Source organism: Sitodiplosis mosellana, unplaced genomic scaffold (genome assembly GCF_009176505.1).
Source record: "Sitodiplosis mosellana isolate CC-2019 unplaced genomic scaffold, AAFC_SMos_1.0 Smas_scaffold_6226, whole genome shotgun sequence".
Taxonomy (NCBI): domain Eukaryota; kingdom Metazoa; phylum Arthropoda; class Insecta; order Diptera; family Cecidomyiidae; genus Sitodiplosis; species Sitodiplosis mosellana.
The window spans coordinates 14,130,286-14,199,106 of NW_022601467.1; the positions used below are offsets into that span (position 1 = coordinate 14,130,286).

The following is a 68,821-nucleotide window of genomic DNA, read 5'->3' on the forward strand; positions in this document are numbered from 1 at the left end:
AAAAAGATGAAATGCTCTTGTGGAAAATTTCCTTTCTAATAAATCTACTTCAGTTCGAATGAATGCGTTATTTTTTGCGTCCGACACCTTTTTGGAACACAATGAAAATGAGCAAAGTGCGTATAATAAATCCCTGATTTATAGACCACATTTACACGCCTTCAGCTTTAACAAAAATGGAGCAATGATACGCATCTTAGATTTATATCTCTGTCAATAAAATGATGGAAAAAGAAAATATTTGTCTTTTCACAAACACTCACCCACTCGCACATACACCAAGATAGTGACGCATGAATAGCGAAATCGTTTCACACCAAACGGTTTTTCTCCGAATCATAAGGAACTTATCAAATTCGCCTCTTCGGTGAACAGAAAAAACGGAAAAAATAAACAAACAGACGATGGAACGTTTCATTTTTTTTATCATTTCTTTCGACTCTTTATGAAATCTCTCCTGTAATTACGACTCGCTTTTTTCTACTACTATTCAACAGTAATTTTATTATCGTAGTGCTGTAATGGCCACTTCAAACGGTACAATTAAAGGTTCTGTCATTCACAGGTTTCACTGTGCGTGTGCGTGCATTCTGTTGTCGATGCTGTTGTTATTGTCGTCTGTTTTGATATCTTATCTGTATCCATTTCGTTCTCTGTGTGTTTTTTTTTCTGGCGTTCAATGAAAATTGATAAGTGTTTGTGAAATACAAGCGTCGCAAATTTTTCTCAAATAAATAAACAGGTGCACAATTTTGACAAGCACATGATGAAAATGCGTCATAAAGAGAGAAAATGAGTGAGAGTAAGAGTAAGCGTGAGCGTGAGCGTGAGCGAGCAAATGAATGAGCGAAGTACATTTTGATAGATACGAACAATAAAAATATCTATCGATTTTTCATGGTAAAATTGCAATAAACGGAGGGAATAAGACAGTGCGGAAATATAATCGCATTATCTCAAAAAACCAATCAAGCAGCCGTTGTATCTCTCCCTCTCCCTCTCCCTCTCCATCTGCTCATTCTACTTTGCATGATGGAAATTATAAATTGGCATATTTTCATCGAAAAATATTGTCCATGAAAAGTACGCATTTAGCGTCGTTAACCTATGCAAATTAGAACTCTCTGAACTGTATAAATAATATGGCAATAATAGTCGAACATTTTATGTAATAATGAGGGATAGATAAATTATTATCTACGTTGAAGTGTACTTTTGTGTACCGTTTATTCTCTTAGCAGCGAAGCAAAAACTAAGCGCAGAGGTTCCGCACTGTGCTGTGTGCGCGTTAAGAAAATTTGATGTAATTTGAATACTTGTTTGTATAATGGTCCACGCTCTCTCCCTCTCTCTCCCCTTATATACCAACAACAACGGGATAGTGACGGAAAAATACACACACACACACCTCCTATAACATAAGAGTCGGAAAATTTTCACGGTAAACTTAGAATCGTTCTCAATTCAAGAATTTTAATTGAAATCATTATGATATCATGACGCCAAACAAAGTTATTACCAAATTAAAATTATAATTTAATTCATAAAAGATGTTTGAATTGACGCATTCAATGCTAGAAACTAAAGTAATTTACAGAGATTCATTGGCACTCGAAAACTTTTAAAATAGGTCAAAAATAAGTCAACACATGAAAATCTTATGCTGAAAAATTTCACTCCCTCTTTCTTTGCATGCTTCGTCATTCTCTCCCCTTCCCTCTACATCCCAGTCGACAGTCATCAATCCAAATGTAATGCGCACAGGATTAAATGTACCATATCGATGGCAAAAAGAAATATTGAATGCATTTACATTCACGGAAAATATCATAACTTGATTTGACTCAATAATAGCAAAGTTTTGCCATTTCACAAAGTGTGCGATATTTTGACAGAAATGTCTGCACTTTCTTTTATTCTTTTCCTTTATTTGATTTCACTTTCTACATTCCCGTTCTTCTATGTCTTGCTGTTTCTCCGTTCGGCAAATGCAACGATGTTTTCTTTCTTTCTGAGCTTTCTGGGTGCGAGAAATGGAGACCAAGGCTTTCTATATGCCCATAAAGTGATGAAGCTTTTATCTTTATTCGCCAATATAAATTTATATGCAATATAGCCCAAATATAGAGCGTATACCCAGGGTTATATGTGAAATATGCACAAAAAACACGGCAATTATACACCCATATACGTGGCCATTTGTATTTATATGAAACAATTGTTTGAAGTTGGAAGCCCCTAGCCCACATAGACGATAAATAGATAGGCAAATTTAAATTCAGCCAATCATCGTTCAGCCTACGCTTCATTGACAGTTTTATCCCGGCTAAATAAATCCTCATTTGATGAGTAAACACTAAACACAGTGTATTTTGCAAAGCATATCGTAAGTAAATCGATCGACATGGGCCACGAAACGAAGAAACCAAATAGAATCACATCAATACCGCCACTCTGTCTTACTGCTGACGATTTTCAAAGCCATTGCGAAAAGAGAAAAAAAAATCAAATCAAACACACACTCACCAACTAGTAGGAAATGGATCCAATAACAATGTGTGTCGGTCAATAAAGATTCCCATTCCCCGGCAACGTTGATCGAAAATTAAATCAACATTTAAATACGGATGTGCTTGTAATGCATTTTCATATCATACTTTGATGTATAACGAAAATCAGTGGGATTTCCAGCGTGTCACGACAATTTTGCACCGTAAGTGCGTTAAAATACCGCTTCAGGCGCCTGAGTTAGCAAATTCAGCTCAGCTCAGGCCTACTCAGCAGTAAATATGCAATCTCTGGTTTATGGAATAAAGCATGCTAGATCTGGCATGGACAATTGAATTCATTTTTTTTTTTGGAAGAGAAAATACCTCTGTATATATGTATGCAATTGTTTTGGTCGTTGAATTCTTGAAAATATTCTGCGATGTTTAAATTGTAATGCGATTTTTGCATGTTGATTCAGATTCAGTGTGTGTACACTGTACATATGAGCAAAAACACGAAAATCGGGAATGGTTAGAAATTTTTTTTTTATTCAAATATCGCGGTACTGTGGTCTTTTTTCTTTAAAAGTGATCCTAAAGTATCGGCCAATACCATTTTCATATGAAGGTAGGCATTTATAGTGTGCCATTTCAACGTAGTTGTGCTTGTGCCTCGTTTTGTGTCAAAATAAGCGAAAATACACAACCGAACAAAAAGTCAATTTAAATATATAATTTTCGTTATCATTGCTATTATTCAATTTTATTTATTAGATTACGATGTAATCGTGCTATTTTGGCAAATTTTGCAATGAATACATCTTATTCATGTGCATTTGAAGGCTCTGAAAGGTGCCGCAAATTGGAATGTAACCTTCCAGTCTAAAATTCCCGAAAGTTTTTTTCATGTATACCTTTATCAAGAATAATGACGCTATATTAGTTTTTTTTAAGAACTTTCTGCCTATTTTCTGGAAAATAAAAAATATTAGTTACTTTATTTGACTAAAACACTTAAACGAGCCTTCAGACATGTGTAACGAGCCAGTCTTTGTTACATGTTACATTGAAAAAATCGAGATCATTTGATGACAGGTTTTTTCTTTGTAAACCAATCCAGAACTGAACACCACAAAGAATGATAACACTTCTATTCTTTTTCTACCCATTTGAATCAATTTTGAGTGTATTATTGCATTTATTTCAACCGTCGATGTACTTTGTAATGATCCAGTCTTTTATGTGTAACCTTCCAGTCCTTTTTTTGATCAGAGAAATCGGAATCGTTTATGACAAATTTCTATTACAAATCGATTCCAAACCAAAAATCATGATAAATTCTCGTATTTCTATTTTTTATCGACTGATTTGAATCTAATTTGAATTTGATATTTGGTTTATTTAGCCCGAGGAATTTTGTGTAACGAGGCAGTCTTTTTTCTGTAACCTTCCAGTCCGTATATTTTGGATCATAGAGCGACCCGAATTGATTTTTATGGGGTAAATATGGTTTCGTTCGTTTCTTTGATCCTTCAGACAGCGAACAGAACCTTGGAGTACAAGGATGCTCTGCTGGAGGAACTGGATTTTAGATATATGTAAGACAAACTCCAAACATATCGCCAAAATTGTAACCTTCCAGTCCAACAAAAAAACGGCTATATCTCTATGGGTGTGAGAGATATGGGAAAGGTTTGTTGGTATGAAATGTTCCTTTTGTGGTCTAGATTTGCCTCAGCATAATACTTCAAGTGGTTTCTGGGATTACAGAAGAGATATGAGCATGAATATTTTGAAAAATCGTGCGAATGTAACCTTCCAGTCTGTGTTTTTGCCCATATATGCACTTTTGCTGAGTTTCTCAATGTCTTCATTTCCGAATCTTGCACATTACACTATATGAGCCGTTTGCATACACTTTCCTCAAACAACGGAAGCGACAAATTCCAACGTTTATTTATGTACGAAAAATAAGACAAGAAGAAATCATAGCGAACCTGAAACTCAATCTCATCGTTATTATTCAACGTTCCAAAGCATACTACCCAAGCAATTGGAATCATTCAAATATTTTCAGAGATTTTTACACTCTTCTCAACGTACACAGAGAAACACAAACAAACCAAACATGATCATGACGTTGAGTGAAATCCAATGACATTTCATATTTGTTGGTGCATCGAAAACGATATGAGTTTTACTTTGCTCTCTCTATGGGTGCTGTGCATTATGGAAACAACTGGTTGGTTGATAATGTCGAGATCACAAATGGTTGACTCATTCGCCAGAAATTTGCCGTCACTCGTAACTATTCATAATGTTGGCATGGCATTCAAACATTTGCAAACATTTGCAAACACTTGCCAAATACACATGATTCGACAGTGGCATTCGACGATAAATCTTTTCCCCGCCGATGAAAAAACTAAATTTCAAATATTCGGAAAATATTGTCTGAAATAAATAGCATTGTGTTTTTGAAAGTCGCACACACACACACACATACACATTAAATGCACAACTTTTGGGTGAAAATTATGAGGTTTCTTAAAAAAGAAAATGAGGGCAAAGGAAAAACAGACACTTAAATCTTTGGAAACAAAAAGAGACACTCGCAATGACACACACAGAGGGAGATAGACATGTCCAACTACAATTATAAATTGCTCTATTTGAAGGAAAAAAAGCATTTTGGCCAGCGTTCAAAGAGCCGCCTTTTCTTTAGTTTCAGTCAAAGAAAGGAAAAAAAAGTGTGTCATGTTCTTGGTCTGTAATTCAATGTTGAGTCGATACATTATTTACTAATTTAGATCATTCTGGTTTGTTTGGTTCTGTTTTGAAAATGTCTGAAACTGAAATTGAATTGTCTGCTTGGACATCAGGGAGTGGAAAAAAACCCCATCCGGTTGAACGTTTCGTCATCGGATCGATTTCATATAGACATATTTAAATCAAATTAAAATTAACTTTGTTTGACAAAATTATTTCTCTCAATTAAGAATATTTTGCGGAGCAACGACAAGAGACGACGAAATTAATTCATTTTCCGTCGAATCAAAGTGAGGCACAGCATCACATACACAGAGGGCGAGATGTTGAAAAATATGATAAATTATATTATAAAATACATGAATTTTTTACGCATGGACAAAAGAGAGAGGGAGTGTGAGAGAGAGAGAGATTCACCAGAAAATGCCATTCTCTTAATATCTTCAGTAATGTTATTACTAGTAATAAAAGCTTCTACGAATTATGTTGAGCATTTCATTGCAATTCGAGCTGTGTGTATTTACTTTAATATCTCTCTCTCTCTCTCTCTCTCTCTCTTTCTCTCTCTCTCTCTCTCTCTCTTTCTCTCTCTCTCTCTCTCCCTCTCTCTCTCTCTCTCTCTCTCTCTCTCTGTGTGTGTGTGTGTGTGTGTGTGTGTGTGTGTGTGAATTTAAAGTGTATAATATTTTTCACGAAACCAGGGCATGCGGCATTTTATCATCTCGTTTCACTTTAATGGTTTAACAAGTTCGGGGAGTGTGAGAAAGAGAAAGAGAGACAGAGAGTGACGGTGCATTCAGAGCATACAATATCCTACAATATGGAATTTACGTTTTGGTATGCAATTTACGGATCTTTTTGAGTTGATTTACGTGCTGTCTTAGTATTAAAATCCATACCACAGTGAAAATAAACTGGTGTGTTTGGTTGGAAAATTGCTTAAATTACCCCATGAATGTCAGTTATTCTTACGCTTGAAAAAGAAATTACACTATTCATAATTTGGATAGGTTGTAGCATATTGAAAGTCTCGGGTAAGAATTCCATCAAACTCTATATTATGATTGTGTCTATATCCATACACATACATAATATTTATCATTCACATACAACAACGGTTCGTTTGACATGTGCTTTTTCCAGTCGTACATAAATTCATTGGAAAAGTTTTACGATCTCTCTCTCTCTCTCTCTCTTCCAACCACCTTCCCTTCGTCTCCCTATCTCTATCTTCATTCTTCTGAATAATTTTTGCTCACTTGAACTGTTGCCACAGCAATGCATTCATTGCTGAAATTCGTGCACCCTGTTATCAAATCACTTAATGCTTTTCGAGAGTTGGTTGGCATTTGGTGGCGGCAATTTTTGGCAGTATTCTTTTATTCGGGTTATTAGCATGTAAATGTCGAACCAAATGGAAGTATTGAGATTGTAAATAAGCCGCGCAACAATAGGTGGTAATTTCATCGTGATACAAAACTTCATCAATCTAATTTACCTACATTTTTCTTTGTATTATACGATCCACACACCTCTCCCTCGAGATAAATGGTAATAAAAGAGTCAAGTGATCGATTTGTTAGATTGAACGTGCTAGCGTGTATAGTGCACGCAATGCATTAAATTGACCGATTTATTAAGGAATACCCGAATGGATGAACGTTAAATAAGCTTTTTATTAACATGAAACAACACTGAATATGTGTCGGCAGCGTTAGTAAGCGGAAACCCCGACGGCAGATGTGTTTTATACTTGTGGCCGGTTTCATTATACATCCTCTTCACATGAAATATAATATAGTTTTTTTGTTAATGTTTCATTCTTTGCAATTGCCTGTCTTTTGTCAACTGTCACCATATTAGGTAAGCTTGGATTTGATATATTTATCGCAATGTAATTAGATAACAAAATTCTTTTCATTGTCGGCATCCCGAATCAGAGTTTCAAAAATGTGTCGTAAAGTATCCGAAATTTCAGTAGACATTCAGTTGTCTTGTCTCTTGTTCGTATTCCTCCTTGACCTTCGTCTTGTCTTGTCTTTTCTTTTATTCTGATTGTTATTTTATGTCATGAATGAATTTTCATTTGGATTTGCCTTTCAATTGCCATTGAAGTGATTTAGACAAAAGCCACTTTTCTAGTCCGTCAGTAACAATGGACAGCCCAATTCTATATGAAATATAGAAGAAAAAAAAGTCACCCCAATCCCGAATCTACAATGAAAGTTTTAATGCCTTTAACTCATAGACGAATCGTTTTCGGCCGGAAAATTTTCGACAACAATCGGGGAGAAAAAAGTGAACCAAATGTCTCTCATGATATTCATCGGGGTAATAAAACAAACAAACAAAAAGTAATTCAACGGCCCAATGTTTCACATAAATGGTTCACATTGTACAAAATGTTTTTAAGAAATGTGTCATTCGTTCATTGAATGATTTTTTCATGAGTTTTTTTATTTTCTTTTTCAATGAAGAGTGAAAAAAAAGTTTATACACATATATATGAAAAAGATTTTAATTTAATATTTCATGCTTACATCTGATTTTTGTGGCCATTGAAATAAGTTTGGAGTATGTGTGTGTACAAGCGGTACACAAACTTTGAATTGGTTACGATAGACTGTCTGAATCAAGGGGCGAATCACTACTGAATTGATTGTAAGTACTGAAAACCACTGAATTTTTTTTTCTTGATACTGAAAAGTACTGAAAACCGGTTTTCAGTACTTCAGTGTCAGTTTATGCATTGAATACGTCTAGACTATGACACTTGACTTATATCATTAACGTCATACAGTTCAAAAATTGATATTTAGGTGAATTTTGGAAAAAAAAAATTGAAAAAGATTTGTCTACAAAAGTGCCAAACTATAAAAATACGGCATTCAGTAGTTTGGAAATAAAAATACGCCGAGAAACATTTGTGTAAAAAATCCATTCTTGTTTTGTTTGGTTTTAGTCTTCGTGGTTTCAGAGATGCACTGACATTTCAAAGAGTTGATGATACACACACATCAATGTCATAGAAATTTTCATTCGACGAAAATTGCCAGACATATATTTTCGACATAAATCACTCTTTTCTGATGTCAGCTTCTTTATTGTGTCTTTAGACTTTTCTAATTAAAATATGAGTGGACTTTATTTTTGATAAAATACGTTCAATTTCCATTTTAAATGCTAGAAAACAAACATTAAACACAAGTGTCAAGAAATTTTGACAATACTGAACTGCAATAAAAGTAATATATTTACTAGGTATTGAAAAAACTGAACCGCTACTGAAAATCGATCGCAGGTGCTGAAAAGTACTGAAAATCGGTTTTCACTAGAAATTCGCCCCTTGGTCTGAATGGCCAAGACTGTGTTTACAGAATTATGCCTCGGCAAACTAAACGAATTATACTCGAAATGCCACTAAAAAATATTGAACATAATAGTAAACTTTGTTCGCTCTCCAAAAGCACCTCAAAGGGAAGTGCTCTTCGCAAAAGTTTACGACACTGCAGTTAGAAAGAGCGATAGAGGGAGAGAAAGAGAAAATGCCCTCTAGAAATAGTAAAAGAGCAAGTCTAGTGATTGATGTGCGTTGCTCTTCAAAAGATTCTATCTTTGTTTTCGTTTGAATGTAATATTTTGATTTTAGTTAACCTAATACGCTTCTGTTGCACACGAATCCAATTGAATACATTTTGGATGCGCACCATTGATGTGTATATGCGTATGTATCACATGGAAACTACAAGAGATACACAGCATAAATGGAAAATAACGTAGTAGAAAAGATCCAAAAACAAGAGAAGAAAAGGCAAGGAAGACGAAAAAGCCACACATACACATACACAGACAATCCTATATATTTACCATATCCACAGTTACTTCCAGGTACTATGAATCAAAGTTGCACATGTGGAAAGTACAAAGTCGCATAAGAGAGACGGCATACGATACAATCACAACCATCTATTAAAAACCACAACAACTATAGTAAGACTTAAATTTCATTCGGAAAATGCCATGCGTGTGTATGTGAGTGTGTTGCCAACCAGTAAACGTTCCATAAAATTGGCTATTTTATAATCGGGTCGCTCCAATCCGATCACAGTAAAATGTTCTTTAGAATCGAAAGATTATTGTACGAATCTCCGGTGGAGAAAATGCAATTGCTATTGGAAATAGTGTGCTTTCAATTGGAATTACGGGGTCTTTTTTTGGGGGAAGGTCCTTGACAATTTTCACTTATCGCTATATCTCTTTATTATATGGGATGACTAGTTTTACTGGTGTCCATGTGTGTGAGAGAGGAAGAGAGAGAAAGCGAAAATAGAGAGAAAAAAGGCAATAGCAACTATAACAACGAGAATACAAATAATCAAGCAAGCGAGAGAAAGTCGCAACGAAACGAGAAATATATGCGATGCATCATGCATACATAACGAACTCAATTAAGAATTGTTAAGAATTGAATTTATGTAATTTGATTTATTCGCATTGATGGAAGGTTATGCAGACATGGAGTGCTCTGCATTATATTGTGATTTGACTTTTTTGCGGTGAAACGAATAAATAACAAAGAAAATGTTTTTGTTCGTTGTGGCATCGGTGTAGAGACCGTAGATGAAAAGCTTGTGTGACACTTTTTAAAAAAAAGTTTTTTGCCATATTTTCCAATTATTGTTTTTTATTCCACTTGCCGGTGCCATTTAATGTTTTCTATGCGTTTTTCGTGCGAATAAAATGCAATGAAAATGAGATACATAAACCAAAAAATTAGTTGAAAATTAATTTTTTTTCTGTTTTTTTGCTGTCTATGTTTACATTTGGCTGTTGGGAAAAATTCGAAGCGTCATTGATATTTTAAGCTGGCAATTCAATGTATGGTATTCAAGTAAATATTGCCCAAATCCCTTGTGCCTAAGAGAGGTACATGAATGGAAAATGTAAAAAATATTTCCCACGCATTAGAAGTCTTCTGGAAATTGCAATCAAAAGAAAGAAGAAAAAATGAGAGAGAGAGAGAGAGAGAGAGAGAGAGGGAGGGGGGAGAGAGAAAAACCAGAAACCTAACGAAACCTTTGATGACTGAATGTGTGTATACAATACACACTGCATAAAATGAACCTAATTTACTCTCATTTGAGTGATGACGAGATTTGTGGGGATTCACGCATGTACGGATCGTCTGTTTACAAAACAAAGCTAATAATCAAATCATACATTTCAGATTTTGGGAAAATTGAACGTCAGCCAATTAATAAACATAGAAACTGAAACTGAAACTGAAACTGAAACTGGTTAAATATTTGTTTTTCACAAATATCAATTTGATGTGTTGATTTTTGTCTTCTCTTTTCGTAGGATCATGGCAACTTGGCTGGGTGTTTTGCAATATTTGGATATCGTTAGATGTGCTATTATGTACGGCGTCAATTTTGAGCTTGTGTGCAATTAGCATAGACAGGTAAAACATTTCGTGTATATGTAGTATTCGGAAGGTGGTTGTTGCGATGCGGTTGGCACACAATTCTGTTTTCACAACACGCAAATTTCGATTGATTGTTCCAGATATTTGGCAGTTACTCAACCGTTAAATTATTCGAGAAGGCGACGCTCCAAACGGCTCGCATTGCTAATGATTCTAATTGTTTGGACGTTAGCGTTGGCAATTACTTGCCCACCGATTCTGGGATTAGGCATGTGAGTATATTTATTGTAAGGCATAGTTCATCATCGGCATGCTCTGTTCTCTCGTTCATATCTTCACCCACTGGCTCACTCATCTCGCTCAAAATGCGTTGCGTTACCAAAAAATTATATTAATCCAAGCATAAAAATGGAAAATTTCGAAATAATTTCAGGTACGATCATCAACGAGCCGAAAAGCATGATGAGTGCGGATATAATCAGAATGAAGGTTATGTTGTCTTTTCGGCAATGGGCTCATTTTTCATTCCGATGGCCGTGATGGTGTACGTGTATGCGCGAATTTCATGTGTCGTCGCCGCACGGCATGATCACATGACGGAAATCGAGGTTCACAAGGTAATTATCAGCCCAGATTAAAAACAATCGATAAAAATTTGTCTTTTGGACGATTTTCCATTTTCCCCGTTCGATTCATTTATTCATTCCGAAACAGAAGCACAACAAACACTTTGATGTGGAAGTTGAACCAGAAGTCGATCTTGAGCCATCATCCGAACAGGATTTGCACAGCCCATACCGAAAAAAGCAGCATTCATTTCATCAAACATCGCGAAGTAATATATCAATGGATTTGAAAGAGTCCCGTATGGAGATTGGCAAAAACATTTTACAATTACAAGAGCGACAATCCCAGCAGCAAGAACAATCGCAACAACAGAATAACGGCCACTACGACCAGGACGACTTTTCAATTCGGTCAATTTCACAAAAACGCACCAAACCCAAATCGCACAATGCATCATCAACAGCAACAACAGCAACAACAGCAACGGTTAATGACCATTGGTCAAAGTTTACACAACCCGTACAGTATAGCGTTAAGCAAAACAATACCGTTTTATATGAATTACAGCGTCAACATCCACACACGGCCACGATGAAACAAAATACGCGCATCCATCACAAATCTCTCTCGAATCGCATTCTATCACTGAAACGTGAAAATAAAACCACTCAAACTTTGTCAATTGTAGTGGGGGGCTTCATTGTGTGCTGGCTTCCCTTTTTCATAGCATATATCGTGGCACCGTTTGTGCCTGTGAGCAAAACATTGAGCGCAATTTTAACTTGGTTGGGGTGGTTCAATAGCGCTATGAATCCGTTTATTTATGCATTTTATAGTGTTGATTTTCGTGCAGCTTTTTGGCGGCTCACTTTTCGACGATTTTTCGAAAGCTCAACTAAAGCGCCGTACTCAAGTAATGCAATGTCAATCAAGCGATAATTCTCCGCTAATCATGCTGTTGTCACTGTCGTCATCATCGTCAACGCTGATTAACATCATTTTTTCTTGATTCGGCTAATACACCGTTTGAATTATTAATATCAATTATTCATGTGCAAAGTTTGTGTGATGCTACTCGAGCATGAGCCACTTTTCAGGGAGATTATTCTGTTATTTGGAAAACAAATGCGTCCACAAAACACGTTTTTATAATATTACACACACACACACATATATATATATATACGCACACACAAAAGAATCGAACGCTTTAGATTCCCACACAGAGCGGAGCTCAGACATGGGCAAACCAACGTTATTATAAAAACATTTGAAAATGACAAAAAAAATGCTTGAAACATCCCTTATCAAACTGAAATTAGACACAGTACTCAGTTTTGTGACAAGCGGTTGCGCGTATCGCGATATGCGCTCTTTTGTATGTCCTAAAAAAAATGTTTGCCACTAGACGAGCACAAAAAGCACTCCATCACTATGAGGAATCATGGACAAGCCAAAATCGATGGATGGATGGATGAATGGATCGAACAAACATTTTGCTAGTTCGTATCGTGTTACAAAATGCTGAAAATGTTTATAAATCGTGCGATTATTATCGTCGATTTTGTCATCGAAAATGGGACGAAAACAATCATCGGGCGAGGTATTAAGATCAACTCTCCAATTCACTTTGAATTTGACAACTGATATTGAGCGCAAACACCACCTAGATAATCTAAGGCCAATGACAATACAATCAAGTAAACTCTCCGTTCTGTCAAACGTCATACTGAAGTATAACATACATACATCACGAACTCACAATCATTTCTTTAGATGGCGCTTCGCTCAACCGAGTTCCAACCAAATACATGTATTAGTATACGAAGCATTCCACTGTTGATTAAGATGCTTTCCACATGATAAATTTATCTAATGCCATTCAAGATGTGATACTATGCATGCTTTAGAACATGCAATAAGAAAAAAAAATTGAACGTTTGATGATAATATTTGCCCATGTCTGATATTGCCCACAACCTTCATTTAAATACCGGTTATTTGTTCGGTAGAAAATAGCAGTCGAGATGGTTCCACATCAAAGGTGGGTGGGTGAAAAAGAGAGGGAGAGGGGAAAGAACCAAAACCGCTTGAAATCTTTCGTGTATTTTCACCACACAAACACACGCACCACTCAAGCAGATAAACGGAGAGCGAAAAAAAAAGTGGACGAAATTTTTACACGTGAAATAAAAATAAGCTGCCAATTCATCCTAAACCATACAAAACAAATAGCTTTTGGAACTTTGAATACACACTTGACTACAATATTGGCACCACTAAAAACAACGAGACGTGGATCAACTCACAAAAGCGTGTTTCATTCGATTAAAATTTCAAGCCATTGTGTCCGCATGTGATCATCGTTACACAAGCGGCTACGAACTGTTGTGAATCAGAAAAATGTGAACGGCTTACACAGAACTGTGTAACCTAGTCAATCACTCATATCTATCTCTCTCTCTCTCTCTCTCTCTCTCTCTTCAAATACACTGTGCATTGTGTGCACAGAATGTGCACACGCTATGCAAACACCAGTAAATTAGATCCATTGAAAATACTACTTGTGCTGGTCAGTGTCAAATCAGTTTAACATCATTTTAATCCGATTCTTTTATTCTCTCCGCTCACTCTTGCTCACGTGTAACATTTGCGTAAAATCCTGGCATTCTTTTTCGGATGGGAGTTTTGTTCGGTTGTGATTCAATTGTCCAAATACAACTAATTGGAATTTATGCTGCAGATGTGAATGATTATTTATTATGAAAGGAGTCATGTTTATGTGCCAATCTCACTTAATTCATTTTCGCTCAAACATTGTAATCCAATACTTTGTTATGTTATTTCGCCAAAATACACATGTTTCATTATATGCACTTGGTCAAATTTCGTGCCAGTTTTTATTTTCTTCTCAATTTACTGCGCTGCTATGTCGAATCATCCAATGTAAATGCCTTTGGCAATTTCAATTATATTATTCTCTTTTGATCCATTTCATCGAAATCGAAAATCGATTTCATTGTTTTCAGCTAAAATGGCATTTGGTAATTGCGTCTGGTTTTTCATTTTATCTTCAAATTACGTATATGTATGTATCAAACCAATTTATAAGTCAATTTATGAAATTGAAAGGGATTCATCGAGAAATTTCCAGCAGTCTTGTGAGTGAGTGTGTGTGTATGTCTGTGTTTTTTTGATGTGGTGAAAAAGTTGGGATCGACCTCATTTCCAAAAAGCCGACACTAATTGAATGAATGCAGTATATTTAAAAGTTTTAAACTTCCAAATTGATTTTGGTGTTTAATCGACAAAATGAATCACCTCATCGCAAACGGAAACAACCATCTTTGTGATGTGTGCGCCGAGAGTGGAAAAAGGAAAACAGTGAGAAAGCCACAAGTACACCAAAACCAAATGCATTTATTGATTTGCAATTTCAATTTGAACATCGCATTTCGCTTTGCTGCTTACGAATTACGAATACACTAGAGAATCAAAGTGAAAATAAACAAAAAAAACAATGCAAATATCCACTATACACAGATCACTCTCCACTTCTGTTTATATGTGTGTGTATTTTGGAAAATGGAATTATTTCGCAACAGATTATGAGCTTAAGATAGTAGTGTCAGGTAAAGGTGTAGCGTATATAAATATATAGTGAAATAATAGACACTTGGCTTATCGCGACAAGTGCAAATTTTGTAGAAAGATTAAAATTTAAACATAACAGTTGAAATAATTGATTTTATGGGCGAAAACACTTTCTCACCCATCGTCTCACATTATATGTATTGTATGTATATGCGGTATACATGAGCGGGTGCAGGTGCATAAACATACACATATAAAAAAACCCGACGACAAGTGCGAAATGAAAGCACGTTCGTTTGTTTTTTGGATATTGATGTTTAGCGCACGCCGAATAGACATAATAAATAATCACCGTGTACAATGGATTCATTGACACCCAAACAAAACCATTTCCAATTTTCATTTGTTTAATTGCAACACACTACGGTGTGTTTATCAGGCCAAATAAGATCGTTGTCGAACTTGTTTGGTTTCATTTGGCTGAATTCAAATTATAACCATTCAAATAACAGAAACGAATGTGTGTGTGTGTGTGTGAGCGCGCATCATTCGACATCCGATTTATACGAATTACAGCGATTCAATTGTGACATAAAATGCAAACGTCTTTCCCTCGAAAAGGTGCTAATTCAGCGCTAGGGATTGCTGCTTTCGTCGACGACGACAACAACGACGATGACGTCGATGACAAGAGAGAAGAGGCGAAAACAATGTGTGTGTGTGTGTATTGTTCATGAATTATATTGGTTTTTGGGATATATAGCAAGTCAAAGCGGAAAATATGCCATGCGTTCCACGAAATGAGCCCTACAGCAATTGAGATTTTGTGTATGAGATTAAGACCTAAACATGTGTAAAATCACATCGCATTTACGCAAAGTAGGAGCGAACGAAAAAGAAAAACAAAATACCAAATTCCGCCATAACGGTGAAAATGGATAAAATTATGAATTAAGGCAACGAAAACATTAGTAGACAATTCACTTCATTTCGCAATAGCGCATATACACGAGATCAAATAAATTGTAGCAATTTGAATTCCATTCCAAAGATGTTTTGTTTTGCGTGTGGTCATGAATTTCGACGAACAACGAATCATGCATAAGTTTTAACCTTCACCGATATTTCCATACAGACAAAGTCGAATGTCTTTTATTTGTGGCTGGTCGCAATCAAATAAATATGTGAAAACCAACGACATTCATCATACACTTTTCTTTACATAAAAAGGTACATTTTTTGTAAACAAAGAAATAACAATTAATCAAACTAGAAAATTATAGAAAATGAAAATAAAAATAGTCATGTCATAGCTAAGAAATTTGTAGCATCCTAGGCTAGGTGATCAACATAAAATAACCGCAAAGGTATTCACCAGGACAAATATGCTGAAGTTAAAGAAAGTTTTCAAGAAAAGCGAAACATTTGATTGATCGTTTTTGTTCTGCATGGTTGTGCCGAAACGATCGAGACTCTTCCCCAATCAGAGTGGCGAATCTTTCGCAAAATAACAACAATTTTGTCAAAATTCATGAGAGAGAGAGAGAGAGATACATAAAATATGTTGAGCACCCATTGTTTACTTTGTTGATAGCAATTAGCTTTTGATTAGGTTTATTTTGTTCAGGGATTTCCACTGAGAGATCGGAGTTCTATAAATATATACAATATAACCAAGTAAATTCAATTGTAATTGGTGATTAATTTAATGATATATGATTACGATAGACAGAAAGAAACAAAACACTTGTTAATTGTAAATACCAGTTCATTTGTGTCTTTTCAAATTAATAAATATATATGTATATTGACATTGCATGTACCGATATATCGAATGATGGTGCGTTGCAAGAAGGGAATAAAATGAGGCGGGCATCAGCTCAGCAGCCATTGATTGCAAATGAGATGGGCAAATCGATTTTCAAAGGCAAATTTCTATATGTAAAAGCATCTAATTGAATGAAGTGAAACATTCACCCCATATACATAGATATACATACATACATACATACATGCATACTATATAATACTAGTTAGATACCTAGACTTTTAGCGGAAAAATTAAACAATTTTGAATGTTTGTGAACAAATTAACTCTAGAAATAAATTGCATCAAATTGAAAAGGTTCGAATTGGTGTGTAATTGTCGTTATAAGAACTCGTGCCTCAGATACTTTTCCCTTGGTTCCTCTCTCTCTCTCTCTCTCTCTCTCTCTCTCCATCTTCCTTTTTTTTACCTACCAATGACTGAGAGGACGGGAGCGAAAACAAACGACCATTTTTTCGCGATTAGCATGATTTTCTTCTTTTTTTTTTTTAATTTCCGTAGGACACATGCAATATTGTTTCGGTTGAAAACAAAAAAAAAATCTCAAATTCATATCGATGGAGGAGTAAAAAAGTGGCCAGTTTTCGGCTATTTTCATAAAATTTTGTATCGTGTTGAGCCATGATGTGGTAATTAAACTCAAAACTATATTAATACTTTGCAACTCAGTCAAAATTTGGCCGCCATCATCATTATCATCATGGTGCTCATTAATTATTCATTTGGTCTGTGTCCCCTTCATTGTTTTGCTTTCATGTCACTGTTGTTGCTGTCGTTTTTTTTTATTCATGTCCATTCTGTCCATCTGTACACGAAATTTGAGAACGATTTTTTTTTGTGTGATCCCTTTTTTGTCACTATATAGATCAGAGAAATTGTTTTATGCTGTTGCGTTATTTTCTCTGTGCTTTCTTCATTAATATCATTTTAATTTATTCGGTTGCGTTTTTCCCCCTTTCGCAATAACAGGAAACTATAACCACTTTTTCTTGACCAACAACAAGATATTTGACAAAGAGGGCGCTTTCTCATGGAAATTTCTATGTACAGCTGTTGGCGCCCCCTTTGGTAAGATGCTCAGAACTAAGAGGGTTTCCTGTCATTGTCCTTTCGGCATAAAAGATGAAAGTGAGAAAAATTGCTTCTAATTACGCTTCAGCTATCTGCGATCCACAAATAATCATTCCGGGGAACCGGTGGAAAGGGTATTCTTTGGAACCGCATTAAAAGTATTGTGTTTGTTCTATTCTTACATCGACCAAAACCGTGAAAAAAGAAATTAATTAACGATGAAGCTAAAACATCAATGTAAAGTATTTTCGCTGCGCTGAAATCAAACTCCACCGAGTATTTCATTTCAGCCATTTAATAAATGAAACTAGAAATTCAGTACTATAAATGTATAATTATTTTCTCCCAAATGGAAAACATTGAACTTTTGGCGAAATTGGCAGTGACCAAAATTAATAATGCGGCCTCATCTAAATCTCATCGTTTGACATGGGCAATGCAAAAAGCAGCCGCACAATATAGTGAAATTCAATGATGTTTTAGGATTGTTTACGTCTGGGAATCCATGGAATGACATTCGGCTATTTTTTGTCAAACTGATACGAATGATTCGACTAAAATAGAGCAAAAACGGTAGAGCGAGTGAGTGAGTGAGTGTGACAGAGAGAGAAACAACAAACTTAGAACGATTGTTTGCTCAGTGGAAGTATTTTGAATCGGGTATGTGTATGTGCGTGTTTTTTTCTCTCTCTCTCCAAAAATATTCAATTGCCATACATTTAGTTTTACTAGCAGAACAACACGATACCGTATTAATGTGCTTTAGTTTCTCGAAACGAATTTCTTTTAGTTTTCTTTCAGTTTCGTGTTCGGAGTTCAGTCGGTCGTGTACATGTGATTCTACACAAATGTCAAAACATTTTCCAACTCTTAAAATTCGTTATTGGCCGTAAACCGTACAGAACTTTGGCTTAAGCATTAACCGAAACAATAACAAAGAAGAAACGAACTTCGGATATGTTCCACTCCACATAAATCATTTGAAAGTTCAAAAAGAATGACCGACACGTGCAAAAGTTTCCTCAAGTCTATGAAATGCATGACACAGAATTTATAAAAAAAAGACGTCGCTTTGGCAGACGAACACCACACGAATATTCGGACAAGTCCGGAGCTCGACATCGTGTTGCGTGCGTAGTTTTCAGTTGAAATTTGGTTAAAATCCACTTTAATGTTTCGCAAAATATATATGCATCGAGATCAAATAACATAACAATATAAAAGTTTCGAGAGTAATGCACATTGGTGTAGAATAAAAAAATGTAGGAACAGAAAGAAAAAGAGAGGGAGGAAAAATTAAGCAACAGTAGTGGCAGTAGCATAAAACGATGAAATATCAAATTATGGTGCAGTGGTTGATGCGCGTTGCTCGGGAAATTCCTTTAAAACTTATTATATCTTGTCGAGGCAAAATTGCTCAATTTTTATGAAAATCTTTAAAACTTTAAATGAATATCAAGCTGTTTATAAATAAATTATTCGGCAAAAGCATCACAAATTTTCCAATGGAAATCTTTTCAGACATAATCATATCGAAACAATTGCGCATCGCAAAACTGTAAGTAGTATTCGCACCTCTTTCAACTCAAAACGATACCGTTTTGAAAATTGCCCCGAATGACGGTATAAAATGGTAAGTTTTGTCATGCCTCTTCGATAACGACTTCATCATTTTAATATTCTAAAGGCATTCAAATCCCACATTTGGTTTTCATGGTTCTTTTGAAGAAAAAAAAGGTTTTTTTCTCCTAACCAAAACACAGAGACACAGGTGGATTGGATGGTTTTAAGCACTCAACCGACAAGAGCAGTGTTCCGGGTAATGTATGTAATTAATTTTCGATAAATGATATTTGACAAATTTATTGTGTCAATTTTGAAACAAAAATGGAGCGAAAGAAAAAGACAAACCAAATCTTCGATGGAACCTTAAAAACCCTTCGATAAAATGGAAATAATTGGATTTTTCGGTGGTTTGTTGAAATTTAAGATTTTTTCTTTTGTGCGTAAAGAGAAAGAAAAGTCCATCAGGGAAAATGCCAAAATCAGATCGACCATTCATGCCAAAGTCGTTGGGACAAAGTATAAAGAAAACTTTATGTTGATCGGAAGTGTAGGTAAACACAATTTGGCTATTAATCTTTTTTTCCTTGTTCTAATGACAACACTGTAAATTTTCGTATATTTATGCGTCTGATAAGGTAGGGCGATGGATGAGTATAATTGCTCTGAAATTATTTTTATGTGATACTTAAGCGTTTAAAAGTTGCCAAAGAAATATGTGACGTTTTATTTGAACGGCTGTCGACAATTGTTGAATACATAGTATAAATTTTACACTTCACTTTACACCGTATGAGGTTTTAAATATTTGGCATCAGATAGCATGTTATCGTTATCATCAGTGTGGAATTGTTAGTGCTTGAAATTGTCTGTTTACTCCACTCTCCCTCTCTAGAGAGAGCTCTCTCTCTCTCTCTCTCTCTCTCTCTCTCCCCCCCCTTTTCCCCAGACTGTCAAGTGGCAAATTTACCGCGTAATGAATGCCACTTGTTTTAACAACTGAGATTTTAATTGCATTTTTTTTAAAATTATTTGTCATGGATTCGTCGCAATCATAAAAACGTGTAACGATAATTTGTGTTTATGATTGTATGGCACCGGTGTGTGTACATATAAATGTCATCGGTCTGATGTCAAAAAAAAGTATAAACGCGTTCCATCCATATGTAGATTGTACATTGTGTCATTACTCAACTGATGCAATAGCTTTACTACTGCCCAAGTCCTTTGAATTCTATTTTATACGGTCGACTGTGTGTATCTATTTGGTTTGCGTTTGATGTGTGTGACGCACGCGCTTTCGTGCCCGTCTCACTCGTTGTGTGTGTGTGTGTGTGTGTGTGTGTGTGGCTGTGTGTATGTCGAGAGACACCGTGTATGTAGAGTGTATAAACAAAACCATCTACGCTTCCAGAGTGAGAAGGAGAGAATGAAAGACGACGAGCATCGTTTGTTGGCAACTCGTATGTGGTGTGATCGGTATTGGTGTTGTTGTATACGCATATGAATGGTCAACCCATACTAGTGTTCACACATGTGTTTATCCTCAAACAAATCATCATAGTCATCATCACCGTCATTCGATGATCGCCGTCGTCGTCATCGAGCGCAGTGTATAGTACGAGCACAAAATGTCAGCGTCATTGAAATCTTGTCGGAATCGTATCAGCCCAATACACACATAACCGCTCTCGTCTGCCGATGATGACGATGATGATGATGATTGCACATGTGTAAGCGGTGGCTCACCAAATTCAGTGACGAAGGAAACACAAGCCGTACATTCGCCGTATGGCTATTGGGTATATTCAATAGAAACGTTGCTGTTAAATTCATTCGCATTATGCGCTTAAAAGTAGTAAGATAGTCTCTTTCGGCCGATCCATTCCGGTTTTTCAGTTATTGTTTGTTTTCTCTTTCTCTCTCTCTCTCTCTCTTGCGATTCCAGCACCAATTTTCCTATGTCCAGCCGTTGTGGCACAGCGGTCAAATCTGAAAAAACATAAATCAAAAAGTGTAATTTTAGGACACTAACCGAGAGTAGAGAATCGCAATGAATTTGCAAATTTAAAAATAGAAATCAACGAAAATCGTTCAAGTGAATTTAACTGAGTGCTTTACGTGTTATACTACGAATTTTTCCCTTTTGTGAGCTGAAGAGAAAAAAAAGAGTGTACAACGTCAGAATAAAAAGAATCTTAAGAAAAAGACAGGTGTACAAAAGAAATATATTTGTTAGATGTTTGTGACCTTGTTAAGAAAGCAGACATCTGTTTGTTGTTGAAGTTTGCTCATAACCGAAAACTCCCGAGTCGAAGATTGAATTTTGTTTTTCTCGCATCACCGAGGTACGTTTTAATGAATTGAAACATTTAGATCATTTATCCGAATTAAAACGCATTTTGTGCAAATACTCAGATTGCCGTTTGTTCAGTGTGTTTTCATTCATTGGTCGGCGCTGTTTGTATCGATTGACACAATTATTCAGCATACAAATCGCTCGTTATTAAGAAAAGAGTGAGAGCGGGAGGTAGTCTAGTTGGTTCCTAAAAATAAAATCTTTTTCGGCATTTCATTTTAAAATCGATAATATGTAGACGTGATGTTAATGAACAAACGCATTTACGACAAATAAATGACCGGCTGAATGAAAATATTTCAATTTTTCTGTCTTCTTCGATTTGGTGTCGTAAACAAGAAGTAAGGAGAAAATATTTTCGAAAACGAATTGGTCAAACCCGAATTTTGTAATGCCGAAAATTATTTGAATATTTTGTGCGCATTCACATTGTTTATAAACATAGCTCTCGAGCCAATTGTACGTAGATCAGTGTGTTTCAGGTCGATTCAGTTGCTACATTTCACATGTAAGCTCGGTTGCGTACTACTACTATATATACTCAATATCCACCACCCGCCACGTGGTATGGCAAATTTGTGCAATTTTTTTGTGTTTGACGTCGGCATCGTTGTCGTCGTCGTCGTTCGTTGCTTTTGTGCTGGATTCAAGTGTATGTACAATACACGAGCGTTGAGAATGGAGCATGTGCGTGTGAAAGGTTACCGTACATGTGTCTGTGTGTGTTTTCAACAGAAAGAAACAAAAAATCACTTATCGTCATGGAAGAGAGAAAGAAATGGTTTTTTTTTAATGTGCAACCACATTTGAAGAAAGCAACCAAGCAAACAATATATTGCACTTGAAGCGAATCGTTCGTTTGTTTATTTTTTCAAGTCGAAAAAGAAGACGGAAATGTGGCCTTTCTCCGATCGCCACTAAGCAATAAACTACGTTGATTGTATATTTGGAGGCAATTCACAATGGAGTGACGTCTAAAACGTAATATATTTGGCACCATATCTAAAAATAATATCATTGAAAGTAAAATACTCAATGCAATAAAATACGTTGGTGTACTAAATATGCAATGCAGCACACTCACTCTCAATGCACACACTCAGTCGTTTCTTTCTCATTTTTTGTTCCAATTTCGTCCGAAATCGAACGATCACTGATAATCAATCATGGACATGCTCATTTTCTTTTCGATCAGAATTCTTGTCAAAGTCTCCTTTTGGTTCATTTCTACGGGTTCACTTATTCACCTTTGCACTGTGCTTGTCTCTATCTATCGCCGACTCTTGTATGATATTACATTTTCTTCGACGTTTGCCAAACAATGGCAATGACTAATCGCATTTCTATGTAAAAGAACAATCGACCAACTGAAGAAAAAAAAACGCGCCAAACGATACTTTCGATGCTTTGGTTTCCCCTCACACGTACATCCGTGTCCTGTGCTGTTGCTGTTGTGCGTACATGTGTGTGTTCGGAAGGGATAAACGTTGCCGGCTGCGTGTACACTGTGTACTGTGTTTGGTAATCATGCCGCATGGTAAGGATATTTGAAATGGGTACATTCTGACTTTAAATTCAACGAAAGTTGCATCAGCCGAAGATCGTGTATGCGGTCTTTCGTTACGTTTTTTTCATTTTCTTCATTCGAAGAAATCATCTGATTCATTCCATATCGGAACATTGGTCGACACACAAGCATTTACTGATAAATTCATTACAAATAATCTGATAAAAACGGTATTTTTTTCAAGAATATGTTGAAATAGTGACTAAGACTAATGGTTTTACATAATTTCAATTGATTTTGAGCTCTTAAAATTATTTCGTCGGCATGAGCGAGCACGGGCTTACGAAACACGACTAAATTATAAACTATTATTGTGAAAATTGGTGTTTGTGTGTTTTTTTTTCTTCGTTCATTATTATTACGAGTGTAATAAACAGGCAAGCTATACATAATTTAGGCCCACGTTTTGCACGTTCTGGTTCTATGGACCCAAAAACGAAATCAAAGCAATTTTCAGTTAATTCGTATGAAATTCGAGCATTTTGATGTTGGCGACAAAACTTGCATGGAATTTAAATTACAATGGGCCAACCCAATTATATCCATTATTCGAAAATGAGAAAAATCGAGTTCTCAAATCATATTCTCAAAGCAAACACAATGAACGAATTGTGATTTTTTTTTTAAATTCATTTCGAAAATAAAAAACTAAACGACAAAAGAACCGACTCAATGGTTATACAATGGGACGAGAATAATTTCAATAAATTACTGCCGCCGTTCTCGTGTATACCGGTGTCTTCTTTTTCTTTTTTGATTCGTGTCACATTGACTCTGAATCACAATGAATTGAAATTATTGTTAAAATATTTCCATATTTTCTATCGGCCGTATTTGACATTTATATGTGAAATGCGCACTCTAAGAACACATTTCAAAAAAAAAAAACATTTCAAATACGTTCATTTGATAGCCACTAGCTAAGCAAATAGTGATATAACAAAACCAACAAGTCGACACATCATATCGCACACGCACACAAATGGCTCAAACACAATGCGCCACTCACTATCACCGTATGCAATTCCATCGTTCGTCACAACAGAGACGCTACGTATCATTTGATTTTTTTTTTTCATAAATATTATTTCTTTATAATTTTCCATTTTATCCTCTCTCTCCTCTTTCGATGTCTGTCTGTAACGACAATGTGCCACCTTTTCAAATACACGACTTTCTTCAATTATTCTACCCACGTGTACCAGCCACCCATAGAAAGAATGCAATAAATCTAACGAGTGGTGCATCGATGCAATTTTCATGCGCAGATCAAACGATCTTTTTTTTTATATGAGCTGCTTAACGCCAGATAAGATGGAAACAGTGTGGTTTTGTATTTAAATTGGATGTACGATAGAGTGCGAAGAGTCGAGTAAACAACGTTTGCCGTTAATCTATGTAATTTATTCATTAAATTAAACTGTATCATACGGTCGACCCTAATGCCTTCAATTCACGTGGCCAATGTAATTAAATATGAAATAAACAGCAAAAGTGCTGAGTATCAAATGTTTTGAAAACCAAATAAACTGAATTGAAATGGAACGAAACGAAACCAAAAAAGCAATGACAATTGTCTCACTAAATGGATGATACGACGGCGCATTATTTATTTTTACTCAGCATGTTATTGTACTTTACAATTTGCGTTTCATTTAAAACTAAAAAGAAATGAAAAAAAAATTAACCGCGATAATCTTACATCAAGAACTAGTCGCCTAGCAAGTCGCTTGATTCCGAATAGAAAGGTAAAAATATCATGTTATTATGACTGATTGCAGAATGCATTTTTTTCTCTACTTAACATGTAGGATTTGAGTGTCATTTATCAAAAGTGAATCGATTAAGTGCATTCATTCGTACGTTGTTCTTTGAATATCAACGAGGTTAAGTGCCATTGATTGTTTGTTTTACGTATTTACTGTTGATTAAACAGTACAGTTAATTTCTGGAGTGCATTTTTTTTGCTTCCTAATCGTTTTTGCCTGTCGGAGAGAAAAAAAGAAGTAAGACGAACATGCGTTGCACTATACAATGCCGATAGGATGTGTGGCTAGCCTATATGGAGTATAATAAAACAAGTTGCAAAGCCAACCATTAAAAGCGGCAAGACGCATGCAATGCATTATGTAGACGATATGATAAAAAAGTGTACTATCGTAATGGAAGTGGCGAGAAATTATCACGGCAAATAAAAGTCGATAAGGGAAAAGTGAAAGAGAATGATATTTCCGTTGACTTTGACAATCGCATTGAGGCGCATTCGTGTTCCGTTGATTACAGGAGCCATTCAGCTTCGAAGTAACGTTTGTTTCGTTTGTGGAAAACGGACATGGTTCGTTCAATTATTTTCTCTTCATTATATATCGGCGAGGCGATAAGTGTGTATATTATTGGAATATAAGGCATTTGGTGTATATTGTTAATTTTCAAATGAGTTTCCTAATCAAAATCAGGCACATCACCACCACCACCACCACCGTCTCCATCGCCGCTACTAGCCGAATGAACACAAAGCAAATGAATGGCTTCCCCGAATCGATTTCATTGTTGTTGGTTTTTATTTTTGTTTCTATTTCATTGGGTTCGATTCATGGTATTTGCGCCGTATTCGCCTTGTACTTATTGACATTTTCCGCTGACTTCATAAGTGTAAAGTTGAAGTCATGTATGATCGAACGAAAAAAAATGGATGAATGTGCTAACATCTGTTTCGATGAAATTGCTACATTTGTCATTGACGGCAAAATAATATTTTTAACACCAGTCGCTAATTTGCCAGTTCTTTTCCTTTCCCATGTTCCTGTGCTACTTTGTCAGTGTCAACACATTATAGTTAGCACACTTTACATTCGATAATCAAGTGCATTTCGATGAAAAATTTTCGATTTTGTGGAATAAGCGTTGCAAATGTTGATGCAAGTCATTCATCAGTTGGCCAATCTTTTTTTTTTTTTTGTTACAACTAAATGATCAAATTTCACTAGTTTCCTCCAGCGGTTGACATTTAATTATCATATTATTAAAAGTTTGACGGAATCAAATCATGCGCACGATCCATAAATAACTGACATTATCATGATGATTGCCACATATATTGTTCCATATTTTTTTCTATGATAACTATAGATTCGGTTTGGCTTTTAATATTTCATGTATTTCGCTGGATATGTGTGCGTGTGTCGAACCTCATAATGGGTGCGTGTAGTTCAGACTCGCGACGACATATATATATATAGTTGGGTTATTAGTGAAATGCGCACAATTTCATCGAAAAAACAAAAATATGAATTTGTGATAATTGAAATCGTCTGCTCGATCATATGCCATATTGTGCTAAAGTACAATTAGAATGAAATTTACATCGTCACCCAATCGAAGCGACTTTTTTTTTCTGTTGTTGTTGTTGTGCGGTGTTGAAACAGATTAAACTCTTTCTAGTGTGGCACATTACGAAATCGAATTCAATTTGCACTTAAATTAGGCGCGAAATAACGAGATGGAGACAATCGAATGCAGAATGAATGATCAATATAGGCTGAAGAATTCGTTACTTTTCAATTGTTTTCTTTTTTTGCGTACACTTATGGTGCATGCGCACGTTTTACACATGTGATTTTGGTGACACAAGTGGCGGGCATTTGATTTTGAATGGAATGCCAAATGTCAATAAAAAAAATCAAAGTTTATTAAAATCAGTTGCTAGGTCTATCATATCATCGAACCATGTATGGTACGATTTGGTTTGTGGTCGAGGTAGCAATGCCGCCGCCAGCAACGCATCGAAAAATGATTTATTTCTACATTATTGGTGTTTAAACTCATTGTGCGCATTGAATGGTTCAATATTTCGAAAAATGCCATGCGACAACTCTTCAAGTGTTTAATTGATTTTTAATCAGACTATGGCTTTGATTTGTTTGCTGCGAGAAATGGAATTTAGATTGATGTTGACAAATGCGTGCTTCGCAACATTTGTACAAATTGATCGATAGTTTTGTTTTTTTCTTTTTCGTTTTTTTTTTCGCTCCAGACCCGAACGAAAGAACAATGGCCCTTTTTTTGAAACAATGACCAAGAGAGAATGTTTTGTACGACGAATGCTTGTGTCCGTCTCTCACGAATGTGTTCTATTTTTTTCCCTTCTTATTGATTGTGCCACGAATGTGGTGCTGGTCATCGACCCGATGATTCAACTCAAAATTTTTAAACGCAAACCAATAATATATATTCACACAAAACAGACTGAAATAATGGGTTGTTCATTGAAATTCGAACGATTTATGTTTATTTTATTCGCTCCCATTCTTTTTATTTTCGTAAAATAAAAGAAGAAAAAACGGCAATTTTGAAATTGTAGATTTTTCGAAAAAAAAGACATTCAAACGCCTGATTATAATTATATTGTCGGCCAGCATTTTCATTATTCATTTTGACGTGCGACTTTTTCCTTCTGTAGTTTCTAAAACGTTTTTGCTGAGAAAAGTGTGTCGATTTGAAACTTGAGTGTGTCCGCATAATGTCTTTGTTGAAAGGCAAAAATTAGTTTAGCGACTACAACGACGACGGCAAAAAAAAAACGTATCGAGAACCAGATTACAAAAAGTAACAAAGTCGTACACAAATTTTGCTACGTAATCATGTAGAAGAGTAGAGTGTGTATTTAGGCATATACAACAAAAGCAACAAAAATCCCATCATTTGAATTTGACGCGAAAGAATTGCTTTGGTTTAGATAACCTTAGCAACTACTGTTGGAAAACGTTTCGAAAAATCCAATTAAAAATATGGTTTCTGACTTAGATCAACTATTTGGTCGAATGGGTATCCGGCAAACCGGCGTTCTGACGACAATCCCACACAACCGCACATACATTCCTTCCACTAAATAGTGGCAACAGCGAATAACAAAACACACATACGTACACACGTTCTCACGTAATATGAACCAGAACGCTGTGTATGAGAACAGAACGCTATCATCATTTATTTGGCGTGGACGGTATCATTACTTTCGTCATTACCATCATTCAGCATAAAGCGTCCGGAGCACATGCGTATAATATAGGAACGGAACCGAAGTCACAGAAAAATACTACTACTTCGCGCGCGTACCGCATGGTGAACAAAAAACAACAACAACATTTGAATGAATCAAGCACGTGAGCAATGAACCATTGATGTGATTTCTTTTCAGTTGTTGTTGTTGTTGTTGTTGCACATTTAGCTGCTATTTATGGAAACATGAGAACGACGCGGCACATGTACAATATAAATGCTATAGTGTGGTGTATATTTGGCGGATTTCGTCCCACATTTATGCTATTTTCTTGCAAGAAGTACTCCGCAAATCTTGGATGACGCAATTTATCGTAAGATGCCCTCATGCATTGTAGTTCGTCATTGAAAGAAAGAAAGAACCACCGACGATTACGATTTCATTGTCCGCTTGCACGGTGTGTGTGTGTGTGTGTGTGTGTGTGTGTTTGTTTGCATGTATTCCAGCTGAGCGGAAAAACTATTGAAAGCCGCCCCCGATTAATTAACTTAACTGAATCATATAAATTTAATGAATCAAAACTAATCAAATCTGAATCATCTCTCTCCGTTCACTAATTTATTCGTTGGAATTTCAAATGAACCAAAGACAGCGATTAAATTGAGTGCATTATCAATCCATAACAACACGGTATGCTTCATTTAAATACCGTCAGCAGACGAGAATAATTAAGCTGACTTTTAATTACTGATAAAAATAGATTCATTGAGTCATTTGCAGCTAATATTAATCAAATTCGGAAGTGATCAATCGATCAACCTGATTAAATCATTTCAGGCTTGCTCTCTCTCCCGTGCATCGTAAACTCATTGTTTATTTCAATTACACCCTCTTGACCATATACGGCTATTCAGAAATGAGCGTTAAATTAATACAATTGATTGTTGATCCTAAAATCGTGTGTCCGTTTGTTGATAGTGTTTCATTCGTATTTTGAGATGAAAACAAACTGATTTGGGATTTCAATTAAAAAATTATTATTCGCTTTATCATTTGAAATGAGCATTTTGCGTCATATTTTACACAAATGCTGAAAATAGAATAGAAAATCACTTAAAGTCATGGAAGAGTGTTTTCACAATGAAAAGGCAAAAGTCAAATTCAAACGAATTTCTAATCGAAGTGATTTCTACTCGGCTTACATGGAAGATCATGGGGTCTCTGATAAAAGGTTTTGGTCAGAAAGGATTATGACGAAAGAGTTGTTATTTTAACGAATAACTTAGTCTTGGAATTTTGGTTTGAAATTCAATACAAATTCGAATGTTTGTCCCAAATTCAAAGAAATTTAGAGTGAACTCTTTATGAATGAACTAACAACACGTCACAATACATTAAAAAGATTTATGGTCAAGGTCTCGATGTGACAATACATTATCAGCAAATATGATTCAATTTTAAAAGTGTTCTGCTTTTCAGAGGTCGGTAAAAGTCGCTGGCAAACCACAACATTCTATCGTATACGATAAAATTGAGATAATGAATACCACAAACCAATCACCAATCAAAAAAAAAAATCGTGAAACGAATTTCAAGTTTTTTCTATAAAACAACGTTGAAATATTACCAACTCATGAAAATAATTCAACGAAGCACTGTGCAGTAATTACTTTTTAATTGAGTGCATTAGATTGTTCAGTTCGAATCGGAGCGTCGTTTCGACATTTTTATGCAAATTCATGCAACGTATCGCTTTCGATGCGGATATATGATAATAAAGCAGTGGAGCGTGTACAACACGATTATTGAATAAATAACGATGATTGATTTTTATGCTAATGAAGTTGAACGAACTTCTAATTAAACAAAAAACCAACTTATGCAATTCTTAAAACGGACCTAATCTACCGAATTTTACGCATCAAATGTGCCGGAGCAAGTTTGGCAGTCTCAGTTTGATTTTTTCCTTTCATTTTCTTTACACAATTTTTTATTGGTCTTGTCAGTTAATCTTCAAATACATTTATTCACTGATAGCCACTCGCGTTTTTTTCTTGTCGTGTCCAATGAAAAAAAAATGGGAGAAAAAAATGTTGAGATTCAAATCAAAATGTCGAATTTAAGAAAAAAAGAAGAAAAAAAAGGAAAACAACCATACAACTTTACGTGCAGGCCCCCAGTGGTATACCCTTTCGTTTGGCAAAGGCAGACACACACAAGGGACAAACAATATTTTTGCATGATCCATTCTTTCGGCGGCACCTGGAAGAGAAGGAACAAAGGCAATTATTCTGCATTTTTACCAACGAATTTCACTTACCTCGTACTTACCTACGGCGGAATCGAACCTCCGAACCTTTGATTACTAAACTCACACTTTAACCACTGAACCATTGCGCGGTCGAGTTAAGATGCATTCGTTTGTGCACCGACGATTGATTGAGCTTGTGACGACACGCTCTCTTCTCTGTTGATGCTGCTATACGTTTGCATATTGTTTATTGTTGTTGATGCCGTCGTCGACGGCCCGTCGATAGCATCGATATTCGCATTTGCACACAGTTTAAATTGACAGCAATCGTGTTTGTAAAATGAAATTGGGTTGTGCCTTTTAATTTTATGCAACGTATCGACTTTATGACGACAATCAGTACAGCACGTTCAACCGAATATATTAAATAATAATTAACTGCGATTTTTTTTGTGTTAATGAAGTTGAACGAACTTCTAATGATAAAAAAAATCTAACAAATTTTACGCATCGAATGTTTCGAAGCAAGTTTGGCTATCTCAGAATGATTTGTTGTTTAATTTCATATTCATTGCTCAATTTCTGTTTGCTTTGTCGTGCTAACATTTCATTTCCTTGGTTATTATACTCTGATGTATTATTTTGGACTTTTCAATTTCGATTCATTATTAATGAATCATTAATCACGCCCAGTAATATGATATGTATATATCATGAACAAAATAGCGGATAAACCCCGAAAAAAACCCAAAATGACTAGGTCATTGTGACATCTAGAATTTTGATTCATTTCAAATGAGTAAAATTTATTCAATGAGTTTATTGTGCCGCAAACCCTCAAATAAATGGTCTTTATCTCAACGTGCGGCCAAAGCAAGTGAGTTATCACTGCGAACGTCTCGTGCGCGCTCTGATTCTTAATATATAAGAGAAGAATGACTGGATGAAGGTTGAATCATTCCAATCATAAATAAGCGCCAGTTCAAGCGCAATGAAACACAAAACTCCATCCAGATTTGTTTTCTTTTTTCTTTTTGTTTATTCAAACCAAAGAACTTACACTCATTTTAGATGATAAGATAATCGAAACGAATCAATTGAAACCCGCTGAATCGATAAGAAGAACGTAATCAAGTGCCATTATACAATACATATCATAGTAAATCATAGTAAATCCAATGTATTAACTTGTGTTACTTAAACACAAGGATATTTTGTATACAAAAACCTTTTAAACATCGGTTCATTGTAGTTCATCGTAGTTTAACCCACTTTCGTTTTAGATCAGACGTCAATGCACATATTTATGTGCATTTTTTTTATAATTGATTTTTTCATTGTCTTCACGTTTTTTTTTCTGTCTTCTCTACAGGATTTTACATTGAATTGACTAGAATTAGACAGAGAAACCGAAATGACCAACAAAAATGGTAGCGTTGTGCCGGCCGCACAGGAATTAGAGACGTTCTTACCTATTGACAGTGTAAATGGTGTGACAAAGTGAGTATTGAAATTTGCTACAACGTTATTGTGTGATGCGCACAAGAACCAAATAAATACACTCGTTCTGCTCTCTCACTTGCTCTGTCTGTGTGCATTTAGAATGCTCTATTTAGAAAAGAGAAACACGAAGAAAAAAAAACACAAAACGATACGGCTTTAATGAAATAACAACAACAACACCACCAACAGCAACAGTAGCAGCATGCGTTTCACTCACATTTCGTGTGAGCCAAGTAATTATCCATAAACGGTTGTAGAAATGAGAATAAACGATCATAGTACACAATGCGTGCACAACAAACTAACTATCTGTTTCATCACTTTCGATTTGAGAATTTCATTGCATTCGCACGTCCGACACACCAACACCGACCGTCATGCCATTCATTTTCGATTGGAGAAATAACGGAATCAATACGCAATCAATTCCAATCTGGCAGAGAAAAAAAAGACGCAAAGATATATAAATGGTACACTTGTTGCACAGCTCACACTCAATTCATCATTTGCACTGCATGTGATCGCTCGCATGTCGCTTCATTGCAGATTTGTTATCAGTGTGTCCAAAGTCGAAGAAAATTCTTTCTTCTGTTTTTTTTTTAATTTTTCTGTTATTAATTGTTTTTTTTTTTGTTATTTCATTTGTATTGATTGCAAAAATTGTTGAATATTAATTAAAATTTGCTAATTTCGTTGATAAAAAAAACTGTCGAAAAATGAAAATTCCAAATTTTGACACTAAGACGTGAGTACTATAAATGAGAATAGAATTGAGTCAAAAAGAAATTACAGTCAAATTTCGGAAGTCGATTAAACGAATCAGAATTTCAGTATGAATACCGGTGAATTTTCCCACACGTGAGAAGTTTGTTAAACGTTTTTTTTTTTCGTTAAAATCATGATGCAACTGTGAAACGTGTTGCTTGAGAAGCGGCTCTGCACCGCATGCTCGCTCAGCAAACAGAAGAGCAAAAAAAAAAGAAACGAAATAACAAATCACAACCTGCATTAGACAATGAAGGGCAGACCACTCGGTTGGTTTATGAGCATATCGTTTAGTGAATTTTTCGTGAAAGTACTTCGGTTGTAGGGCACAAAAATCACAAACGAACGAAAAAAAATGCACGCAGAAAAACACTGGCAGCATTTTCCGATATGTATTTCAATTGAATCAGCAGAAAAAAAAACTGAGTTCCACAAATGTGTTGATCTAAACATAATTTGGATTGCGATTTGGTCAGTTCTGCGAACAAGACTGCGATTCGCATTTAGTTTTGTTTCACAAGCACATCGTGTAGCACATCCGCAATTTTTCGTGTATCACCGCGTAGTTTTTTTCCCTTATATTTGGATAAATGGAATTGAATCCGACGTAAATCTAAATGTTCATGTGTGCCTGTGTGCGTGTGTGTGAGAGAGAGAGCGCGCGCGTGCATGCCACAGTATGAGACAATCCAAAAGTAAATTAATTTTCGCAATTTGATTTGTTGCAGGTATAAAATACAGCCAGCCAAAAAGGATGTGGAGAATGGCGGCGTTGCTGAATTCAATCCATTTTTGGAGCGAAAAAATGACCATCCAACATCGTGAGTGTGCCCGTATAATTCTTCCTTTAGTTGCAATTTGATTTGATTTAGTGACGTTTCATGTGATTTATTCACGTTTCAACAGTGACAATGAGACATTGACCCATCTGCTGAAAGCATCACTGGGCACTGGCATCCTGGCCATGCCCTTCGCATTCAAATGTTCGGGATTGTTGTTTGGTATTTTTGCCACAGTCGTTACTGCCTTCATTTGCACACATTGTAGCTACATTCTGGTGAGTACAAAATCGCACACACAATGCATATTGCAGTTTATTTGTAGAGCACATCAATTTAATGTGAAAGTTGAAGAAAAATTTAGCGCTGAAAAATGCCAAAAAGAGAAATAGTCATAGATTTGTTTTTTTTTTTGTTTAAAACAAATTCACAACATTTTTATTTACAGGTAAAATGTGCACACACATTATACATACGAACAAGACGGACAGCAATGAACTTCTCTGAAGTGGCTGAGGTAGCATTTGCAAATGGACCAAAATGGGGACGACGCTATGCAAAATTCTTCAAAGTATTGATATTACAATCGCTGTTTTGGACATATTTCGGAACGTGTTCCGTATATACTGTGATTATTGCAGAGAATTTCAAACAAGTGGCTGAATACTATCTGGGCTATAAGTTGCCTATAGGAGAGTGCATTGCATATTGCCTGTTGCCATTGATTGCGCTCTCCTGGGTGCCCAATCTAAAATATTTGGCTCCAGTGTCCATGGTGGCAAATCTGTTAATGGGTTCCGGTTTGGGCATTACATTCTACTATTTAGTAGCGGATTTGAAGCCAGTCTCAAGTGTACCGGCAATGGGAACGCTGACCACAATTCCCGAATTTATATCGATCACGATTTTTGCGATGGAAGCCATTGGCGTGGTGATGCCATTGGAAAATCAAATGAAAACGCCCGGAAACTTTGTCGGCATTTGTGGTGTATTGAACAAAGGAATGTCAGGTGTGACGCTTGTGTATATTTTGCTCGGTTTTCTTGGCTTTTTGAGATACGGCAGTGACACCGCAGCTAGTATCACATTGAATCTGCCTACGGAAGAAATGTAAGTAGTATTGGCCGTTGGGATCCCTTTTATATGAGCTCTATCTCATTCTCGCACTTCCTCTCTATGTCGTAACGTACCAAATAAACCATTAATTTATGACTTATTCACATTTTAGCCCAGCACAAGCCGTCAAGATTTTCATTGCGTTGGCTGTGTTCTGTACATTTGGTCTTCAGTTCTACGTATGCGTCGAAATTGGATGGAATGCAATTAAGGACAATTTCAAACAACGTCCACTTCTCGTCAACTACGTATTTAGGTATGTGTGAGAGATTGGTCAGTTTGGCAAATTGATGCGAGCAAAAACGCGCGCTCACGAATCAAACATACACCCTTAAGTTGAGAGTTATTGATTAGAGCAACAGAAGGCAAATTTGGATTCTAATTATTATCATTGTAACTTACTTTATTACTTTCCAGAACCGTACTTGTCACAGCCGCTGTTCTGTTGGCCGTTGCCGTACCAACAATTTCACCGTTCATTGGTCTTATTGGTGCTTTTTGCTTCTCAATTTTAGGACTTCTTGTGCCGGTAATAATGTGCTTTGCGTGCATCAGAACATCATACATCAACATGCACTTATCACGATAAATGTAAATGAAATGCTAATTTTATCTCGTTTCTCTTTCTATTCAGGTTGCCATCGAATTTGTAACCTACTGGGACAGCGGTTTTGGTCCATGCAATTGGATCGTTTTCAAGAACGTTATCATTTGCATATTTGGCATCTTTGCTTTGGTATTCGGTTCAAAAGATGCCATTCACGGTATTCTCAAACAGTACAGTACCCCTGAAACTACAGCGAATGTAACACAAGCCTTGCACCAATAAAAACAACCATCGTAAACATTGTGAAATGTTAATGAATTCTATCGAGAGAAAAAGAAACGAAATCTACATGAAAATAAATTTTGAGAATAAACTATACACAGATCATATAAGTAGAATTGGCTCGACATTGGATCGCCTATCGTTATTGCAGCGACAGGATCTCACCAATTCAATATATCAGGATATGGATGATGAAGATATAAAAAAAAAACAAATTCGAGCCAAACGAGATAGTTTAACATTTTGCACGATGCTGTTTTCCGCTACAGTGTCTAGACACGGGAACCGAATACACACATTATTGTATTCAAATATGTAATTATGTATTTTGTGCCTGGTGCCTAAATTCAAAGAATTTTTTTTATATACAAATAATTAAATTATAGTTTGAAAATTATACACATTTTGACAATTTTATACGTGTAAATTGCTTATTCATTTGTTTGTCTGCCACAATGCACGTATGTGCATGTGGATCTGAATAAGAAATATTAGAACTTAGAATTGAATTGATTTTTTTTGTGCTAAAAAATGAGAGCTAGATAGAGAGAATTTAAAGTGTTTACATGATACAAAAAAAAAGCTAGAGGAAAAAAATAATAATTCACAAGCCTGATGGTATTAAAATTAGATGATAAGACTTTTTTTCTGTCACTTTTGTACATTCTGTCATTTTGATAAAAAAAAATCTATATTGTTCGCCGCTTTATTAGTCGTCAATCTTGGCAGTGACAAAAAATGAGCAAACACTATGGATTTCTGTATGGTGATCAGCTGTATATTGTCCAAATGGCGAGAGAGTAAAACCTAAAAAAAAAAACATAAAATTCCCTATTCCAATTCCCAATTTTTTCTAAATGGAAATTCATATGAAAATGAAATGTGTTAACTTTTTCGTTCTATTTTCGTTCTATATTCTTTTTCGGTTTCGACAAGCAACTTTAACATGAAATGTTCAAATCATAGCAATTTATTCAACAAAGAAATTTACCGTTTGTATAAGGATATTATAATCAAAATGCCCAATCGCATTAAAGACAACATTTAGAAGAGAGAAAGAGATAAAACGAAACAAAACAAAAATAAATAAAATGATAACAAAGATATACTTTTAAATTCATATCTCAATAATTGATATGATTAGATATTGCACTTTTTCCAATAAATATTTGATGATTAGTAAAATAAAACAAATGCCTTTTCGATTCTCTTTTTTTTTTGCTCCAAATCCATTCGCATGTTTTTCTGTCGAATTGTTCAGAAGAACACACGTACACCACAAACGCACTTCAACACCATAAAATAGCCAACTTTAATGATGATGATTAAGAGGCAGTCTATTTCCAATTATTTTGTTTTCACATTGATGGCCTCGTTTTTTTTCCTTGTTACGTCCAATAGAGAGAGAAAAATTGGGAAGAAATTGTTGAGATTCAAATAAAAATGTCGAATTTTAGAAGAAAAGAAGAAAAAAACGAGAAAAAAACCACTTGATTTTTTTTTCTTCAAACAACCATACAACTTTACTTGCAGGCCTCCAGTGGTGTCCCCTTTCGTTAGTCAAAGGCAGACACACACCATGAGCAACACAATATTTCTGCATCATACATCCATTGGACGGCACCTGGAAGAGAAGGAACAAAGGCAATTATTCTGCATTTTTACCAACGAATTTCACTTACCTCGTACTTACCTACGGCGGAATCGAACCTCCGACCCTTTGATTACTAAACTCACACTTTAACAACTGGACCATTGCGCGGTCGAGTTAAGATGCACTCGTTTGTGCACCGACGATTGATTGAGTTTATGACGACACGCTCTCTTCTCTGTTGATGCTGCTATACGTTTGCATATTGTTTATTGTTGTTGATGCCGTCGATAGCATCGATATTCGCATTCGCACACAGTTCAAATTGACAGCAACTGTATTTGTCAAACGTCGGATTGTGCGTTATGTTTACGGTTCATTGAATTTCGAACCAATTTTTGGTTTGAATAAAAATAAATTCGCTTTTTTCAGTCTTCATTCAATATAAAGGATTTTCAGAAGAAAACAAAAACAGAACCAAGAGAAACCATTGAATCATTGATTTTTTTGGGATACTTTTGTAGTGGTTTCGTCTGGTAAAATGCAATGAACCTTTGAATATTGATCTAAGTTAAATAGTGTGCCCGTATCTGCTTGTTATTTCACAGAGACAATTACTTAATTGATGATTATTTATAGTTTACTGAGCTATAATTAAAATCGTCTGTCGTTGCCAATTGCCAATTGCCAATTGGTTTCATTTTGATTTTATTAAACTGCTGCATGCGTTTTTTTTATTTCGTAACTTAATCGTACACTTTTTGAAGTAATTTTGAGTGTTGATAAAAAAATGAATGAAATTCGCTCGATTTTCAGTGCACATTACAGCGCAGCGTGTTATCTCACTCATAGTTTGGTGATGGAAAAGAAACAATCTAAACAGCGTGAAGATTGATATGCCGATCAAACTGCTCCAATCAAAATTGTCGATATGAATTATTGCAAATTTATTTGAAGTGACACAGATGTGAAAATTTGACATTTATACGCTTTACGCGTCAGCCACTCGAGAAATGCTTGAATAGCAATTGAAACTTGAAATTAATGGTCAACTAAACGGTTCATTGGGGGGCCAAGAAATGCTTCATATTTAAGTTTCAACCACTTGAAACATTTCCTTTGAACGATGATAACATTTTCAAGACTCGACTTAATCCATACACGGTGTAATTGCCGCGTTTACACTATTCCTAATCATACACTTGAACGTCAATTGATTGGGAATCAACTTCAAAATTCAAAAGACAAAAGATGAAAAAAAATGTACAGGATACACATATCAGTTGTGTCTGTGTGACTCATACCATTGTCTGTATTTTAAGAATTTTGGCGACGTAAATTAACGTATAGATTTTTAAAATTTGATTCTGCAAAGAAATCAGGAACAATGATAAACGACTGTTACCAATGAGTACATTGAGTGCTCCGAAGCCAGATAACGATGCACAATGTATTCATGAACCCGTATATTTTGGGTAATATTCAATGAACGATGGGCTTTCGCAATCAGTTCATGTATTACGGTGAATTGATTAATAGTCAATATTGGGCCGCTTGAAATTTCGCCTTTGTGTTTTTTGAGATTTGTTCAAATAATGGATTCCAAAAATGGGTAATGGAATTTTTTTTTTTGATATATTCTGAACACATCAATTAGAAGCGTTAATTTTTTTTCGTCGAACTTTACTTAATTGTACCGATGTTTGAATGCAATTCAGATACAAATTGTTTTGCATGGTGATCGAGTTATGAAGTCGATGCAGCGTTCATTAAATTGATCAAATTATTCAAACTAATTATTCTATTACAGATTGAAACCGGTCGCAACAGCTGATGCTGAAAAGGCCTCAATTGAATACGATCCATTTGCAATGAGAACAAATAAACACCATGCAACCACGTATGCAAATTGAATGGAAATCATTTTGTGTTTCTTTTTTCGATAAATGGTAAAATCAACTCTGCAAATTATTTAATTTAGGGACCGCGATACGTTGGTTCATCTGCTGAAAGCATCTCTTGGCACAGGAATCCTAGCCATGCCATATGTATTCAAAGCATCCGGATTGTTGCCTGGTTTTCTAGCTGCGCTAATCACCTCCTTCATCTGTACACATTGCTCTTACATACTGGTGAGATTCGGAATACAATGGAATTTAACAATTTTTTTTGCTCGTCTGATGATTGATTTGCATTCGCTAGGTTAAGTGTGCGCACATTCTGTACAAACGCACGAAAACATCAACGATGTCAATTGCAGACGTTGCTGAGGTCACATTTGCTAATGGTCCCGTTGCATTGCGTTGTATGGCGCCGTTTGCACGATATTTTGTAACAATCAGTGTGTTCGTGACATATTTCGGTTCCTGTTCAGTGTATGCCGTCATGATCAGTGACAATGCCAGACAAATGTACTTTTTCCACACTGGCATCGATGTTAGTATTCGCATATGCATTTTAATGTTTATGTTGCCATTGATTCTATTGTCATGCATACGAAGTTTGAAATTTTTGGCACCGGTATCAATGTTGGCCAATTTTTGCATGGTAACCGGTTTGGGCATTACAATTTTCTACTTTGTAAAAGATTTACCGGATTTACGTGAGCGTCCAATTGTTGGCGATATCACCGCAATTCCATCATCGATTGCAATTACGATTTTTGCAATAACGGTAGCTGGCGTGGTGATGCCACTTGAAAACCAGATGAAAACACCGAAAAACTTTGTCGGTGTTTGCGGTGTGCTGAGCCGAGGAATGTTCATGGTTACAATCATGTACCTTTTGGTCGGTTTCTTGGGCTTCTGGTGTTTTGGCAATATTACTGAAGAGAATATCACCAAAAATCTTCCCGTTGATGAAATGTTCGTAAAAAGATTGATTCAGTTTTTCATCTTCAATAGTGCACTGTCTCGATGTATTCGTTTTTTTTTCACAGCAAAGCGCAAATCGTTAAAATTTCCGTGCTTTTGGCTGTCCTACTCACATTCAGCTTACAGTTGTACGTATGCGTCGAAATCGTATGGAATGCGATAAAAAATCGATTTGAAAAGAGAGAAACTTTGGCCAATTATGCACTGAGGTATTCATTTCTTTAGATTCTGACTTCAGTTTATCCTCAAAATTTTGTTACCTTCGAAAAAATGATTGTATTTTTTCGCAGAATATTCCTTGCAGGTTTATCCGTTTTATTGGCAATTTTAATGCCATCAATGGGACCGTTGATTAAATTGATCGGCGCTTTTGGCTTTTCATCGCTTGGTTTAATTTTCCCTGTGAGTTCCACATTTTCAATACTTTAATATCAACTTGAAGAATTGCTAATAATTTTTAAACTAATCACGACTTTCTATTCAAAGGTTATTATTGAGTTGGTGATATGCTGGGATACTGGATTCGGTCGTTTTAACTGGATTTTATATAAAAACATCATTTGTATCGCATTTGGTCTATTTGCTCTAATTTTCGGTACAATGTCCGCAATTGCTGAAGTCATCGAAAAATTCACATAGAGTTTTTTCGACTCCAAATTTTAACGGAAATTAGTACAAAACCACAATTATTATCACTTGATGAAAGTAAGACCAAAGAATGTAGATCATAACAAAAAAAAAATACAACACAGAACTCATAGATAAATAAAGAGCGAATTTGTATGGTTTAAGAAGAAACTACTTGAATCATCGCCTTTTGAAAACGAAACCATTTGTGATAACAAAAATCATCTGTTCCTTCAAAGAAAAAGTCATGTATCATACCAAAAAATGAATAACACTAATAAAATTAGCATATCACATTGCAAAATATCATTTTATGTTTTTTTTTAAATAAAAAAAACGTAATATCAACGAGTATATTGGTTAAATGTTGTGGTTTTATTCGTCTCTTGATAAAATATGTACAATGTAAACCAGAAGCGTGTGCCGCCTATACGCCACACAGTATGCACCTAAAGCTTGTATCAAGTGAAGTTCAGCCGGAAACTGGTTTTATATAAATAAATCACACATCACCTCGGTAATTCAGTGTGCAAATGGAGCTTTAAAACCGACGATTAAAGCGTTTTACTCTACAATTCATTCAATTATTTTTTTTCGAAGATTTTTTTATAGATAAAACAAAAACGGTTCCTTCCCTCATATTTTTACTTCAACGCAAATTAGTCTAATATTCAAATAACAAAAATGTCGAATAGCTTACTTGCATTACCAGAAGATTTAAGAAAAATTTATGAGTAAGTATTGTTTGAAGAAATATTGAATTCAATCCATTTATTTTCAAAGGGAATATTCAAAAAACAAATATATTTGAATGGCATCGTAGACACATTGATGCCAATAAGACGCGATACGTGGAATCATTGCGAGAAGCGGTTGCTATAAAATCAGTATCATCATGGCCAAACAGCCGTTCTGATGTTGGAAAGATGATCGATTGGGTTGCTGAGAAACTAAGAGCACTTGGCGCTGATGTTCAATTGGCTGAATTGGGAAATCAAACTTTAATCGATGGCCAAACGCTTCCGTTGCCAAAAGCAATTTTAGCTACGTTGGGTAATGTATGTAGCACTGTTTTCATACCTTTCAAAATTCCAAGCAGTATTATTAAACTCATTTGATAAATTGTAGGATCCAACGAAAAAAACTGTTTGCATTTACGGCCATTTGGACGTTCAAGAAACATCGATGGATCTAATGGTCTAGTAGGCAAAGACGTATCTGCAGCTGAACTTTATGAAAGTATTGAAGATAATTTTGTTGAGTATGTGTTGTTCAAGTGTTACTTCGAATAATTCCGTGTAAAATTTAGATTCGATTTATTTTAATTATGAAATCTTTTTTTATTGAAAGAATCGGATACGATAAAAGTTGTTTGAAGAAGGCTATTTGCGAACTTGCTCGACATCCATTGCACAAAGAAGATGATGAAGAGCATTTACTGATGGACGTCATCAATTTTGTACTCACGTAAATTTTCCATTTTATTTGTATTTGTTTTACTTTTCCGCTAATAATGATAAAATTTCAGGCCAACAAAACACAATGGTTTCGCGGAACATGAAACTCATGAACGTCAAAAATATGAAGCAGCTCAAAAGATTGGCGAAAATGGTCACGATTGTGATGCAATTTACCCGGAGTGCGAGCATTCAATATTGAATAAGTTTTCTTATTTACTGACCGGATAAATATGAGTTTATAAATCATAAAAAATTTAAAATAAATAAACGAATTAACTTATGTTTAGAATAATTTTTTTTTAATGTAAACTTTTTCTTATTAAAACCAACACAATAATTTATGTTGAATATACATTTAAACGGCTCACGCCGCACATACTCCATCTGTTGACGTACTGTCAAAATTCAACATCCAACCAATTTCACCATATTGTTTAATTCGAATTTTGACGTTTTCGTCAACATATCGAAAAGTCAAATGAAAATATATATATCATCAGAAACGCTAAACTGTTTTCACAGCAAATTCTTCTCTGTGATACATTAGCTGAGTTTAGATTAAAATTGAAGGTAAATTATGTCGCAACCAACACCAGGAAGTGCTCGTGCACCAGCTGTAAATATAGAAATGTATTAATATTATGGAATTGAATGGAAAATCACTAAAATTTCTGTGTAAATTAATTAAAGAAAACTGCAACGACAGCAGTAGCAGCAGCATCATCATCATCATCGAGTGGTACAGCAGCTCCTGTTCACGTGCAAGAATTTGCCGTTCGAATTCCAAAGAACCTCAAAAAAATGCACCATGTGATGCGTTTCAATGCAACACTTAAAGTGGACTTTGCTCAATGGAAAAACGTAAAAATGGAACGTGAAAATAATATGCGAGATGCTCGAGCAATGGAAGAAGAAATGCCAAAATATGGTGCTGGTTCTGAATACAATCGTGATCAAAAAGAAGAATTTCGACGGAAAAAGTTTGGCTTTGCTCCACGTAAATATAAACAAGGTAAAATGATGATCTTATTCAACGCATCACGACAACAACAACTAAAAAATAAATTTAATTTTAATTTAAAGAAGCTCAACCATGGATTTTGAAAGTTGGTGGCAAATCGGGCAAAAAATTCCGTGGAATTCGTGAAGGTGGTGTTGGTGCTTATGCATCGTTTTATGTTTTCGCACACGCTCCCGACGGTGCTATTGAAGCGTACCCATTGAATGAATGGTATAATTTCCAGCCAATTCAACGTTACAAAGCACTTTCGGCTGAAGAAGCTGAACAAGTATTTGGCCGTCGGAATAAGGTTATGAATCACTTTTCGCTTATGATGCGACATCGTTTGAAGGGTGACGAAGAAGGACAAGATGATCCAGAAGAGGCGAAACTGAAATTGTCTGGCAAAAAGGGAAAAGAATTCAAAATTAGCGATGCCGATGATATCATGATGGTATGTTTTTTTTGTTTGAAATAACAATGTAAGTATGATGCAATATTTTTATGTTGTTGATTTGGATTTGTCGTGACAGGATTCAGACGATGACAGCGATTCGGATGTTGAAGAAAAGAAAGAGGATGAGAGTGACACAGATTCAAAGAAAAAGAAAGGTAAAAAGCAACCGCCGAAAAAGAAGAAGAAGAAGCAAGGCAGTGACGATGAAGCATTCGAAGAATCAGATGATGGTGATGAAGAAGGTCGTGAAATGGATTATATTGAATCAAGCGATTCAGATGAATCTGATCCTGAACTAGTGGTAAGGATTAAGAAAAAAAGATAAAATTTCAAATTCAAAACTGTAACAAAAACTGAAATTTCAGATGGACAAAGAAATGAAGTCAGTTGCCGAAGAAGATGGCCTGCGCAAATTGCTTAATTCGGATGAAGAATCTGAGGAGGAAAAGAGCTCAAGCGATGAATCAAGCAAAGAAGAAGAAAAGAAAAAAGATGTGAAAGAAAAAGAAACAAAAGATAAAAAGAAGTCAAAATCGAAGAAACCCAAAGATGGTGACAAAAAAGAATCGCTCACTGATTTGAGTTCAGATAGCAGTGATTCGGAGGCTGAATCAAAGAAACTACGAAAATTGAATGGTAACAGTGCGAACAATTCACGATCAGCATCACGATCGGCATCACCAAGCATAGATTTATTGACTGCCGGCCCAAGTGGATTAAAACGAAAATTACCATCCGATTTAGGATCAGGAGGTAATAGTAACGGTGCTTCTGAAAATAGCAATAGCCCAAATGTTACACCAGCCAAGAAAACGAAATACGATACACCGCCGGCATCTTTTGCTGGAGTCATCTCGAGCAATAGAGAGTATGTATTATTTTTTTACTTGTTTTAGAAAAAAAAATGAAGTTCTCTCTAGTTAATAATCACTTTTTCTCTTCCAAACAGTGACAATGGTATCACCGAAGAGGCCGTTAGACGTTATTTGATGCGTAAACCGATGACGACAACCGAACTGTTGACCAAATTCAAAAATAAGAAAACTGGCGTGTCAAGCGAAAAATTGGTTGAGACAATGACTCAAATTCTCAAGAAAATCAATCCGGTCAAACAAACCATTCAAGGAAAAATGTATCTTAGCATTAAGAATAAGTAGAAAAATGATCAACAGCAATGAAACAACGAATAAAATTTTGCGAATATTTGCTGGTTGTGCAAATGAAGCAATGTGATGTTGCATATACTAAAAAAAGCTAAATTATATTTTTGTTTGAAATAAAAAAAAACTGATGAGCGTGTAGCTTGTAGTTTAAACTCGTAAATAACGAGAGAAAAAAAGAAACAATTGTGTTTTATATCCATGACCTAATTTTATCTGTGACAAAAAAAAGAAACATATTTGTTTTTCCGAATGAAATAAAAGAAAATGGTTTTAAAATTGATTCAATTCTGTATAATTCTGAATTTCTTCACTTCTCCCATTCGTGCAAATATAATATTACCGAAAAAAGAATCAACTAAATGACATATTCTCGGTTTCAGTGCTGATTTTCTTTAGAATTGTGACTATTTCAGTAAAAATGTACAATACATCATTTCCCTTACATACATTCAACTAAAAAAAAATTGGTTTAGTTACAATTTGTCTTGCGATTTTGTTATTTTTTTTTCTTCTTTCTTTTTTTTAGTTTTTTAAATTTTTAATGCTCATTTAGTTTTTATTTAAGTTTCTCCCACATTCACTCACTTTACTAAATTATTCACTATGCTTAAAAATGTAATCCTTGTTTTAATTTATACATAATCTTTGTGTGAATCAAACGTACTTTGATTTTTTTTACAGAGATGATTATTTTTGTTTTTTTTTTCTTTACTTAGTATGGGTTCCTACAATTTGAATGAACCAATTTTTCAATATGGATACAATTATGCTGTTTATAGATTTAAATTGTAGAAATCAAAGGAAAAACTTTTCAATATTTTTATTTTTTTCCCATTTCTATAAAATGTTTTTCATTTAATCTTATACATATATGAGAGATGCTGTTTTTTTTAATTAGTGGTTTTGAAGTACGTTTGATAAATTTCAATTCACAATTGAAATCATGTGTTTTTTTTAATGTGTTTTTGTTTGTGTGTGTGTATGTGAATGATGCAAAATGAAAAAAATAAGTTGGACGGAAATATATCAACTGAAAATAATGAGAAAGAAATGAACGGAAAATTAGTCATTGTTATTCTGGTGGAGTATTTTTGTTAAATTATGATAGGTCAATTTTTGATCAATAAATCGAACATTATCGATGTCAACTTGACCAAACTGAGTATGAAACTTTGTTCAGATCACTGAGTAATTCAAAACTGTTGCACTGTGATGGTTAAAAATAAAAATGAGCATGCAAAATTATGATAAATTTTCACTAGTGCATAAAGTAAAAGACTGTCTGATTAACTGACTGTAACTAAAAGCTGAATTGCGGCTAAATAAGTCGAAAATCTCATTTTACTGAAGGCTATAACATGATCTAAACATTTTCAAAAAGTGCCTTCGTCAAAGTTGCCGGAATAAACAAAAATACTGAGCATTTTAACCACGAAAAAAATGAGATTTACGACTTTAAAGCCCGGTTTTTCAAACTTTTTATAAGCAGTGAATCCATTTTAATTTGTTTTTTTCTGTACCGTCGTGCCAAAGGGTGAGCTTCTTGAAGTGGATGGATACAAAGACGTTCGAGTTCATCGGTTAAGGCCCTCATAGTTTCCATCAGCTCACGTACTTCAGTAGCCGTAGTCTGTCTGCGTGTTACCACATTTCCGGTTGCTTGTTCCTCATTATACCGATGATTTCGCAATGCAGTCGATATGGATCTACTTAGTTGAGCGGCTAAATCATTCATATCAAATAATACATCTGAGCAATTGCGATCCATTGGTATAATATCAGCATCACCACTTGTGTTCGCGCTCCCTTGATGAATTAAACCAATTTCAATTGATAAGAATGTGATGGTTTCAGAATATAAATAGATTTACCTTCTTGAAGAGCTGGTGGGCTGATTGATGCATGACTGTCATTGGAAGCAGATTCACCGGATGGAGATTGACGATCAGTCGACATCTATACACAGAAAAAATCAACGAATAAGAAGTTTACTTTGATGTTTGTTCGCTATTTCTCGATGCAATGCATTATTATGAGCAAAACTCAAGGGAATCGAAAGAAAAACAAAACGATCGAAAGAAATTCACATCGACCAAAAAAAAAAAAAATTCGCATAAACAAAAACAAATTACAAAATTGAATCGCTTTAATTGATGCGATTGTTCAATGAATATTGTCGCTTGGTATGTGACTTTTTCATTCGTTTTTTTTCTTTCTCGTCTCTTGTTCGCATTCTAATTGATTGCGTTGTTCGTCTTGTTGGGATCTTTTGTCTGCGGGTGCTTTATTCACTCAGAAAAAAAATAAAATAAAGAAGAGTTTTTATTTTTTCTCCTCTCGTTTCGTTCACTTGCAAAAACCCCAGAAGTGCCAACAACAACCAAATTTTCTTTTTCTTCTCTTGCTCATTGACGAAAAAAAATTCACTTTTGCCTAATCGGTCAAACTCACATTTACACAGAAAAATGTTCACAATTAAACTTTTTAATCGAATGTTTCAATTCAAAAAGTCTTTGCTTCAATTTTGCGAGTAAAACAGTTCAATTTTTTTTAATGCTTAAACACACAACACTTGAAACAATTTAGAATTTTTACTTGTATCGTCGTCGTTTTGCGGCAGACGTATTCGTATTGGCGGACACTAATCTATTATTTCTTTGTGAATTGTTGTTTTTTTCCTATTCGCTGTGCACAGCTTGTGTGCGTCCCTCTCTTGCTCGCTTTGTCTAAGCATACGCTTCATATATTTCTATTTCATTTTGCTTGAATATAACATTTCAAAGAATTTTTAGTTGCTGTATTTTGATTTCGCCGTAAAATTTGATATTGCCCTCTCGCTTGAACACATTTGTCAAGCGTATTCATTGCATTTAGATTATTATTCATATGGTGAAAATACGAATGACGTATTGCCAGATGATAATGCTACTGGAGCAACAGTTAGGGCGATTTTCTACAAAATTCTATTCAAATTGATTTGATGGACACAAAAGAATCGAGTCAAATGATTTCATACAATTTATTTGTGGAAATTTCGTTAGGAATTTTTTTTTTGGATTTATTGATGTACAATTTCAAACTGAATGACAAACAGCACCATTTTTACAGATCATTTCATGTTAGGAAGAATAAATATTTTCCGCATATTTTCAGTGCCTCATCAAAATTACATTTCTAATTACAATTACAACTAAATCAATTGAACTTTTCCATCTAACAATAAATCACAGAGAATGGCACAAAAGATGTGAATGAAAAAGAAACGAAGGATACAATAAAGTCGAAATCGAAAAAACCCAAAGATGGCAACAAAAAAGAATCGCTCACTGATTTGAGTTCAGATAGTAGTGATTCGGAGGCAGAATCAAAGAATATGGTTGTTATTCTATGGTGCAGTTCAAAATAAAAATGAGCATGCCAAATGATTATACATTTTCACTAGTGTATAGAGTAAATGACTGACTGATCAACTGATTGTAACTAAAATCTGAATTGCAGCTAATTAAGCCGGAAATCTCATTTTACTGAAGGCTATAACTTGATCTAAGCATTTTCAAAAAGTGTCTTTGGCCAAGTTGTAAATCTTGCCGAAATAAACAGCAATACTGAACATTTTAGCCACTGAAAAATGAGTTTTTCGACTTTGAAGCCCGGTTTTTTAGACTTTTTATAAGTAGTGAATCGATTTTAATTTGTTTTTTTCTGTACCGTCGTGCCAAGGTTGAATCTTCCGATGGATGTTTACAAACTTCTGCGAGTGCATTGGCCAATGTTCTCATATCTTCAATCATCACATGTACTTGGGTAGCCGCGTTCTGTCCAAGTGTCACCACACTTCCGATTGATTGTTCCCCATTATCCCGATTATTTGGCAATGTAGTCGATATGAATCCAATTAGTCGACCGGCTAAATTATTTTTATCACATAATACACCGCGGCATTTGCATGGGGCGCACAACCGTTGCATCCGCTGGTGTTGGTTGATTTGCTTGAGCATGCATTGGCCCCTGTACATTTGGATTTATTTGATTGGCTTGCTGTTGTTGTTGTTGTTGCTGCTGCTGCTGTTGCTGCGCTTGCTGCTGCTATTTAATGATTTAAAAAGTTAATTTTTTTTTTAATTTGATACGAATGTAATGAAAACTAATATGTACCTGTCTCTGTTGTACCAAACTACCGCCACTCATCATTGGATTGCCAATGTTGTTAACATTCATTTGATTTGCTTGTCCAGCAGCGGCTTGAATTTGTGCCGGATTTACATTTCGCATACGCAACAATTGCTGTTGTCGTTGCTGAATATTAAATGGTAATCCACTCATATTTGCTGGTTGTGGATTATTACCAGTGTTCATAAACGAAGTCGGATGTCGTGAACGTAGCATCATTGACAGTGCCTGTTTTGATGGGTTATTCATTTGCGGTCGTTCGAATCGATTCATTCCAGCAGTTTGATTAAAGAATTGTTGTGATGGTTGTGATGTATTTGCAGGTTGATTTTGAGCTGATGTTCCTTGCATTTGGTTCATTTGATTGAAATTCCATTGCTGTTGTTGTTGCGGCGTTTGTTGTGGTTGTTGTGGTGTCTGTTGTCCAGCTATTTGCTGCGAGTGAGACATTCCCTGTGATTGATTTATAGTTTGACCTTGATTTTGCAATGGATTATTCTGCATCGGATTGCTTTGCATCGGATTGCTTTGCATGGGATTATTTTGAATCGAGCTATTCGGTTGATTTGGTTTAATATTCGCTTCCATCTGCTGCTGCTGCTGCTGCTGCTGTTGTTGTTGTTGTTGTTGTTGTTGTTGTTGTTGCTGCGGCTGCTGCTGTTGTTGCTGTTGTTGTTGTTGTTGTTGTTGTTGCAGTTGCTGCTGTTGAGCCAATTGAAGCTGTTGTTGACGTTGAGCTTGAGTAAGCTGCTGCAAATTGGGCTGAGGTTGTGGTTGCGGTTGTGGATTAGCCGCTTGATTCACTTGATTTACTTGCTGTTGTGCCATAACACCACCTGAAAAAGACAAGAAAAATCAGTTTTTTCTTCAATATTCTACTAAATTGTTCGATTTCATAGTAAATATGAAACAAGGACACTTACCGCTATTCATCATCGATGCCTGCATATTTCCGGAATTGAATGGCATTCCAGCGGTGCCCATATTTTGTTGAATACCAGCTTGTGCCATCATTGAACCGTTTACACTTCCAGTAACCGATGGATTTCTCATATTTGCAGCCGTCGACATATTTGGTATATTTCCAGTTTGACCAACATTTGATACATTGCTTTGAATTTGCTGCATCTATTTACGAAAATATTTGAAAAAAAAAACATTGTTATTTCATTGAAATACGAAAAAAAACAATTTTTATTTCTATTCACCTGTTGTTGCTGTTGATTTGCCTGTATTTGATGGAATTGTTGTTGTACATTTGGGTTCATTTGATTCTGAAAATACAAAAAATCAACAATTGTAATTAGAATTGAAAAAAACTGCAAATTCACATATAATTTTATATTATTGAGTACACATCAACTCACCTGCATATTCATTTGCAATTGGTTAATATTTTGTGAATTCATCTGAGCATTGTTATTCATCTGGTTCATTTGGCTATTCATTTGATTACCCATTTGATTACCCATCTGGTTGACCATATTCATTTGATTTGGTTGCTGTTGATTTTGTGTTTGGCCCATTGTTTGTTGAAGTGATTGTTGCATTGATTGTTGTGGATTTATCATTTGATTTGGATTTTGTGTTTGCTGCTGCTGTTGTGCAACCACTTGCTGTTGTTGTACTTGCTGTTGCTATAGGAATTATATATAGTTTTAATAAAGTGATAAGACATATCTCATTGTCAAGAGTCATTGACATTGCATACCTGCTGCTGCTGTTGCTGTTGCTGTTGCTGTTGCTGCATCATAAATGCAAACTGTTGTTGTGTATTTGTCTGTTGGTTAGGCATTTGTTTGCCTGGATTATTTCCGGTATCCATTGGAACGATGCCCGGTACAACCTGATTCATATTGCCTTTGGCTGGTATTGGGAATCCAGATTGTTGTTGATTTTGCTGAATAAATTGTTGCACTTGTTCGGATTGTTGATTTTGCATTTGTTGCTGTGCCTATAAAAACATTTAATAAATTAATTATTCGAATATTTAAACCAATAGAAATGAATTCATTGACAAGAAATCTGTTAAAACTTACCTGCATCTGTGCTGCTGCAGCAACTGCTGCAGCTGCGGCGGCGGCAGCAGCAGCAGCAGCCTTCGTTGGTTTCTTTTGGCGTTTGCCTTGCGGTGGTGCCATCACTTGTTGTTGGGCTTGAACATTTGGAATGCTTGGCGATTGTTCAATTGATGATGGTGGATCAATCTTTGGAATATCCTGAAAAAATCAAACAATTATTTAAAGTAATCTTTAGAAATTACAGAAATTAATAAAATATATATACCATTGGAACAGAAGCCATTGAAGTGCTTGGCATATTGTTCATATTCATAACAAGATTTGTGTCATCTTGCGGTAAAGTAGGTGTCGGTTCTTTCATATTTATCACTAACGGTTCATAGAAGAATGTTCGTGGTTTGGCTAAATTGTGCGTATGATATTTGAGTAAATCATGTCCTCTTTCATATTTCATAGGCCTTCGTTCCATTTTAACAGCACCAAACCAAGCCCATGAAAGAGGTGCCGGATTTTTGCTATTCCCTTCAATCAAATCCCATGTATTTATTTTATGTTTTTCAGTTGCACGTAATCCAGGCACTCGATCGATTAAATCAATACCAGGATATTGACTTTTTTCATTCGATTCAACTGCAATTATGTGACGTGGCATTCGTATAATGGGCAACAGCTGACGCACAGTTTGCTTTGTACGTGATGCTTTCTCACCAATTTCCTTACGAAGTCTTTTCGCCAAATTCATAAATGGTTTATTGTTGTCATCGCGTTCGTATGGATCATGAGCTAATAAAGCGTGAATTACCGTTGTTAACATATCATAAACGGTACCATACAGTGATCTATTTGGAATTTGAAGATTTTTTTTTTGTTATTTCAATATTTTTTCTGTGCATATTATTGAAGAAAAAACACTGAATACTCACGTATTTGTTTGAAAATCAATGACACCATTGCACATGAGTTGCGTCAAAAGAACTGACCAGTCTGTTGTAATCGCTTGACTGCGATAGATTCCATCGAATAAAGTTCCAACGAGTGATAATCTCAAATCTAATGCCTCAATCATTTCAGGCTTTGCTTCAGGATGCGCCAGATAATTGATATCCACCTTCTGTTAAATAAAATCAAAGTTTAAATATCTTTCTTTTATTTAACTCAATAAAAACTTCCATTGTGCACTTACTTCTTGTGCACTTTTAACAAAATGCACCAATTGTTTATGCAAAGATGATAGCAAAACATCACGTTGATCTTCGTGTCCTTTCAAGCAATTCAAAAGTAAATTGAAGAATTCTCTATATGCCAGCTTGGCCGGTTGTGGATAGAAAAATTCATCTTCACTGTCATCACCTTGTTGTTCATCTTTGTTTTCACTATTTTCAGAACAAATCGTATTTAGTTTGAAAATTGGCATTTGTACTCCATGCTATAAAAAAAATTACCTCTTATTATCATTTTCATCATCTTCATCACTATCTTCTTCGTCCTCTTCATCGCCGCTATCCTCATCGCTTTCATCTTCCTCTTCAACGTGTCGATAAACATTGAAATAATTCATTTTCTCCATCAGTTGACCGGCTACTTTGATTATTCGTGCTTGTACGCTGCCTGGCAATTTTGATAGCAATGGAATCACACACCATATTCCGGGGCCATGCTCTGGAACTGTTGGTCGTTCATTTTTCAATGGTTTTATTTCACCTGGTTTTGCTTTCTTTGTTGGTTTTCTGGAAAATAACAAAATATGTGCGTTAGTAATAATTGAAACTTTTCATTATTCTAATTTCGATAAAACAGGTGCACTTACTTGGGTTTCTTCTGTTTTGGTGTATAGTAGATTTCAACAGCTGATCGTGCAACAGCATCCAAATATTTATTAGTTTCAGAGACGGTGTTACTTGATTGTTTGTGCATAAGTTGTAGGTTTATACTCAATATTGGCATATTCCATCGATCCAAAATCTGAAAGAATCTTTGAATCGTTGTGCTTTGATCCATCGAATGCAATTCTGATGCTTCAATGTCTGGGAAGCAGATTAGTTGTAATAATCTTTGTGCTTGCTTTGATGTTAACAATGGATCGATTAACATGCCATTTTGGCAAAGATCATCGGCATTTTGTAAGATTCGTTCCAATACCCATTCTTGGTATGCAATTTGTTTTAGCACGTATTCAGCAAATTCCGATAAACTTATTGGCGTCTCTTGACTGCATAGAGGAAAATTATTTAGTTAAAAATGATATTCAACCAAAAGAAATCATTTTTTATGTACTCACGTTGTGTCTTGCATGGAAACATCTTCATCATTTGCATTTGTACCCAATTCACTGGTGCCAAGTATGTGACTAATATCAATTGAACCCGTTTTTGTTGCTGGTTGACTGGAAGTTTGACTTGAGGACGGTGTCGTGTCTAAATATTTGAGAATAAAAATGTCTCTAGTTAGTTTCCACCCTCTTTCATGATGAAGGATTAATTTTCAAAAAAGATACTTACTTGCGCTCGTGTTTCGATTGCCTCGTTTTTTTGAAGCCGGTTGCTTTTGATTTTCTGGATTCATTGCATCTCCAACCACTAAGATGCCTTTTAAAACAGCTAAAACTGGTCCAACAGCCAGATTTTTATGAGTCGCTGCCAATAAATGCCGATCACAACTGAATTTTATATTTAACTGAGGTCCTGGAATTTTTATTGGGCATTCTATCACAGGCATTCCATATAACGATGGTATGGGCAATTCAACAGCTTTACAAAGTCGAAACAGTAGATGACACGATAATCGAGCACCAGCTTCGGCTCCTGCCGATATTTCACGTCCACCTTTGCATGCATTTACCAAAGCCGGCAATGCAACATAAAAGATGAACTTTTCAAGCGAAAAACAACGACGCGCTGTAATCACATACAAGTAGAATTAGATTATTTAGACAAAAAATTGAGATTTTGAAATTGAATTAATTTATGCAAATCACACTCACCAACTAAAATCGAAACAAACACCGCCAAAGAATTGTGAATGGCAACTCTTTGTATGTCAATGTGTTCGGGTATATGTGCATAAAATCCATCATTGCTTGATCCGCATAATGCTATAAATGCGCCAAGCCATTCAGAACTAAGCGAATTACAATGTGCTGTGAATTCAGCGCACATGATTGAAATATCATTCAATCGATCGTTATCTGTTTCGCGACTGATTGCAATCAGTGCATTGCATACAAAACTATAACGATTTTCCAAACTTTCATTTAGTATTCGTCCCCATGTTGGATCAATTTTACCACCACGCGGTGGATTCACAAATATTTCCATCATAAACGCTTGATTGTAATAACAATCAGCTGGCATTGGTTGAACCGCAGCAGCAACCATTTGTTTGACTTTGGCATAAATATTAAAGAATGTTTCACTTGCCGGTGGTTTTGATTTGAGTAATGAACACGATGAATACAGATCGAGTAAATAAGTTAAAATACATCGTTCAGCCGATGCACATTCACTTGGATTTGTCACATGCTTAACCGTACGACACAATCCCTCGAATATTGGCAGTACTTGATCATAAGACACTGAAACATCGGAAGAAATCATTTTGATTAGTCAATGTTAAATGCAATGAAGGAAAAGTAAAAAAAAACAAACAAACAATAACTCACATAAAAGGCATCGATGGTATCGTCGCAGCACACCCACCACATACAAGCTCAACGATGTCGTATACGTTTTCACAAAACTTGAATTCATTTCAACGAGCTGAGATTCAACTTGAGGCAGTTTTTTCATGATCGATATACACAAATCGATTAGTCCATAAATATTGTTGCAGGCTTCCATTAAATCAAATAAATATGCGACATGCTCTTGCACGGGTAAATAATTATACGATCCACTCGCAAAGCTGCCAAGCATTTCAAGAATGGTTGCTGAACATTGCCACGTTACCATATGCTGATCAAAGTAGGTCATCGATTGGAATCGGGTCATTGTCGCCTCGAGATTACATTCCGTACGTGATTGTTTCTTTACTATACCACCCTCATTCATATCCATACTGAATTTCTTTGAATACAGCTTACTAATCTCTGTGAAACGAAAATAATTTGTTTTTTTTTTGTTGTTCAATAATAGAAATTTGAATCAATTTTGAATATATTTTATTCACATACCTTTTGCCATCTTTTTAACGGCATGCTTCTTTTCGTCACGTTCTTTACCAACACCAAATAATAATATGTAACGTTGATTGCAGTCATGTTGTGCAATTGTATCGCCTTGATACAGAGGAAAGTGTGTGGTGTACAAATAATGCCTCGATATTTTCGGTTGATCATCGTCTTCTTCGTCAGCAATATCCGAATTGGAACTGAGAAAAAAACAGCAATATGAAATGAAGCTCAAAAAACGTTCAAAGCAAATGTTTGAACAATTTAAAAACGCGTTAACTTACTCGTTATTTGTGTTTGGTTCAATTTTCGGGCTATCTGTAGCATCCATTAAGTCTTGTTGATCATTTTTGATATTCTGTAGAATTTTATCCAAATCATCATCTACATTGCTATCATCCAGCTCTTCGATTTTCGGCTTAAATTCCATGGGCGGCAGAATGTCATCACCGACACGTGAAGCTGGTGTTGTAGGTGGAAGCGTTGAAATTGTTGGCGGTGGTACAGCCATTGCATTCGAATTAACTGTCGGTGTGTTGGCTATATCATTCGAATGGATCGGCAACGTGAGCAATTCACCACGCGATATCAATGTGCACATGTAAGCATCATGCGAAAATACATCGTGACGAATCAGTTCACAGAATAAATGCACTAAATTTGTGAATTGAATCCTACTTTGATCGGTACAATTTTCTTCGAGAACAGGTGCATCATGATCTAAAAATGCCATTAAATTTCGTTGAAATATCGGTAGCCCATTATAAAAACCAACCGAATCATTTGAATCGGCATCATCAGCTGGACTTAATGAATCAACAGCCGTTATATCTGATTGCCGTTTTTCTAATAGCCATGCAACAACCATTGCACGATGTTCACCGAAGCGTTGATGCGAAACGGCCCATTCGCATAACACTTTGACGATTGGTTCATCGATTCGAGCCATGTATGTGATGCGAGTTTCTTTTACTTTGCCATTTACAAAAGTCTCCTGTAAAACAATGAAAATTTAGAAAGAAAAACCATGAATTAGTTTTCATGTCAAAACTTGTATTGAAATGTAATCATATTGTAACTCACCTGTTTCATCACTTTTTCAATTGGTTGAAATAGTTTTACGTAGAGTGATGCTAAATTATTATTATTTCCATCGAGTCGATCGAAACAGTGTGCATCTAAAATGCTCAACGTATTTAAAATGACTTCATTGATTTGTCCATCGACGGTTTTACGCAACCATTTATCGGCAACCCAACGTTTTTCGGAATGTTTAGATCGTTCGACAATTTGTTGTTCAACTTCACGTAAACGTTTTCGAATTAAATCATTTTGTCGTCGATTATACGATGGCATTGGTAACTGTGATGGTAAAACTGGCATATATTCCAATGGTCCACCAGCCAATGGTGTTATCGAATCACGTTCTTTCCCGGATAAACCGCACCATACTAAAGCACCTGGACACCGTAGTGTAATTGCTTGAATCATTGCACTCAATTCCATAATAACCGGTCGATGATGTTCGCACAGTAAAAAGTCACGTAACATTGTTTCCATGAATTGTGACGATGGTTTTTGTCGATGCTTAATAACGCCTAGCGATTGGCTTTTTGATGAAATGGCTTGCGAAACAGGTTGAACGGCACTCGCACCAATTGGCATGATTGATGTCGCATTTAACGAAACTGATGGAGGCGAAGCAGTTGGTGGTGAAACAGTTGGTGGTGTTTGCGATGATGATAGTTGCTTTGATGCGGGCGATGTTGATGATGATGAATACGGACGTGCACCAAAACTTTTTCGATCTGGATTTGTATTTGGTCTGGTTGGCAAATAATTTGAACCGAGTAAACTTTTTGTTGATAACACATCTTCAGGGCTATCCAATGATGCGGTACTCGGTGATGGTGGTGCTGATAATGGTGGAGGTGTTGGTGGATCCATTTTTATTTTTTTATAACGTGTACTGCCACGAGTTGGAAGTGGTGCACGAATTTCAGGCTCTTGTTTAATTTTTAAACCAACTTCTAGGCGATTCGTTATATTTGCATCACAACACGATGTTGAAGACGTTTGTGGTGGTGGTTTTTTCATGTTAACAGTAATTGCATCCTCTTCGGTAACATAGTGTAACATAAAACCAATCTTTTTACACACTAAATAGGCTAGGCGTCGTGATAAACGTTCGGATTCAACAATGTATGGTAAACACAGTAAAATGAACGGCATAAATAGCTTTAAGAATCCATCATCACTGAATTTATTTCGCATACGATCGAGAAGTTCAAGTGCCCATTGCAAGAATTCATGACGATCAAGTAGACTTTCTTCGCACATTGCTCGACACAATCGTGTACAATATTTCCAGTGTCTGAGAATTGTAGCAAAATCTTCGACGGGATTTAAACTGCCCGGTGTTGTTGGTATGGCTGGTGTGATGAATGTGTGATTACTTGAACTGCTACTACTGCTACTGCTGCTGCTATTACTGCTAGCACTTGTCGCACTCACATTTGGCGTTTCACGTCCACTTGACGAGAAATTCGAAAAATGTGTGATACCTGTTGTGGGTGATTCAAAACTTATGTGTTGTTGCGATTGAAATGGCTGATTGGTATTTGGTTTACCGCTCAGTGATGCCTTTGACGGTTGATTTGGCCGATATGCAGGTAAAACGTTTGTTGATGGGCTCGTTGACGCTTGTGGCATAATATTTTTGGTTTCACCATCTTCAGAGTTGGCGGATTGATTTGAATTTTCGGCTGCCTTTTCAATGAGCCGTTGTTTTGCTCGTTTTTTGGCACGTTTTGCAAGTATATCGGCGATTATTTGACTAATTGAAGGCAGGCCATGTCGCTTTCTCATTGCCAATCGTTTACGCACCAATTTTGATCCACTACGATCCTTTGTATCAACACTGTTTGCATCTTCTGATCCTGTTTTGGATGTTGATGCCACTCCAGATATATCAGTAGGATTGGTCGCTATATCTGGATTTGTGTTTCCATCACTTGTACTTGGTTGCTGTTGTTGTTGTTGCTGCTGTTGTTGAACAAGTGCCGATTCACGTTTAATTCGTGAAGCTTTCATTCGAGCCACTCGTAGTGTATGCTTTGCCCGTTTTGCCGGCGGTGGTCCCAACATTGATGCTTTTCGCTTTGTTAATTTCAATTCACGAAATCGAATGTCTTTCATAAGGGAACGGTTTAGCACTTTTTCACGTAAACTCTTCACCTTTGTCGATTTACCATCGGGTGATGATTTTTCTTTACCGATCATCGCACTTTTGTCTTTTGTACACTTTGTTGGCGTTAAATGTTTATCGATCGAGCATCGATTACATTTTACATTCGATGTTGATGGTCCACTTGTAATAGCCGCTTGTTGTGTATTTATCGCTTTTGGATTTTTCTCCAATGTATAATGTTCGACAAGCTTTTGTGACAAATCCTTCATGACACGTATCACGGTTGCAGTCCAATCTTTGGTGTCCGATGGCTGGGATACGGAACCATTTGTCTTAACCGAAAAAGATGGAAAACTGTTTGGTCGTGGAGCATCAGACAACAAAGGACCAGTTTTATGTTGGATTCATGCAATCGAAGGCTATAAATCGCTGGGCATTCCACTTCCCGTTAACATAAAGTTTGTGTTTGAAGGAATGGAGGAGTGTGGTAGCATGGGTTTGAAAGAAGTTTTGCTAGCTCACAAAGATGATTTCCTCAAAAGTGTTGACTATGTTTGCATTTCCGACAATTATTGGCTCGGAAAGGATAAGCCCTGTATTACATACGGTTTGCGTGGTGTTTGCTACTTTTTGGTTGAAGTTCAATGTGCGGCCAAAGATTTGCACAGTGGCGTATACGGTGGAACAGTGTAAATATTTAACTTTACTGAAATTGTTTTAAATTGGTTCAAATGCACTATTAATTGTCCAAAATTGTTCTATAGTTACGAAGGTATGGCTGACTTGGTTTATTTACTCAATTCATTGGTCGATAAAGATGGACACATTCTAGTCGATGGGATTTATAATGATGTAGCTCCGCTTCGTGAAAATGAGTCAGATACTATTCAAAACATTAGCTTCGATGTCGATGAATATCGCAGAGATATTGGATGCAATAAACTTGCTCACAAAGAGGACAAAACTAAATTGCTGATGCATCGATTCAGGTACCCATGTTTGTCAATTCATGGTATCGAAGGTGCATTCTATGAATCTGGCGCGAAAACGGTCATACCAAGTGAGGTCACTGGTAAATTCTCAATTCGCATTGTGCCAAATCAAACCACTGCTGAGGTCAATCGTTTGGTCATCGCTCACTTAAATGCCAAGTGGGCTGAACGTGGCTCAACAAACTCATTCAAAGCATACATGTTACAAGGTGGAGAACCATGGGTTGAGGATCCAAATCATCCTCATTATGAAGCTGCCAAACGGGCTACGAAACACGTCTATAAAGTCGATCCAGACATGACCTGCGAAGGTGGCAGCATTCCAGTTACATTAACTCTACAGGAAGCCACCGGTAAAAATTGTTTATTGCTCCCAGTCGGTGCTGGTGACGATGGTGCTCACAGTCAAAATGAAAAGATGAATATATTCAACTACATCGAAGGCGTAAGTTGAATGCAGTGTGATGCATTAAGTTTGGCTTTTTGAAGAGATTCAATAATTTTTTTTATATGTTTTGTTTCCTTTAGACAAAATTGCTTGGATCGTATCTTTATGAAGTTGGCCAATTGAAATAACCTCATTCAAAATGTCCAATCGCATTAAAACAACATTTACAAGAGAGAAAGAGATTTAAAAAAACACTAAAAATGAATAGAATGATAATAAAGATATATTCATAAATGCATGTCTCAAGTTCTCGATTTGATAAGATATTGCACTTTTTCTAATAAATACTTGATGATTAGTAAAATGAAACATTTTCGCATCTCTTGTTTTGCTTCAATTTCACCTGCATGTTTTGCTGTCAAATCACTCGCCGCAAAACCAAAATAAAAAGATGGATATTTTCAACTGCATCGAAGACGTTACTTCAATGCATTAATTCGATTTTATTTTTCAAGAACAATTCTCATCTTCACTGATCTAGGGGGTAAGAACACAAGCGCTTGAGACGAATTCGTACGAATATTCGTGAATTCTTGTGATTGTGTATACGAGACATTCGCAGCGCAGTGAGTGTACAACAACAATAACAAAGCCACGAACGCATGAATATATCCCAAGAGAAACGGCCAATATGTTTATACGCTGTCTATCCGCCGAAAATACACTACAATATATATATTCACGCTTATTGGACGCCGAATTGAATATATATTCTAGTGTATATTCGGTGTATTCTTCAGCGTGAAACATATTGAATCAACGAATGCATTCATGGCCACCAGAGGGCGCCTGAATATGTTTCAATATGTTTCACACCGAAGAATACGCTGAATATACACTAGAATATATATTCAATTCGGCGTTCAATAAGCGTGAATATATATATTGTAGTGTATTTTCGGCGGATAGACAGCGTATAAACATATTGGCCGTTTCTCTTGGGATACGAATGTATACGAATGTCACAACTTGTTCCTAGCCCCTAGTCACTGATAATCAGTTAAAACAAAAAGTGTAATGTTGAACATACTTCCATAAAATAAAATCTCACATCAGTATTTTCCATTTTCCAATTTTAATGAAATAAATTCATCTCTAAAAATAAATGAAACCGTTTCAATAATGAAATTATCCAAATGCATAGTTGCTAATTCAATCATCACAGACTTCTGATTTGCACAACATGTTGATTATTACAATAATGTTTCGATTTAAAGGCCACTATGCATCCAACTGATAAATTTGCAACGCAAAATATAAAACCACAATGTCAAAAATTGCATAATGACTTGATATATTATCGCATTAATGTAGTATAATTACTCATATCAACACGCAATTTATTTAAATTATAATTGATAAGTCATTTGGAAGGTGACAAATGAGTTCACAATTGGGCGATGATTCAAATCAACGGAAAAATGGACTCTAGTTCACACTGTATCAAATATGTGTGCATTTAACATACGTTACGTTGCTTAGTCGTGTGTCAAAATTCGAATTTCGCACATGGCACATGGAATTTCGATTGAAACCAAAATTGAAGGTTTCGATTAAAAAAAAGCAACAAAAAAAGACTTTTACGTCCAGAAAAAAAAAATCATGATTCAAAATCCAAGTCGAAACAGCAATGTATGCCGCACGTATGAAATACGCCATACAGTATGCATTCACCGCTTGTAGCATTCGAACAAAGTCAAAGTCAACCACGAAGTTGTCCGTATATAAAGTGACTGCGTAGTGCGTATTGACTGGAAATTCAGTATACAAACCGAATTGTCACAAACACAAGAGCTTTGTAGCCGGCAAATATAGTGGCAAACACTTACGCGTACTCATCGCAACAATATCACAATAGTGGCAACAACAGTGAAAACGCAGTATCATTCGAGAGCAACAAAACATTTTCGATCAAGAGAGAAAATAGTCTCGAGAAGACTTTCTATCATTCAAGTCTGAAAATTCACTGTCACCACTTGTGTCACGCTTATCAGATATTTTTTTTTATTGCAACCAATTTAAGGTAGTAATTCAGACAGTTGTCTTTTTTTAAACAATTAGAATTTAAATTGGTTTTGTGATCGAAAAGAAGAAAGATGTCAAGCAACACTCTCCCATTGCCTGATGATTTGAGAAAGTTGTTCGAGTAAGTAGTTATTGGAAGAAATTTGCTTTTTTTTTGTCGTGAATTGATGAAAGTTCTCTTTGGAACAGAGAAACTGGTTAATAGCTTTGTATATTTTATTGTGATGGTTCAAAGTCATCGTGACTAGTGAAATTGTGCCCTAATTCAATTTAAGATAAACGATAGTTGGCACATCCATGTATTGTGATGTACTGTACAGTGTACACGCACACACATGTAATTGTTTATGTTAACTCGAAATCGTATTTTTTAACATTTAAATTTGATGTGACATTTGAATTTTCTTTTCATCATCATTTTTAGGCATGTCGATGCGAATAAGGCTCGATACATCGAAACATTGAAGGAGGCCGTTGCTATAAAATCGGTATCGGCATGGCCAGATAGCCGACCCGATGTGGTTAAAATGATGAACTGGGCGGCTGACAAGCTTAAAAAACTCGGCGCTCAAGTTGAATTGGCCGAATTAGGAACACAAACTCTGCCCGATGGCACAAAAATCCCATTGCCGCATGCAATTTTGGGCGTTTTAGGCAATGTACGTACTGATTACGAAATGACTGAAAACAAAGACAATTGAAACGATCATAAACAATGATTTATTACGTCATCTTATCGACATTCTTTTGAAAACAGCACCTTTAATTCAATCGGATTTTTTTCCCTGTCGTGTTAGGCTAAAAAAAATCCAGTACTTTTATTGCTGTAATGTTCGATAAGGCAAAAACCCGATTGAAATTTCAAACTTTGTATCGTTTTTCATGGTGTTGATTTATCACGTTCGCTTATCTTTTTTCATAAACATAAACAGTGCACTTAGTTACTAGTTTCATTGTAATGAATATACGAAGACTCATTTCATGCATTATTATTGCCATAAATTGTAGGATCCAAACAAAAAAACGGTCGTTCTTTACGGCCATTTGGATGTTCAACCGGCATTGTTATCCGACGGCTGGGACACCGAACCATTTGTCTTGACCGAAAAAGATGGCAAATTGTATGGGCGCGGTTCATCCGATGACAAAGGGCCAGTCATCTGCTGGATTCATGCCATTGAAGGTTTCCAAACGCTGGGCATTGATATTCCAGTGAATATCAAGTTTGTGTTTGAAGGGATGGAGGAGAGTGGCAGCGAAGGTTTGGATAAACTGTTGATGGCACGCAAAAATGACTTCTTCAAGGGCGTTGACTACGTTTGCATTTCGGATAATTATTGGTTGGGCAAAGAAAAACCCTGTATCACATATGGTTTGCGTGGTCTTTGTTATTTCGGAGTCGAAGTGCAATGTGCAGACAAAGACTTGCACAGTGGCGTATACGGCGGTGCTGTGTGAGTCATATTTGTATATGATATTATATTACAATGAAAAAAGCGAACAAATTTTTCATTATTGATTTAAATTTTGCTTTATAGTCACGAAGGTATGGCTGACTTGGTTTATTTGCTCAACACTTTGGTTGATAAAGATGGTCGCATTTTAATCGATGGCATTTACAATGATGTGGCTCCGCTGAGCGGTGATGAGCAAGCCATCTACGATGCTATTAGCTTCGATGTGCCCGAATATCGCAAAGATATTGGATGCAATAAACTCAATCATAAAGAAGATAAAACCCAATTGTTGATGCATCGCTGGAGATATCCAAGTTTGTCAATCCATGGTATCGAAGGTGCATTCTACGAACCGGGCCAAAAAACTGTTATTCCACGTAAGGTCACTGGTAAATTCTCGATTCGCATTGTGCCAAACCAAACAATTGCTGAGGTTGAACGTGTTGTACTGGCTCATTTGAATGCCAAGTGGGCTGAACGTGGCTCACCAAACTCATTCAAAGCCTATTTGGCACATGGTGGTCAACCATGGAAAGAAGATCCAACTCATCCACATTATGAAGCTGCTAAACGAGCCACGAAACACGTATACAAAGTCGATCCAGATTTGACATGCGAAGGTGGCAGCATTCCAATTACATTGACCTTCCAAGAAGTAACTGGCAAAAATTGCTTGTTGCTTCCAGTCGGTGCTGCCGACGACGGTGCTCACAGTCAAAATGAAAAATTGGACGTTCGCAACTATATTGAAGGAGTAAGTTATGGCATGCAAAACGAATGAAAAAAAAGAGAAAATTATTCTTAAACGAAAAATCATTTTCTTTTGCAGACGAAATTACTCGGATCTTATCTGTACGAAGTCGGTCAACTATCTTAAACTCTCTAATTTTAAATGTGAATCCATGGAAAATAATGAACTGCACTTCAGAGTGAAATATAGACCATTTTTTATGCCTAAAACGGAACATTCAATGCATCATATATAAAACAGTGAACTGAGATACCTAAAATCATCACATGTAATGAAATTTATTTTCATAAACAAAAAACAATCAATATTTTTTAAAAATAAATGTTCACGTTGCAAAAAAAATATTAAAAAGAAAATTTTAATTTCCATCTAAACTTAATTTAGCCGGTTTATGAACCATTCAGACAATTTGGTAAAAAAATGGAGCAACAAAAATATCAAATGTCAAACCCAAAATTTCAGTTCAATATCACTCTCTCCTGCCGAGAAATGTCAAAAGCAACAACATTTTTTTCTTCTTCTTCACTCAGTTGACAACTTTATTAGGGAAACGTAATTGTTTCTGTGTCGAGGTGTGGTATCGAAGCAATTTTATTTTGGATAAGTTTTATTTTTTATTAAGTTAATTCTAGTGAAATATTTATTAAGCGAGCAACAATGACTGGTCGGTTGCCAGCTTGTGTGGTTGATGTTGGAACGGGGTGAGTTGTTTTTTTTTTGAAAATAAGTTGAATGTGTGATGCGGTGAAAAAGAAATTTTTTTATGCTGCAATGGTGATTTACGTTTGTTTACACCCTATTGCGCATATTTATTACAACGGATTGTCTTTTTCTTCTTTTCTTTCTTATTGTTTTAGTTACACAAAAATTGGTTATGCTGGCAATAAAGAGCCGCAATTTATAATCCCATCAGCGATTGCTGTTCGTGAATCGGCTCGGATTGGAGACCAGGCGATTCGACGAGGTGGTAAAAATACTGCAGACGATTTGGATTTTTTCATCGGTGATGAAGCGTTTGATGTTGGTAAAACGTATGCGGTGAAATATCCGGTGCGACATGGTCTGGTCGAGGATTGGGATTTAATGGAACGATTCATGGAGCAATGCATTTTTAAATATTTACGTGCTGAACCAGAGGATCATCATTTTTTATTGACTGAACCACCGCTCAATACGCCCGAAAATCGCGAATACACCGCTGAAATTATGTTTGAAACGTTCAATGTGCCCGGTTTATACATTGCTGTACAAGCCGTTTTATCACTTGCTGCGAGCTGGGCATCACGTCCAATCAACGAACGCACATTGACTGGAATTGTTGTTGATAGTGGTGATGGTGTAACTCATGTTATTCCCGTCGCAGAGGGATATGTTATTGGCTCATGTATTAAACATATCCCAATCGCCGGTCGTAACATTACCTCGTTCATTCAGACACTATTGCGAGACCGTGAATTCAATATTCCGCCAGAACAGAGTATGGAGACTGCCAAAGCCATCAAAGAACGATACAGCTACATTTGCCCTGATATTGTAAAAGAGTTCACCAAATATGATAGCGAACCAAGCAAATGGATTCGCCAATACGAGGGAATCAATTCAGTGACAAAGAAACCATTCAACGTTGATGTTGGCTATGAACGATTTTTGGGTAAGATTGATTTTGGTTCGAAGCAGTTTTTATTCACTGTTTCTTCCTGTGAAAAGACTAATTAAAAAAAAAATTCTTATCCATAGGCCCGGAGATTTTCTTTCACCCGGAATTTTCGAACCCAGATTTCACTACACCAATCAACGAAATCGTCGATAATGTCATTCAGAATTGTCCAATCGATGTGCGACGTCCTCTGTACAACAACATCGTTCTGAGTGGCGGCTCGACAATGTTCAAAGACTTTGGAAAGCGTTTACAGCGTGATATCAAGCGAGCAGTCGATGCTCGTCTTAAAATAAGCGAACAATTGAGTGGAGGACGATTGAAGGTAAGAGTGACTGCAATCAATCCTTGAGAATAATTGAATTAAAAATCAAAATTGCTTTATCGGTCGATTGTATTTATATTTGATGCAAACATTTCCGTTTTTATTCCATAGCCAACGCCAATCGATGTACAAGTCATTTCTCATCATATGCAACGATATGCCGTTTGGTTTGGCGGCAGCATGCTCGCATCCACAGTAAGTTCAAATCAAATTGCACGAAAATTCCATATCTGAAAAACGAAACTGATTTGCGCATACTTTTCTTTTAGCCGGAGTTCTATGAAGTTTGTCACACGAAGGCAGCGTATGAAGAGTATGGTCCGGGTATTTGCAGATACAATCCCGTGTTCGGTACAATGACATAATCTAGTTGAAAATTAGTCTCATGCTGTGTTTTTGTGCGTGTGTTTTTTTTTAAATGAACCAAACTGCCAATTGTCATAAATATTGTATTAACAAACAATAATCTGTAAGCCATAACGAAACTGAACAAGTCAAAGAAAGCAAAAACAACAACAACAACAACAAGCAACTAAGCCTCATCTATATCGCAATATAAAAACAAAAATGTATTATTTTAGTTTGAAAATACTGACTTTACCAAATCTACAAATAATATAATGAGAAAAATCATTTTGTGTTTTATTGAAATTTTCTGCGGTTGCTATGCCTTCTGCTAACCATGAATAGAAAAAATCAATTCGAAAAGTGCATCAGACCTTTTGCGTAGTTTGACGAGCCTATTGTGAGGTTATGTTTGATGTGGCTGAATGTCAAAACAACACGATTTCAGTTCAGTGCGTTCGTGTTGATTGTGCATTATACATACGTAGCATTACTCTCGATTTGTGTATCATCAAACTGTGACACATACTTTTTTAGTTACAGAGGTGTGGTGTAAATAGAGAAAAGATTTTTTTTTTGTTGAAAGTTTATTAAGATTTTTTTCTGTTATTCAAAATGACTGGACGCTTGCCAGCCTGTGTTATTGACGTTGGAACTGGGTAATTATTGCGAAATCAATTGAAAATGGTGTGAATTCATTCAATACAACATCGAACATTTTCTCTTCACTTTAGTTACACAAAAATTGGGTATGCCGCAAATAAAGAGCCCCAATTTATCATTCCATCCGCGATTGCTGTTCGTGAATCAGCGCGTGTCGGTGAGCAAACATTACGTCGTGCTGGAAAGGGTGCTGATGATTTAGACTTTTTCATCGGTGATGAAGCGTTCGATGCAACCGGCTATGCCATCAAATATCCGGTGCGTCATGGTCTTGTCGAAGACTGGGATTTGATGGAACGCTTTTTGGAACAGTGCATTTTTAAATATTTACGTGCTGAACCAGAGGATCATCACTTTTTATTGACTGAACCACCGCTCAATACGCCCGAAAACCGCGAATACACCGCTGAAATTATGTTTGAAACGTTCAATGTGCCCGGTTTATACATTGCTGTACAAGCCGTTTTATCACTTGCTGCGAGCTGGGCATCACGTCCAATCAACGAACGCACATTGACTGGAATTGTTGTTGATAGTGGTGATGGTGTGACTCATGTAATTCCGGTTGCCGAAGGATACGTCATCGGCTCATGCATCAAACACATTCCAATTGCTGGCCGAAATATTACTTCATTCATTCAGAGCATTTTGCGTGATCGTGAATTGAACATTCCACCAGAGCAGAGCCTTGAAACGGCAAAGGCGATCAAGGAGCGTTACAGCTATATTTGCCCAGATATTGCCAAAGAGTTCGCTAAATACGATACCGAACCAAGCAAATGGATTCGCCAATATGAAGGCATTAATGCTATTACCAAGCGACCATTCAACGTTGATGTTGGCTATGAACGCTTCTTGGGTACGATAAACACTAACTTTTTGGTGCTCTTTTCTTTAGCTTGATTTGTTTTTGTATCAAATGACTAATTAAAAAAAAACATTTTTATCCATAGGCCCGGAGATTTTCTTCCATCCGGAATTTTCGAACCCAGATTTCACTACACCAATCAACGAAATTGTCGATAATGTCATCCAGAATTGTCCAATCGATGTGCGACGTCCTCTGTACAACAACATCGTTCTGAGTGGCGGCTCGACAATGTTCAAAGACTTTGGAAAGCGTTTGCAACGTGATATCAAGCGATCGGTTGATGCCCGTTTGCGAATAAGCGAGAGTTTGAGTGATGGCCGCATTAAAGTAAGTCTCTTATCCCATGTGTGAATAAAAATTGATGACTCATTTTTCATGAAATCATTTCAGCCAAAGCCAATTGATGTTCAAGTGATTTCACACCACATGCAACGATATGCCGTTTGGTTCGGTGGCAGTATGCTTGCATCCACTGTAAGTTTGTTCTGGTTTTTTTTCGGCATTTTTTTTATTTGTATTCAATATTAACCCACATTCGTTCTTCAACAGCCGGAATTCTATCAAGTGTGTCACACAAAAGCTGCCTACGAAGAATATGGTCCAGGAATCTGCCGTCACAATCCAGTATTCGGTACAATGACATAAGTGTAATCAAAGAAACGAATTATGACAATTGCTTGCAATCTCATTTGAACGATTGTCGATTGGTTAACGTGCTCAATCAAGCTTATTGAAATTTATTGAATTTAGAATTAAGGATAAATATCGTATTGAGTAGAAGAGAAAAGAAGAAAAAAAAACACACACAGTGATACGAATCAATTTTCTATCATTTTCTATAATAATTTACAAATTTCAAATAACAGAACAATAAAATTGTATATTTTTATACTGAAACTTCCTAAAATTGCGTTAAAATAAAATAAAGAGAGATATGTTTTTCTATCGAACGAATTGATTGACTAAAATTTGTTTTGCTTTCAATGATTTGCCTCCTTTTTGTGGGCCAATTTTGCATATATTAGATCATTCGCCAATCTGTCGAGTAACGTTTTTTAGCAGCTCATTAACCAATTGGACAATGCCTGCGGTA

The 68,821-nt window shown here is 35.9% G+C and overlaps 11 protein-coding genes across 14 annotated transcripts in view; 9 read left to right on the forward strand and 2 right to left on the reverse strand.

Moving 5' to 3' along the window:
• The window catches only part of LOC129578489 (5-hydroxytryptamine receptor 7-like), a 52,579-nt gene extending 35,604 nt beyond the window's left edge, over window positions 1-16,975 (forward strand). The window contains exons 5-8 of the mRNA XM_055467175.1: window positions 10,620-10,722; window positions 10,827-10,958; window positions 11,120-11,303; window positions 11,401-16,975. Of these exons, the coding sequence (XP_055323150.1) occupies window positions 10,620-10,722; window positions 10,827-10,958; window positions 11,120-11,303; window positions 11,401-12,192 (1,211 nt within the window). The 3' untranslated portion in view covers window positions 12,193-16,975. The remainder of the gene's footprint in view (window positions 1-10,619; window positions 10,723-10,826; window positions 10,959-11,119; window positions 11,304-11,400) is intronic.
• A 4,095-nt stretch (window positions 16,976-21,070) lies between these two features.
• LOC129579337 (proton-coupled amino acid transporter-like protein pathetic) lies at window positions 21,071-36,671 on the forward strand. 3 transcript variants are annotated; one of them, XM_055469349.1, is made up of 8 exons: window positions 21,071-21,657; window positions 31,858-31,985; window positions 33,482-33,574; window positions 33,660-33,810; window positions 33,981-34,642; window positions 34,761-34,904; window positions 35,066-35,177; window positions 35,283-36,671. In XM_055469349.1, exons 2-8 carry the CDS (start codon window positions 31,900-31,902, stop codon window positions 35,475-35,477), a joined length of 1,443 nt encoding a protein of 480 aa, XP_055325324.1. In that variant the 5' UTR covers window positions 21,071-21,657; window positions 31,858-31,899; the 3' UTR covers window positions 35,478-36,671. The 3 variants fall into 3 exon arrangements, with proteins under 3 accessions (XP_055325324.1, XP_055325325.1, XP_055325326.1); XM_055469350.1 differs by lacking the exons at window positions 21,071-21,657; window positions 31,858-31,985 and adding an exon at window positions 32,313-32,733; XM_055469351.1 differs by lacking the exons at window positions 21,071-21,657; window positions 31,858-31,985 and adding an exon at window positions 33,163-33,360.
• A 21-nt stretch (window positions 36,672-36,692) lies between these two features.
• On the forward strand, window positions 36,693-40,688 carry LOC129579338 (proton-coupled amino acid transporter-like protein pathetic). The gene is made up of 7 exons (XM_055469352.1): window positions 36,693-38,680; window positions 38,879-38,968; window positions 39,050-39,200; window positions 39,271-39,932; window positions 40,007-40,150; window positions 40,232-40,343; window positions 40,428-40,688. The coding sequence occupies exons 1-7, from the start codon at window positions 38,664-38,666 to the stop codon at window positions 40,578-40,580; spliced, it is 1,329 nt and encodes a 442-aa protein (XP_055325327.1). The 5' UTR covers window positions 36,693-38,663; the 3' UTR covers window positions 40,581-40,688.
• A 481-nt stretch (window positions 40,689-41,169) lies between these two features.
• LOC129579341 (cytosolic non-specific dipeptidase-like) lies at window positions 41,170-41,982 on the forward strand. The gene is made up of 4 exons (XM_055469357.1): window positions 41,170-41,302; window positions 41,392-41,626; window positions 41,697-41,829; window positions 41,919-41,982. Exons 1-3 carry the CDS (start codon window positions 41,253-41,255, stop codon window positions 41,769-41,771), a joined length of 360 nt encoding a protein of 119 aa, XP_055325332.1. The 5' UTR covers window positions 41,170-41,252; the 3' UTR covers window positions 41,772-41,829; window positions 41,919-41,982.
• A 522-nt stretch (window positions 41,983-42,504) lies between these two features.
• Window positions 42,505-44,828, forward strand: LOC129579336 (general transcription factor IIF subunit 1-like). The gene is made up of 6 exons (XM_055469348.1): window positions 42,505-42,644; window positions 42,719-43,040; window positions 43,112-43,482; window positions 43,562-43,786; window positions 43,851-44,353; window positions 44,435-44,828. The coding sequence occupies exons 1-6, from the start codon at window positions 42,606-42,608 to the stop codon at window positions 44,640-44,642; spliced, it is 1,668 nt and encodes a 555-aa protein (XP_055325323.1). The 5' UTR covers window positions 42,505-42,605; the 3' UTR covers window positions 44,643-44,828.
• Window positions 44,829-44,916: 88 nt separating this feature from the next.
• On the reverse strand, window positions 44,917-47,340 carry LOC129579340 (uncharacterized). 2 transcript variants are annotated; one of them, XM_055469356.1, is made up of 4 exons: window positions 47,100-47,340; window positions 46,520-46,604; window positions 46,169-46,454; window positions 44,917-45,678 (listed from the first exon to the last, which is right to left on the reverse strand). In XM_055469356.1, the coding sequence occupies exons 2-4, from the start codon at window positions 46,602-46,604 to the stop codon at window positions 45,675-45,677; spliced, it is 375 nt and encodes a 124-aa protein (XP_055325331.1). In that variant the 5' UTR covers window positions 47,100-47,340; the 3' UTR covers window positions 44,917-45,674. The 2 variants fall into 2 exon arrangements, with proteins under 2 accessions (XP_055325331.1, XP_055325330.1); XM_055469355.1 differs by lacking the exon at window positions 44,917-45,678 and having other exon boundaries at window positions 45,686-46,454; window positions 47,100-47,339.
• A 1,349-nt stretch (window positions 47,341-48,689) lies between these two features.
• Window positions 48,690-58,463, reverse strand: LOC129579475 (mediator of RNA polymerase II transcription subunit 12-like; the record flags this gene model as incomplete). Its single annotated transcript, XM_055469583.1, has 19 exons — window positions 56,088-58,463; window positions 55,289-55,998; window positions 55,008-55,204; window positions 54,498-54,923; window positions 53,820-54,410; window positions 53,338-53,733; window positions 53,118-53,253; window positions 52,738-53,048; window positions 52,282-52,447; window positions 52,023-52,212; window positions 51,763-51,950; window positions 51,105-51,678; window positions 50,858-51,037; window positions 50,530-50,772; window positions 50,186-50,455; window positions 50,027-50,092; window positions 49,742-49,946; window positions 49,401-49,654; window positions 48,690-48,734 (listed from the first exon to the last, which is right to left on the reverse strand). Coding segments are annotated over exons 1-19 (7,524 nt in total), but the record flags the coding sequence as incomplete, so codon positions are not given.
• Window positions 58,464-58,495: 32 nt separating this feature from the next.
• LOC129579339 (cytosolic non-specific dipeptidase-like) lies at window positions 58,496-59,809 on the forward strand. Its single transcript, XM_055469354.1, has 3 exons — window positions 58,496-58,883; window positions 58,959-59,631; window positions 59,715-59,809. Exons 1-3 carry the CDS (start codon window positions 58,669-58,671, stop codon window positions 59,760-59,762), a joined length of 936 nt encoding a protein of 311 aa, XP_055325329.1. The 5' UTR covers window positions 58,496-58,668; the 3' UTR covers window positions 59,763-59,809.
• Window positions 59,810-61,392: 1,583 nt separating this feature from the next.
• Window positions 61,393-64,223, forward strand: LOC129579385 (cytosolic non-specific dipeptidase-like). The gene is made up of 5 exons (XM_055469451.1): window positions 61,393-61,780; window positions 62,084-62,318; window positions 62,668-63,113; window positions 63,198-63,870; window positions 63,946-64,223. Exons 1-5 carry the CDS (start codon window positions 61,731-61,733, stop codon window positions 63,991-63,993), a joined length of 1,452 nt encoding a protein of 483 aa, XP_055325426.1. The 5' UTR covers window positions 61,393-61,730; the 3' UTR covers window positions 63,994-64,223.
• A 128-nt stretch (window positions 64,224-64,351) lies between these two features.
• Window positions 64,352-66,479, forward strand: LOC129579386 (actin-related protein 3-like). Its single transcript, XM_055469452.1, has 5 exons — window positions 64,352-64,568; window positions 64,725-65,518; window positions 65,605-65,849; window positions 65,961-66,044; window positions 66,119-66,479. Exons 1-5 carry the CDS (start codon window positions 64,525-64,527, stop codon window positions 66,212-66,214), a joined length of 1,263 nt encoding a protein of 420 aa, XP_055325427.1. The 5' UTR covers window positions 64,352-64,524; the 3' UTR covers window positions 66,215-66,479.
• A 165-nt stretch (window positions 66,480-66,644) lies between these two features.
• Window positions 66,645-68,696, forward strand: LOC129579387 (actin-related protein 3). Its single transcript, XM_055469453.1, has 5 exons — window positions 66,645-66,853; window positions 66,929-67,716; window positions 67,811-68,055; window positions 68,119-68,202; window positions 68,278-68,696. Exons 1-5 carry the CDS (start codon window positions 66,810-66,812, stop codon window positions 68,371-68,373), a joined length of 1,257 nt encoding a protein of 418 aa, XP_055325428.1. The 5' UTR covers window positions 66,645-66,809; the 3' UTR covers window positions 68,374-68,696.
• The last annotated feature ends 125 nt before the right edge of the window (window positions 68,697-68,821 follow it).

Excerpts from the sequence above, each read along its gene's own strand:
- LOC129579338 (XM_055469352.1), top strand. Across the intron at positions 40,151-40,231 it reads TTGGCCAATTATGCACTGAG|AATATTCCTTGCAGGTTTAT; the intron begins GTATTCATTTCT and ends ATTTTTTCGCAG. Across the intron at positions 40,344-40,427 it reads CGCTTGGTTTAATTTTCCCT|GTTATTATTGAGTTGGTGAT; the intron begins GTGAGTTCCACA and ends TTCTATTCAAAG.
- LOC129579341 (XM_055469357.1), top strand. The coding sequence starts at position 41,253 with ATGTCGAATAGCTTACTTGCATTACCAGAAGATTTAAGAAAAATTTAT. Across the intron at positions 41,303-41,391 it reads GATTTAAGAAAAATTTATGA|ACACATTGATGCCAATAAGA; the intron begins GTAAGTATTGTT and ends ATGGCATCGTAG. Across the intron at positions 41,627-41,696 it reads TTTTAGCTACGTTGGGTAAT|GATCCAACGAAAAAAACTGT; the intron begins GTATGTAGCACT and ends GATAAATTGTAG.
- LOC129579385 (XM_055469451.1), top strand. The coding sequence starts at position 61,731 with ATGTCAAGCAACACTCTCCCATTGCCTGATGATTTGAGAAAGTTGTTC. Across the intron at positions 63,114-63,197 it reads GGCGTATACGGCGGTGCTGT|TCACGAAGGTATGGCTGACT; the intron begins GTGAGTCATATT and ends TTTGCTTTATAG. Across the intron at positions 63,871-63,945 it reads TTCGCAACTATATTGAAGGA|ACGAAATTACTCGGATCTTA; the intron begins GTAAGTTATGGC and ends TTTCTTTTGCAG.
- LOC129579340 (XM_055469355.1), bottom strand. The coding sequence starts at position 46,604 with ATGTCGACTGATCGTCAATCTCCATCCGGTGAATCTGCTTCCAATGAC. Across the intron at positions 46,455-46,519 it reads CCCACCAGCTCTTCAAGAAG|GGAGCGCGAACACAAGTGGT; the intron begins GTAAATCTATTT and ends TAATTCATCAAG.
- LOC129579339 (XM_055469354.1), top strand. The coding sequence starts at position 58,669 with ATGGAGGAGTGTGGTAGCATGGGTTTGAAAGAAGTTTTGCTAGCTCAC. Across the intron at positions 58,884-58,958 it reads GGCGTATACGGTGGAACAGT|TTACGAAGGTATGGCTGACT; the intron begins GTAAATATTTAA and ends ATTGTTCTATAG. Across the intron at positions 59,632-59,714 it reads TATTCAACTACATCGAAGGC|ACAAAATTGCTTGGATCGTA; the intron begins GTAAGTTGAATG and ends TGTTTCCTTTAG.
- LOC129579336 (XM_055469348.1), top strand. The coding sequence starts at position 42,606 with ATGTCGCAACCAACACCAGGAAGTGCTCGTGCACCAGCT. Across the intron at positions 43,041-43,111 it reads TCCACGTAAATATAAACAAG|AAGCTCAACCATGGATTTTG; the intron begins GTAAAATGATGA and ends TTTAATTTAAAG. Across the intron at positions 43,483-43,561 it reads ATGCCGATGATATCATGATG|GATTCAGACGATGACAGCGA; the intron begins GTATGTTTTTTT and ends TTGTCGTGACAG.
- LOC129579337 (XM_055469349.1), top strand. The coding sequence starts at position 31,900 with ATGACCAACAAAAATGGTAGCGTTGTGCCGGCCGCACAGGAATTAGAG. Across the intron at positions 34,643-34,760 it reads AATCTGCCTACGGAAGAAAT|CCCAGCACAAGCCGTCAAGA; the intron begins GTAAGTAGTATT and ends TTCACATTTTAG. Across the intron at positions 35,178-35,282 it reads TTTTAGGACTTCTTGTGCCG|GTTGCCATCGAATTTGTAAC; the intron begins GTAATAATGTGC and ends CTTTCTATTCAG.
- LOC129579386 (XM_055469452.1), top strand. The coding sequence starts at position 64,525 with ATGACTGGTCGGTTGCCAGCTTGTGTGGTTGATGTTGGAACGGG. Across the intron at positions 64,569-64,724 it reads GTGGTTGATGTTGGAACGGG|TTACACAAAAATTGGTTATG; the intron begins GTGAGTTGTTTT and ends TTATTGTTTTAG. Across the intron at positions 66,045-66,118 it reads GCAGCATGCTCGCATCCACA|CCGGAGTTCTATGAAGTTTG; the intron begins GTAAGTTCAAAT and ends CTTTTCTTTTAG.
- LOC129579387 (XM_055469453.1), top strand. The coding sequence starts at position 66,810 with ATGACTGGACGCTTGCCAGCCTGTGTTATTGACGTTGGAACTGG. Across the intron at positions 68,056-68,118 it reads TGAGTGATGGCCGCATTAAA|CCAAAGCCAATTGATGTTCA; the intron begins GTAAGTCTCTTA and ends AAATCATTTCAG. Across the intron at positions 68,203-68,277 it reads GCAGTATGCTTGCATCCACT|CCGGAATTCTATCAAGTGTG; the intron begins GTAAGTTTGTTC and ends GTTCTTCAACAG.